The sequence below is a fragment of the Salvelinus alpinus genome, chromosome 2, assembly GCF_045679555.1.
Source record: "Salvelinus alpinus chromosome 2, SLU_Salpinus.1, whole genome shotgun sequence".
Classification (NCBI taxonomy): domain Eukaryota; kingdom Metazoa; phylum Chordata; class Actinopteri; order Salmoniformes; family Salmonidae; genus Salvelinus; species Salvelinus alpinus.
Window position 1 is genome coordinate 72,738,607 of NC_092087.1, and position 71,934 is coordinate 72,810,540.

The 71,934-nt window shown below is 44.3% G+C and overlaps 3 protein-coding genes across 6 annotated transcripts in view; 1 reads left to right on the forward strand and 2 right to left on the reverse strand.

Annotated features, from left to right (window-relative positions):
* Nucleotides 1-2,589, reverse strand: part of LOC139567705 (ADP-ribosylation factor-binding protein GGA3-like) — a 7,785-nt gene extending 5,196 nt beyond the window's left edge. The window contains exons 1-8 of one of the 3 annotated variants that reach the window (XM_071389137.1): nt 2,441-2,589; nt 1,729-1,813; nt 1,403-1,478; nt 1,211-1,309; nt 974-1,097; nt 767-870; nt 304-384; nt 1-118 (exon numbers count right to left, since the gene is read on the reverse strand). The exon at nt 1-118 is cut by the window's left edge and continues 20 nt beyond it. In XM_071389137.1, the coding sequence (XP_071245238.1) occupies nt 1-118; nt 304-384; nt 767-870; nt 974-1,097; nt 1,211-1,309; nt 1,403-1,478; nt 1,729-1,813; nt 2,441-2,480 (727 nt within the window). In that variant the 5' untranslated portion in view covers nt 2,481-2,589. The other 2 variants (XM_071389136.1, XM_071389138.1) reach the window with 2 other exon arrangements.
* A 14,556-nt stretch (nt 2,590-17,145) lies between these two features.
* Nucleotides 17,146-57,706, reverse strand: LOC139567708 (growth factor receptor-bound protein 2-like). 2 transcript variants are annotated; one of them, XM_071389141.1, is made up of 5 exons: nt 57,260-57,706; nt 27,067-27,164; nt 21,301-21,423; nt 19,954-20,122; nt 17,146-17,490 (listed from the first exon to the last, which is right to left on the reverse strand). In XM_071389141.1, exons 1-5 carry the CDS (start codon nt 57,335-57,337, stop codon nt 17,305-17,307), a joined length of 654 nt encoding a protein of 217 aa, XP_071245242.1. In that variant the 5' UTR covers nt 57,338-57,706; the 3' UTR covers nt 17,146-17,304. The 2 variants fall into 2 exon arrangements, with proteins under 2 accessions (XP_071245242.1, XP_071245241.1); XM_071389140.1 differs by lacking the exon at nt 57,260-57,706 and adding an exon at nt 53,197-53,472.
* Nucleotides 57,707-69,129: 11,423 nt separating this feature from the next.
* The window catches only part of LOC139551237 (melanin-concentrating hormone receptor 1-like), an 8,022-nt gene continuing 5,217 nt past the window's right edge, over nt 69,130-71,934 (forward strand). Inside the window, exon 1 of the mRNA XM_071362728.1 lies at nt 69,130-69,251. Within this exon, the coding sequence (XP_071218829.1) occupies nt 69,176-69,251 (76 nt within the window). The 5' untranslated portion in view covers nt 69,130-69,175. The remainder of the gene's footprint in view (nt 69,252-71,934) is intronic.

Consider the following 71,934-nt stretch of genomic DNA (forward strand, 5'->3'; position numbering starts at 1 on the left):
CGTCTGTTGATTGGTCCCTGCTGAAGTGGCTGAGCATCTCGTTGAGCAGTTTAACACTGTTGTTGACCTCCTCCAGGGTGCCGCTGCGCTTCGACGCTCTCTGCAGCCTCACCTCATCCTGAAACACAGCACACACCTGCCTTAAACCCACTGGGACACAGTGACTGACAGAGGGCCGGATTCAATCACTTGTCGTCATTATGGTCGTCATCAACATCATTATGTTTGTGTAGCAGCTCTGTTTACACAACTACTGCCTACGTCACTGGATGCGTGTCTGTATGATGATGCATTTAGGCTAACCTCTTTGACCATGTTTTTGATGAGGCGGTTGGCCTCCTGTAGATCCTCAGGCTTTTTGCTCTTCAGAAGCTCAGCCAGTCGCTACAGAGAGAGAGAATAATAAGTCAGAGTCTCTAGTACTCTAGTCTGTTTCCCACAGTAGGGTCCAGTCACAGCAGCCAATCCCTGTGACAGATCTCAGGGCTTGAGAAAACATCTTTGATCATAGATCAACTTGAAGCTCAGAAAAGCAAACATGCCAGGACCAATGAGAGAGGGTGAGATAGTCAGGCAGGTTTTATAGTGTAATTGTTATTGTAATGACATAGCATAGGCTAGATAGATTATGGCTATTTGCATCCCAAATACAGAAATCAAACATTTTTTGAAAGATAAGACAATTAACACTTTCCCCACATAGTCCATTTCCATCGTCCGTATACAAAGATCTTCCATCAAACATCATAAGAAGGAAGCATCTCACCTTGCTCTTCTCCTCGTTCTCAAACACAGGGTTCTTGGGCCGGGAGGGGGGCGACGGCATCAGTGTCTTATCCAGAGGAAGCTCAGGGTCAACTGTGACAATACCTAAAAAAAGGCAACAGTTAGAAGTGCCATGGCGACTTTACAGTATAGGCTAAAAACCAATGAAAACCTGAAATAGGGTCATTTTAAAATGCTGAAATCCTACCTTGTTTCTTCAGCATTTGATAAGCTTCACTGATCTTAGCCTCATCGGGTAAAGAGAGTGTCCAGCTGAAGAGCATATCTACCACTCTCTTCTTCACCACCTCCGACACTCTGTCACCTAGATACTGGAACATGAACAGGGTTCAGCTGGATGGATTCCATTTTAACAAAGCCACAAATTACATACAGAACTATGGGATTAAGGACCAATACAAAACAGTTGATATTATCTACTTACTTTAGGTGACACCACTTTGATGAGTTCATTTAGAAACCTAAATTTCCCAACTTCATTGTGGAACCTTTTCCCGCAGTTCTTCATGCAAGCCTCTAAAACCTGCAACAGTGAGTAGTCAATGTTAAAGCTCCAAGAATTATAGGCCTAGTGCTAAATGACAAATACTCAATGTAAGAGTGGGATGTTACGCACCATCAAAGCCTGTATCGCCTCCCATTCTTGTGGGGACTGGATTTTATGGGCTAACAATCTCACAGCAATCTGTGGGCTGAAATTAAAATCATATATTATCACAACAAATCTCAAACAATTCAAGGATTCAACAGTTCCAAATGAGCCTAATTTGAGGTTATGCAGTTGACAACAATAAAAAGTGACAACCATTACAAATTCAGAAAACCTTATTGATTACAATGAGATTAATACCTTAACACTGCAGAAATGAGTTCAGCTTCAGAAATATGATCCAGGGGACCTGCAGTAACGTTACTTGAAGAGCATAGAAAAAGCATCCATACCCTTCCAATTCCTTATTGATTTGGTCACAGAATCCTATAATGTACTCCCAGTCTTCCTGCCTGTTGGATGGGTTGGTGGCTTTGTCTGTAAGGGGGGGGGTCACATGAATATCTATCTCTGACTGAGTTTTCAAAGGCTCCTTTATAAAAACTGTTGATGGCTGACGTCTGAATGTGATAAAAGCCAAACATGTCATGAAAGTTACAGCACATTCGTCTCGACGCAAGTACAGCAAGATCTAGTCGAATGCAGACAGCCCTTGCAGTAAATTAGGTAGCTAGGTAGGCAGTTAGCTAGTCAGAGTTGTGTAGCCTGCTGGTGGTGGATTTGTAAACAACTACAGTAGTTGCTAAGTTATCTAGCCAGCAAACTAATTCCACAAATCTTGACAACTAGCAAAGAAAATAAGCTTAGTTAGCTAGCTACCTAACAAGAGTCAATAAATGGTCGTATTGAGTGGGCATTGTGAACATGAACTGTTGTTGCCTAAACATTTTGATAGCTAGCTAACGTTAGCTCATTGCAAGCCACCTCTCATGACCCAAACATTGACTCAAAACACGAATAAATGAACATAGCCATTGTTGCCATTTGTATAAAATGTACATTCTAGCTGGAACTGGTGATGTAGTTGTGAATTGCCAAATTGTTGAACATTAAAACGATGCATAAAGAAGTACGTATAATTTAATTTCCAAGCATGTAACTCACTGAGCCACGACTCCAGCGACTCCCCTTCCGCATCCGCCATATTCACTGCGGAGACACCAATGGGCCAATTCGATTATGCTGAGCAGCGGGGCACCGGTCGTGAACGGGAAAAAGTGGTGAGGGAGGAGCGCATTCTCAAATCGAACAGTAATCTGCTGCGATCGGTCATGTTGTCTATGTCATGGTGCATACAACATCTCCTTTCCTTACGATATGTTAGAATTTTCAAACGAGTTATCATTGGTAAGGCAGATAAAACGCCTTTATCGAAAGCAATCACTTTTGCATGTGAAAACAGAATCCTACTCATTACTCCATGTGCTTAATTATGTCACTTTTGTTTTGAGCCCATTTAGCTGGGGTTTTGAAAGGGGCACCTGGCTCATGTCCAGGAGGCAGCCCGATGTTATGATAATTTGTCGGTACATATGGTTTGTTTAGCCTACATAGCAGGTTAGGATAATTAACGTAGCATGTTAGGAAAATGTACATAGCAGGTTAGGTGAATTAATGTAGCAGGTTAGGTGAATTAACCTAGCAGATTAGAAGAATCAAATCAAATTGTATTTGTCACATGCGCTGAATACAACAAGACCTTATTGTGAAATGCTTACTTTTGAGCCCTTAACAACAATGCAGTTTTTAAAAAGTAAGTAAGAAAATGCAACCGGTCAGGATGCTCTCGATGGTGCAACTGTAGAACTTTTATAGAATCTGAGGTCCCATGCCAAATCTTTTCAGCCTCCTTAGGGGGAATAGGCATTGTCATGCCATCTTCACAACTGTCTTGGTGTGTTTGGACCATGATAGGTCCTTAGTGACGTGGACACCAAGGAACTTGAAGCTCTCGACCCACTCCCCTACAGCCTCGTCGATGTGAATGGGGGTTTGCTCTGCCCTTCTTTTCCTGTAGTCCACGATCAGCTCCTTTGTCTTGCTCACATTGAGGGAGAGGTTTTTGTCCTGGCACCACATTGCCAGGTCTCTGACCTCTTCCCTATAGGCTGTCTCATCATCGTCTGTGATCAGGCCTACCACCGTCGTGTCGTCGGCAAACTTAATACTTGTGTTGGAGTCGTGTGTGGCCACGCAGTCGTGGGTTAACAGGGAGTACAAGAAGAGACTAAATACGCACTCCAGAGGGGCCCCGTGTTAAGAGTCAGTGTGGCGGATGTGTTGTTGACTACCCTCACCACCTGGGGGCGACCCGTCAGGAATTCCAGGATACAGTTGCAGAGGGAGTTGTTCAGTCCCAGGGTCCTTAGTTTAGTGATGAGATTGGAGGGCCCTATGGTGTTGAACGCTGAGCTGTAGTCAATGAACAGCATTCTCACATCGGTGTTCCTTTTGTCCAGGTGGGAAAGGGCAGTGTGGAGTGCAATAGAGATTGCGTCATCTGTGGATCTGTTGTGGCGGTTATGTGAATTGAAGTGGGTTCCGAGTTTCTGGGATGATGGTGTTGATGTGAGCCATGACCAGCCTTTCAAAGCATTTTATGGCTACAGATGTGAGTGCTACGGGGCAGTTTGGAAAAGGGTTAGGTTTCGCTACAATCAGGGGGTTTGTTTTGCACCGGGTGAAAGTTGATTGCATTAGTTTTGGAACCAGGCTGCCTCCTGGGCGTGAGCCATGTGCCCTGTTTAAAGCACATGGCAAAGGAATTTCAAAACCAAGTGATGTATGGGCATGTGGAGTAATGAGTAATGATTCTGTTTTTTTCACATGCAAAAGTGATTGCTTTTGAGCTTTATCTACCTTCCCGATGAAAATGAGATAGAAATTATAACATTTATTTTATTGAAAAAAATGGATGATGCACCAGTCTGGAGTTTCCCTGCCGGGCCGCAGTCAGACCCTTCTCCTTTTGCCCGCTGACGTCACGGCCATGGACCGGTGCACAATATAATAACTGTACATGATAACTGTATATGAGGGAGAAACCAAAGAGCTGTGGAGACACCACGTGACTGCGACCAAAATTACATGTCTTTGTACCGAATTTCTCACTCTTTCACCCACTGGGCTGTAGAATGACGATAAATCATTTCAGGGATTCTATCGGTCTGGTTTGGGCGCCTTAGTAGACATAGGTAGCACCGGGTGAAAAGTGATTGTACTTTTCTGACCAATGGCAAAGTTGGCTCAAAACAAAAGTGAGGTAGGTAAAGCACATGGAGTAATGCGTAGGATTTTGTGTTTTCACATGCAAAAGTGATTCATTTTGATAAAAACGCTTTATCTGCAATCCCAATGAAAAGTAATTTGAAAATGTACAAGAGATGTATGTTTCTGAACGATGGATCATGCTGCCTTGACAATATAACCGAGCAGTGCAGATTGCTGTACGATTTGAGCAGCGTGCGCCTCCCTCACGGCTTCGACCGGTCACGTGGACGGTCAATAGCTCCGGTGCACCCCGTGCCTGTAAAAAAAAGTAGTGATAGATAGGATTTGGGGTAAACTTTTATTTTACAGCCCTATACTAGAAACTGAATATGGTTTACTAGTCTGTATGGGAAACAAACTTTAAAATGCCTATATGATAGGCATAAGCCCAACTGTAACATTTTTTTTCTAGAATCTCTTGTACCCAAAATATAAGCTTGTTTTACTCCAATGTTTGTAAACAATGTAAATGTTAACATGGTTAAAACTATAATGTTGATATAATGGATGGTCAGTCCTTGCATCCATCGCTCTGCCAATGAATTTGAGAGTGGTTACATTTCTCCAGGCCCATCCCTCAGCTTCTTATCAAAACAGAGGTGGGTTGGCAGCTTTGTTATTGGCAGCTTTGTTATTGTTTCAACTAAGGATTCAAGCTTTAATGTTTTCAGTTTCAAAATGTTAACAGAAAACCGTTTTACAAAATAAAATATTCACGCAATGTAGGGGCAAGCACCATGATGTGGCACGAGGAGCGGATGAAACAGATAACAGCTTCAAACTTCTTCGCTGTGATCAGGAGGAAAACGAAGCACACAAAGTTAGCTGACAACCTAATAAACCCAATCCAGTTCACAACCATACAGAGTTTGGTAAAGAGCATGGGCAGGGTGCATACAAAGCCCTTAGCCCACATTACAAGGTGAAGAACTCCGGCCTAGTGGTGCACACAAGATCTCCCTTCCTGGCTGCTTCCCCAGATGGTATCATGGTGTAAGGAGAGGAAGATGCACCTGTGGGACTGAGATGCAGCTCAAAATTCAGGAATATCCACGTAAAAGAAGCAGCAACACATGACAAGAGTTTCCCAGCTGTAGTAGATTCAAATGACCAGCTCTGATTGAATTAGAAACATCTGTACTACTATTGCGTAATGGGGCAAATGGCCATAATGGGAACACATTGATGCGATGTGGTGTTCTAGACAGAGAGGAATGGAGGTGTGTAGAGTTCTGTTTAATGATTGTCTATGGCAGAACTGCATGTTCCCTTTGGAGAGGTTCTGTTTCTTACGTATGTTGCCCAAGCTCACCAATAAATCATGAATGAGGAGTCACATAAATGTCATACTTCCACCCAGGAATATGCAAGTCTTTTTTTGGCAAGTCTTTTTTTGGCCTGCACCGTGACTCAAATTTGTTGAAGAGCACTTCCTCACTTTTCCTGCTTGTTACATATAATACATACATTAGACGGATATCATCTCATGATGTGAGGGAGGCAAAAAAATAAGCAAAAAATGTGGCGTTTTACTAACTAAATGACACTTTTAGATAGTACGTTAAGATGGTCAAAGGAAACAGTCTCTTCAGCTTTCTGTGTTTCTTATGCATGGTGTATACAGTACGTGTACCCAGAGTTGTTTCATCTGTTAATATTGGTCTGGTTTCTTCAGCTTTCAATTGAAACACAACTTTTGTTCAAGGCCTAATAAAGCTATTCTATCTTGTTTCATGAGGGACTGACTTGTGTGAATTAGTAGCAGTCCAGCTGTAGTGGATGTAGCTTGCTTGTGACAACAATGAAATATGTTCTGCACTTCTGCCACTTGGAATGAACAACATACATGTCTGAGGCTCAACAGGGGCTGGCCTTATTCAAAGTCTTCTGTTCTGGTTCAGAATGGGAATGACATGCAGATGAGTACCCCTTTTACACTAGGACCCATATAATCAAACTCACGTCTTATATAGTGTCAGCGTTTATGATCACTATGGTTGATGTACAGTTACAAGGTGACATGGCCTCATACCCTGAGTTGTTCTGAACAGAATGAGACGATGTTTGTCTATTGTGAGGAAAATTAGCAGCAGAACACGAATCGGAATGCACTCGTTTTTATGCGCACCAGAATTATAATCTGTTTCTATGAATTACCCGGTGAAAGCGTAACACCGTAAAATCGTATTTTATAATTTAGCTAGTCATGTTGGCATTAGAACAAACTTTCAAATGATGCCCACCTTACTCAGATTGTGATTTACAATGGTCCGTTTTTGGATTGCTTAAACAACAGCAGTAATTGTGTGATTGCGGCAATGCGGGGCTGTGTTCCAAACACAACAATTACAAGTGTGCTTGCTGTAGTTCCTCAATGGCACAGCTAGGAGAGATCAAAAAAGCACCTTATAGCTGAAGACTTCTTTGAGTCATAAAAGTGCATTGAAATGACTTAGAAACTGTGCACACTTTGGAGAGGGGTGTGGCCACTTGGAGACTATTGTTTTTCTCTTATGTTGCACCTACCCCACGTTTTCCAGGAATATTCTTATCATGTTACTGAATGTATTCAGAGTATTTTCAGATTTAGTTATCAACAAATGCGGCAAAAAGTACAGTAAATGTAAAATGCACATAAAAGCAACAGTGTAATGTTTGGATTCAGTCCTGTGTCAGGCGAACTGTTGTATCTTCCAACTTTGGTCTAATAATTTTCCCATAATCTCCAAACTTCCCTTTCAATTGCTTCCGTGCTTTTCTTTTTTTTCCTGTAAGAAACATTTCAATTTAGCCCTATCCATATAGGCCAACTCCCACGATTGTGAAAAGGGTTAATGTTTCTAAGACATTTGAAGTGATGTGCATTAATAGCATATAATCGTAGATGAAAAATGTGAATGACCACAGCCCAAAAAATCTGTCAGTCAGAATAACCACTACTATGCTTTAAATGTCCATAAACACTAATATAGTTAGAACATTTAACATACAAAAAAAAAATACTTGCTTGTCCAGAAATCTTGCTCCCCCAAAAATGTGAGCTGTACCTAAATGATATACACTTAAATTGTCTTCCATGTTGATGGTGATTATATGTTCAAATACACACTTATAACAGACACCTTTTCTATTTGAAATGTAAGGAAATGTATGCTCAATTACATACTAATTATTGGACAGACAGTGCGAGAGAGACCGGAAAGCCAGGAGGAGTGTCCAAGCCAGAAAGACAGCGGCCCGACTTGAACGCGACAACACAAACACATGGGACCCCAGGGCCAGCAGCCCAAACCAGATGACAGATGACAACATATGTGCCAGGTCTCATTCAGTTCTGAGCACATGCTGATGGGAACTCGCTGCTGGAGAATCCTGAAGTTTTTCACCCGTTCAATGGCACGTTCAACATGAATCTGTAGGTGAGCAATGCGACGGGTGTCACACACCTGAGACTTCCCCCTCGCAAATGGTGCAACAGAGACACGGACTCCTTTGGAAACAAGTAAGTCCTGAATGTCAAAACTCCGATCCGCCAGTACCTTGTCCCCTGCTTCCAGCATGTCCAGTAATCCACTTCGCTCAAAGACCTGTCTGTCAGAGGTGGCCCCCCCATACAGATCAGACATGTACACAATGGAGCCATGAGGTGCAATGCACACTAAGGCCTTGGTCATGTTAGGGTTCTTGTAGTTGAACCAGGTGCAGGTCTGTGCGGCAAGCCTGGATGGCTTTCAATGAAAACCTTTGTGCAGTCTACTATGACTCGACAGTTCGGGTATTCTGTCTTGACTATGACACGCATACGCTTCTGTACAAACTGCCGACTGGGCAGCTGCTTGAAACGATGATACATGATATTGCACCAAAACGCCAAAGCAGTCAGCAAGGTCCCTCATTAAAAGTCAGACTCAGAGACGAATGAGGACCAGGAACAGTCCATCCATGGGACTGAGCTTTCTGTGTCTCCCCAACTCTTGGCCATCTTTTGCCAGCTTCCCTTTGAAAAGAGAGCCCCAGTAGTGCAGCTGGCCACTTTGCTTTGGTCGGAGGAAGTCGTATAAGGTCAGAAAGGTCATGTAATCGTACAGTCCGGTTGTAAAACCATATATCACCAGCACTTCCCTGGAATCTCTCTTTGGAGAAGGTTTTCCTGTGCAGCTGCCTCTGGAGGTCTTTGATTTTGGCTTCTGCCTTCTCCAACTCTTCTGCCTTCTCCAGCTCGGCAGTATCTATACAGTTGCCCTCCTCATTCTTCTCACCGACTTCCCTCATGGACGCAACCATCTCTGCTACCTGACAAATAACCAGAATTTGCAATTAGTCACCCGTGTGTACTTTATTGTTTATGTATTAGGGTATGTATTACTGATAGAGCTGGAGGCAGATACCTTAACATCATTGGGAGGCTAGCTGCAGAGGGTTGCAAGGCAACTGCTAAGCCATCATGTGATGTATCAGGAAAGGGATTGAAATATTGAGGAGTGGTGGGCCCTAACTCCATCTGTGAACTCCATAATATAGAAGGATATACAATTACCATAATACACACTACCCAGATGCATATTAGGAAGGAGCTCAACAGTCAGCAAGGTTCACCTCTCAATGTTTCACTCCCTTTACTGGTGCATATTGGTCCACTGCACAACCCTAATATACAGTACCAGTCAAAAGTTTGGACACCAACTCATTCAAGGGTTTTGTCTTTATTTTTACTATTTTCTACATTGTATAATAATAGTGAATACATCAAAACTATGAAGTAATGGAATCATGTAGTAACCAAAAAAGTGTTAAATCAAAATATATTTATATTTGAGATTCTCTCAACCAGCTTCACCTGGAATGCTTTTCCAACAGTCTTGAAGGAGTTCCCACATATGCTGAGCACTTGTTGGCTGCTTTGCCTTTACCCTGCGGTTCAACTCATCCCAAGCCATCTCAATTGGGTTGAGGTCGGGTGATTGTTGTAGTGGTCTGGGTGTAGCTGGTGCAGAGGAGTCAGACGCAGGACAGAAGAGATGAGTAACACAAGTAACTTTACTCAAATATTCCAATAACATGTCGTAATACCAAGCACACAATAACGGACCGAACATACATAAAACAATCACGCACAAAAACCATGGGGAAAACAGAGGGTTAAATAATGAACATGTAATTGGGGAATTGAAACCAGGTGTGTAAAACAAAGACAAAACAAATGGAAAATTAAAAGTGGATCGGCGATGGCTAGAAGGCCGGTGACATCGACCGCCGAACGCCGCCCGAACAGGGAGAGGGACCGACTTCGGCGGAAGTCGTGACAATTGTGGAAGCCATGTCACTCCATCACTCTCCTTCTTGGTCAAAAAGCCCTTACACAGCCTGGAGGTGTGTTGGGTCATTGTCCTGTTGAAAAACAAATGATAGTCCCACTAAGCGCAAACCAGATGGGATGGTGTATCGCTGCAGAATGCTGTGGTAGCCATGCTGGTTAAGTGTGCCTTGAATTCTAAATAAATCACAGACAGTGTCACCAGCAAAGCACCCCCACACCATCACACCTCCTCCTCCATGCTACACGGTGGGAACCACACATGCGGAGATCATCCGTTCACCTACTCAGCGTCTCACAAAGACACTGCGGTTGGAACCAAAAATCAAACATTTGGACATTCAGACCAAAGGACAGATTTCCACCGGTCTAATGTCCATTGCTCGTATTTCTTAACCCAAGCAAGTCTCTTCTTATTATTGGTGTCCTTTAGTAGTGGTTTCTTTGCAGCAATTCGACCATGAAGGCATGATTTATTTGGGCTGAAATTTCTGAGGCTGGAAACTCTAATGAACTTATCCTCTGCAGAAGAGGTAACAATGGGTCTTCCTTTTCTGTGGCAGTCCTCATGAGAGCCAGTTTCATCATAGCACTTGATGGTTTTTGCGACTGCACTTGAAGAAACTTTCAAAGTTATTGAAATTTTCCGGATTGACTGACCATGTCTTAAAGTAACTATTATTCTACAATGTAGACTGTCGTTTCTCTTTGTTTATTTGAGCTGTTCTTGACATAATATTGACTTGGTCTTTTACAAATAGGGCTATCTTCTGTTTACCACCCCTACCTTGTCACAACACACCTGATTGGCTCAAACACATTAAGAAGTAAAGAAATTCCACAAATTAACTTTTAACAAGGCACACCTGTTAATTGAAATGCATTCCAGGTGACTACCTCATGAAGCTGGTTGAGAGAATCCCAAGAGTGTGCAAAGCTGTCATCAAAGCAAAGGGTGGCTTCTTTGAAGAATATCAAATATAAAATATATTTGGATTTGTTTAACACTTTTTTGGTTACTAAATGATTCCATATGTGTTATTTCATAGTCTTTATATCTTCACTATTATTCTACAATGTAGAAAATGAAAAAATATATAGAAAAACCCTGCAATGAGTAGGTGTGTCCAAACTTTTGACCGTACTGTATATATATTTGATTTATTACGATTTCTTTTGGGGTACTGCTGCACCCTCAGCACCCGTTCTTCCCGCCAATTGATGCTGGTGAGCACTGCACATGCGGTGTGTCCTCTCGCGAAATACGGTGCAGTGTTTTTTTTTGGGGGGGGGGGGGAGGCGCACAAAAACACAAGATTCATAATATCTTGTTATCTTTTTACAGTTTTTAGAATAGGTTTCACTTAATTAGTTACCAGTTACACTTTTTCTGTAGTCGCTGTGGTTGGTGTTCTGTTGTTTTTGTACTGTAATTATGTTGTACTGCCGGCAGATGGCGCAAATAACACAGTATATAATCTATGACCACCTGCCTTACTAGAAAGAGCCAGAGTACCAAAGCCTCACTAGAGCAAAACGCTAGATAGAGCCATTGGGTCAGTCATTATGCAAGTATGGTATGGGTACAATGATGCAATGATGCAAGATAAACAGCATGTCACCCTATAGTTGACTACTAGAGCACTGGGCAAACCAGTTAACCTCTTCTTCAACATTTACATTTACATTTAAGTCATTTAGCAGACGCTCTTATCCAGAGCGACTTACAAATTGGAAAGTTCATACATATTCATCCTGGTCCCCCCGTGGGGAATGAACCCACAACCCTGGCGTTGCACGCGCCATGCTCTACCAACTGAGCCACACGGGACTACATTCAACATTCACTTCTCTCCAGTCTAGGTGAGTAATTTCCCATGGACCCTCCTCCCTGTGAACACTCTGATGGGAGTGCCAATGTGTGAAAGAACAGCACAGTCTAACAGACACAGATGAAAACCTCAGATTAGAGCAGGCCGAGGTACAAAGAAACCAGTGTGAGGCAGCGGAGGGGGTTTTGCATGCGTTTCAGACAGGAACTTCATGTCAGGGAGAAGTGGCTCCTCCACCCCACACACTGACTTTGATCTGGAGATGGGTCATACATATGACAGACAGCAGGATGGGTATGAGACAACCCCTCCCAACCCAGAGAAAGACCATCTCTATTACATACACTCCAGGTAAAGGCAGTGGTGTGTATTCACGGATGCCAAGTGAAGCCAGGCTTCCCCAAAAAATGTACCAGGAAAAAAACATACAAAATAATGTATCTTTCATCTCACTGTGTTTCATCAAATTCATTCAATTTGCAAGAGGCTGAATGTTTCTCACTGGAAAAAGCATCCAAACGAAAGAAACAGCACATCTCTGTCTCAGTATGTATAGCGTATCTATCTGATGCTGTCTGGTCAAAAAGAGTATGACATTTTTGCTGCCAGTAGCATTGAATCCAAAGGAAGCCAGCGAAAATTTGGCCTCCCTTGATAATTTTTCAAAAGAATAACAGCTAATCAGTGTTGAGCTAAACTGAGCGAGCTCAGCTGTGATTTGTCTTGATGCACCAAAAGAAAGTGTCAAGGAAAGCCAGTTTGGATTTGGCTTCAGACCAATCACATCAGAAGCCAAACATCATTGACAGAAAAAATATATAATTTTTGCATTTCGTGTTGTTTTCTAGCTAGCTAAAATCAGCCCTTTTCTAAATTAGCCATGGAGGGAGGTAGGGATTTGGACTTGTGGTTTTACTTCTCGGTACTGGCCAATGATTATAACGCGATTCTGATATTACCATAAATTACAACATTGTGCCCCTAGCCCGAGAGGATGGAAATTCAACATGTAGCTAGATGTAGTAGGCTAATGTTAACTAGCTGACCTGGCGGATCATTGCCCATGAAAGGAAGTTAGGCTAGCGAGCAAGCATTTTAGCCAGGTAGCCTACGCGATTCTGATATTACCATAAATTACAACATTGTGCCCCTAGCCCGAGAGGATGGAAATTCAACATGTAGCTAGATGTAGTAGGCTAATGTTAACTAGCTGACCTGGCGGATCATTGCCCATGAAAGGAAGTTAGGCTAGCGAGCAAGCATTTTAGCCAGGTAGCCTAGGAAAACAATAGCTAAAAGTGTGACTCGTAGACTTGTTTAGGCAACATGAAAGAGGATGGCGGAATTGGTGTTTCTCTACAAGCAGGGTGAGTCAACATGTTTTTATCTACTTGCATGCACACACACACATATACCAAACACACACAGGCACATATTTAGCTTAAGTTGATTGGACTAAAAGTTTTGGGTATAGTTTAGTTGTCACTCGATTAGACTAAGCATAGGTGATTCGATGATGTTGAAATGTTGAAGTTGAAATGATGCTGGAATAGTGGAGGCAGTTCCTGTTTTCTTTGCGACTTGCGGTAACTCTCTGTGGTTCCAAATCAATAGTTGTTTAGTGGAAACATCACCTTGCTTGACCATGCTGTAGGTCATGTAACGGTTAGTTACATGCTAAATGTTTTGTGGACTCCACAGGACAGATTTTGCTCTCCGGTTTTGTAATGAAACAAAGGTGTGGTTGAATTTATTCTGCCACTGTCTTCTTGTCTCGGCCTTAAGCCTATATATCATGGTGTCAAGGCATATGAACTAACAGGTTATAGAACAAACAACGCAATTATCACAACACATAGGTTGTAATATGGCTTTTTTATTTCCTGGCTTGGCTTCCCCGGTGATTTTATCTACGCTCCGCTACTGGGTAGAGGTAGCCTATGGGCCTGTATTCATAAAGCGTCTCAGCGTTGGAGTGTTGATCTAGGATCAGGTCCCCCCCACTGTCCATATAATCATATAAATGATCTAAAAAGCTAAACTGATCCTATATCTGAGAGACTGTCTGGGTCGTAAGCACAGATCTAGGATAAGACTTAGCTTACACTCATTCTAATAGTAACCATTAGTGGGTACATATCAAACTGACCTTAGATCAGGACTTGGGCATATTATCTGACTACTTATGTCACCCAGTTAATCAGCATCTTTCTCTTTTGAAACATTGTGTCACAGTGTGTGGTGTTGAGTGTAACCCAAGCATGACCCATGATAAGAGCCCACATCCAATCTGCTACATTGCTCCTCCATGCTCTCTGTAGGAACTCTCTCTGTTGTGCTAAAGCGGTGAGATAGTTAGTGGAGTAACCATAGAGATACAGGGCCAGTTTCCCAGATGAAGCCTAGTCCTGGACTAAAAAGCATTCTCAATGGAGAATCGACATTGAAAGAGTTTTGCACGTAATGGCTAGGCTTAATCTGTGTCTGTGGTTCTAATTTCTATGTGTAGAACTTCCTCCTAAAAACAATGTGGATTGTTCTAATGTGAAACATACAGTACCCGCGACAACAAGAAGTAACCAACGTCACAACAGTAGCTTCTTCATAGTGATTGTTTTATTATTCTGTCGTCGTCGATCTACGTTCAAAGGAAATCAAATGCTGTGACAGACATCAGGGGACATCATCATCCTCCCGTTTGAAAACTGAAACCTTTCTAATACACGCACATCATGAAATGACATCATAAAGCAACCATGTCAGATATACATACAAAGACTTTCCAGCATAAGGTAAACAATCACATCGTCTTAGGTGTCAACCACTGTATGATACCACTCCGGAATAACGAGTCAGACGGCTGCAAATGGACGAGGAAATAAACCATAGAATGATACTGGTAGCAGACTGGAGACTATTGTCACCGAAGTGCAACAAATAGTGAGTGCTGAGTGCAGTGTTATGTCATATTTAACTAGGCTTAATGAATGGTACACTTGCTGGCAACCTTCGCACTGTAATGAATGACTGACGGAGGAGAGAGTAAATATTGACCACGGGAGAGTGCAAGGCTGTCCAGGAACCTAGAGACAGCGTAAATAGACAACGTTTTGGACTGGGTGCTATTTATCAGGCCCCTTGAGAGCAGCCGTCTGGTAGCGTCAATTAGCCTGGTAGAACAGACTGAATGTTGAACGCAGCGTTCAATCTGGTTCAACCAGGCCAAGAGTCAACCAATAGGATACCAGTCTCAACTCTATACCTGCTGAAACATTGACCCCTGCAATCACATGAGGGGGGGGGGCGTTGCAACAACAGCAAGGCAACACATAGCCAGGCTACAGTTCATAACGAAACCACGTAAGCAAGGTTTCTCGTGCCCTTGCATTTTCAACCACCTGCAAGTCAATCGGACTATCAGTTCATTGGAATGGCTCATTGCAGGCTAGAAATAACATTGAAAAACTTGCATGGTCCACTCCCTGCATATTCCCTTCAGACCTGCCTCTTTGTGTATTTCAGACATTTTACTTCAAGAAAACATAAAGCATATTCGAGTAGTTTTCCAAATCAAAGAGTGTAGATAAGGAATAACAAGCAGAGTGGAGGAGAGATCATATGGAATTCCTTGCATTTGAGGTCCTCTTCAAGATTCTCAAAATTTCCAAAGTAGAGAGTTGTGGACACAGAGTTCAATAGAGGTCATTGACCCACCCGTTGCGCTTGTCGTTCTGATCTAGAGTCAGTTTGTCAGCATCATTGGTCCTTTAATCTCTTTATCAAGATGGAGGATTCCATTCTGCCTCCGTCACAAGCAGACACTGACTGAAGGATAAATACTTAAGATGTTGCCCAGATCAAGCACTTACGTTGGTCTTTATGACAATTCATGTCCCCTCTTTCAGGAAACGCTAAACTACCTTTTCTGTGACTTCTTTTCGCCCGCTGTCAAAAATGTCCCCCTTTAGACGCAACCAAACCGACAGATAATGTGTTCGCATCTAAATCGCATAGAATTCCAAAAGCCCTTTTGATACGTCCCATAATCAGACAAAACAAGACTTTGTCATATGCATGTCATTCTGTTGAAAACATAGATCCACATTGCACATTTACATCAAACCATTTAGTCATTTCTCAAGGGAAACAACACCCTCTGGCACAAAACATTGTTTCTCTTTCATCGGATAATCATACTTGAAAGTGAGACAGAAGAGACTGCAAAGCTGAGATGGGTTTAGAGATTCAGACTGGAGTTTCCATAAGGTAACCCCTAACCAAAGGCCAGCATGTGTGGCGAATGGAGACATTGTATTGGTCACCGTATCTCTGAGATCTGCTGCTTAAAAAGCGCTCATTGGTCAACCTGGAAAGACAGAAAACACCAGAGATGGAAAAGGCACTACCCAACTTCCACAAACGCAGGGTGAAATCAGTGAGTGTAGCACTATTCAATACCTTCTTTCATAGAACTAATGATTATAAGGATACTGCCGTTTCAACCCAGTCAACCACTAGCAAGTCAACCACTGGCTACATTTACAAATGCAGAAAGCCCCTAAATGCCTAAATGGGTAAAAAATGACACAATTGGTTCTAGCTGATAGCCGCGCTTCTGCTTTCACACCAGAACAAAGTAGAAATCCTGACATTTTCCAAATTAGATTTCCACCAGAAAAATATTATTGAAATATTATTTCTGTCTTGAGAGTATTGAATAACTCCCAATCACATGAAAACCATTTAGCTTCTTGTCTCAGAGACTCTGTGCATGATCTGGGTCATATTAATTAGTGCACAGTTTCAAAACGCAACAAAACGTTTTGCTACGGAAAACAAAAATGAGTTTCTTATTCAGTTCAGGTAGTTCCTCCCTGTCTATTTTCTTCCATTTGGTACTAAATGAATATGATCCTAGAAAACGACAATATGTAGGTCTACAAATAGGGAAGAAATCAAATAAATGAATGGAAAAAAAACACACTAAAACAGGCTCAAACTACAAATATTTAGAGATATACATACACATCGATAACAATAGAATTTCTCTCCAGTCCATGGTTCTTCTCTCCCAAAGCTGGGTTGAGATCAATAACACACTAGACTAGAGTCTTTGGTCTCTGACATCTTCCTCATTGTTTTTGTCTAATAGACTGAAACATAGAATGGTGATGTTATGCGTAAAGAAAGAAAACAAAGAACGTATAAGAAGGGAGGCCGTAGCGGAGTCGAGCTATAGCCGGATCCCTTGTGTTTGTTTTTTTACGTCAACTTAGGTTCCTTTGCAATGCTTCTCTGTTCCGTGTGTCTCCCTCATTGCATCAAAGAATCCACCGAGTCAACTGTAGAGTCTGAGTAATGAAATCTGCCTCTCGCTCTGTGTCTTTGCAGGATTTTTGTTCCTCTTCCCATTCTTCCATTCCTCATTTAGGTCTGTTTCTGAAGTGTCCCTCAAAGTCCTGAGGGGTTGTAAATTGGCCAATGGGGGACGAGGGGGTCATGTCATTATTCACTTAGCCAATCAAATGTTTTGGTTGACAGGCGTGACATGATCACATGTTTTGGTTGACTGGCGTGACGTAGTTGCGCGGGAACATGCCCGTCTGGCCGTGGCAAGCCCCTTTCCACCAGTTGGGGTCGGAGTTGTCCAGGACCTGGATGAAGTCGCCGCGTCGGAAGCCCAGCTCGCCGTCCTCCTGAGGGTCGAAGTCAAACAGCGCCTGCACGTACGTTGAATGCTGGAGAGACGAGAGGAGAAACACACGGGTTAGAATATGTGACGAGTGTAGTCGGGCAGGTTAGACAAGACATGGTCCAGGATCGTGTTCATTAGGGCACGCAACGGATAATGTTTAAAAACGCTTTGCAATGGAACAGTATTTCTTATTGGTCTGTGTAGTAGACCCTCTGTTAAAATCAGTTTTCTTCTGTTTGGTGCCTAATGAACATGACCCTTTTTTCCAACTTCCAATTGTATTGTACCTCTACTTGTTTATTTGTCTCATAACCAACATGAAGGCGACCATAGTGGAGTTAGCTATTTTTCTGCAAAATTGCTTAGTGAACTGTAGTTCACTGGTAATCGGCTGTGTTTCTGCATGATTGCTTAGATGAGATTACGTGATGCAATCTCATTAAATGATTGTCGGAGATGAGGATTTCCCTGGTATTCCGTATGATGTGCAGCGCTGTGTGTACATACATTACCTTCAGAAAGTATTCACGTCCCTTGACTTATTCCACATTGTGTTGTGTTACAGCCTGAATTTAAAATAGATTAAATTGAGATGTTTTTTTTGTCCACACAATACCCCATAATGTTAAAGTGGTATTGTGTTTTTGGACATTTTTACAAATTCATTTAAAAAATGAAAAGCTAAAATGTCTCAAGTCAATAAGTATTCAACCCCTATGTTATGGCAAACCTAAATAAGTTCAGGAGTAAACATTTGCTTAACAAGTCACATGTACTCACTCTGGGTGGAGTAAAAGTTTTTTTTTATGACTACCTCATCTCTGTACCAATTATCTGTAAGGTCCCTCAGTCGAGTAGTACATTTTAAACACAGATTCAACCACAAAGACCAGGGAGGTTTTCCAATGCCTCGCAAAGGGTATCTATTGGTAACTGGGTAAAAAATAAAATAAAAGTAGACATTGAATATCCCTTTGAACACAGTGAAGTTATTAATTACACTTTGGATGGTGTATCAATACACCCAGTCACTACAAAGATACAGGCGTCCTTCCTAACTCAGTTGCCGGAGAGGAAGGAAACTGCATAGGAATTTCACCATGATGCCAATGGTGACTAAAACAGTTAGAGTTTAATGGCTGTGATAGGAGAAAACTGAGGGTGGTTCAACAACATTGTATTTACTCCACAATTCTAATTAACAACATTGTATTTAATCTCCAAAACATGTATCCTGTATCCTCAACAAAAAAAATGTGGCAAAGCAATTCACTTTTTGTCCTGAATATAAAGTGTAATGTTTAGGGAAACACATTACTGAGCACCACTCTCAGTATTTTCAAGCATAGTGGTGGCTGCATCATGTTATGGGTATGCTTGTAATCGTTAAGGACTGGGGAGTTTATCAGGATAAAAAAATTAACGCAATGGAGTTAAGAACAGGAAAAAACCCTAGAGGAAAACCTGGTTCAGTCTGCTTTCCACACTGGGAGATGAATTCACCTTTCAGCAAAAAAACCTGAAACAAGGCCAAATCTACACTGTAGTTGCTTACCAAGAGGACAGTGAATGTTCCTGAGTGGCCGAGTTACAGTTGACTTAAATCTACTTCCAAAATCTATGGCAAGACCTGAAAATGGTTGTCTAGCAATGATCAACCACCAATTTAACAGAGCTTGAAGAATATTGAAAAGAATAATAGGCAAATGTTGCACAATCCAAATGTTGACTTACCCAGAAAGACTCACAGCTGTAATCGCTGCCAAAGGTGCTTCTACAAAGTATTGACTCAGTGGTGTGAATACTTATGTATATTAAATATTTCTGTATTTCATTTTGAATACATTTGCAAACATTTCTAAAAACAGGTTTTCGCTTTGTCATGATGGGGTAGTGTGTGTAGATGGGTAAGGGGAAAAATATATGTAATACACTTTTAATTCCGGCTGTAACAACAAAATGTGGAATAAGTCAAGGGGTGTGAATACTTTCTGAAGGCACTGTATCTGTGTGTTTACATGTATTTGTGTGTGTGTTTCTGGGGGGCGGGGAGAAGGACGAGGATGAGCAGAAGAAGTAGAAGAGGAAAAAGATGAAGAAGAGGGAGATGAGGATAGAATAAACAGAAAATGAGTGATTACTGATAAGGTAAAATTAGGAGTGATATTGGAGAAAAGTGGCTTTTCTAAAGTATGTGTGTGTCCCTGTGTGTGTGTGTGTGTGTCCATGTGTGCTCCCCTATGTGTGCGCGTGTTCCTGTGTGTGTGTGTCCCTGTGTGCGCCCCTGTGTGCGCGTGTGTGTCCCTGTGTGAGCATGTGTGTCTCCCTGTGTGAGCATGTGTGTGTCCCTGTGTGCGCGTGTGTCCCTGTGTGCGCGTGTCCCTGTGTGTGCCCATGTGTGCACGTGTGTCCCTGTGTGCGCGTGTCTCCCTGTGTGCGTGTCCCTATGTGCGTGTGTGTGTCCCTGTGTGTGTGTGTGCCTGTGTGTCCCTCCCTCCCTCCTCACCTGTGGGACCTGCTCGATGTCCCTGAGGAAGATGGGCTGGTTGCGGGACACAGAGGTGGAACGGTGGTAGTCCACCAGGGAGTTGAGAGAGTTGAACTTGACCACCCACAGGAAGTACTTCCCAGCCCCGTCACGCAGGACCTTGAAGTGCTGCACGTCACTACCAAACCTGTGGAGAGGTAGCATAGATCTAGAAGTGACTGGTTAAGTTTAAACAAGGTGACCGTCATACTACTTCCATCAGTCCAACCGTTTCAGATCTGTGATTACCAAACCTGTGGCGGAGGAGGAAGAGGAGGAGGAGAAGAAGAAGAAGGGGGAGATAAGTATAGAATAAACAGAAAGTGAGTGATGACATTTACCGTGGTAACCATCTGAGGACAGCAGTCAAAACACTGTTAAGTCTACATCACGTGGGCACTAGTTTCATAACCATCTGTGTCGGCGCTTTCATGAATGATTTAAGCCCAGTTGGTACAGTTTCCTTCTCACAGCGTGATACCATGAGTTTGGGATTTTGACACGGAAGATATACTTCATTAGATTGCATTACAAATGGATTAGACAGGGACAGTTGTTTGGTACACAGCTGTGACACTAGGACAGTTGTTTGGTACACAGCTGTGACACTAGGACAGTTGTTTGGTACACAGCTGTGACACTAGGACAGTGCAATTGTACCAGTAGCGACAAGAATAATATTCTATTCTGTCACCTACTATTAAGTGCTGAACTGGAGTATGTGTCCACAATGGCACCCTATTCTCTATACAGTGTACTACTTTTGGCCTGGACAAAGGGAATAAGGTTCCATTTCTCACACACTCACTCACCTCACTCATTCACCTCACTTACTGCAGACACAGCCTGGGACTAGGGAAAGTGCCAGCTTGCAAAGCTTTGATAAGAGGCAGCAGCGCCCACACCGGAGCCATCTGAAGGAGACCAACGTGCTTAAGTAGCAGATAACTGTTGGTTAGCCCCAGGTGAGTCAGAGATGACACAGCCAATTAACTTGATATGGATCTGTAGATCTGCACAGCGACTTTACATGAAGCCTAGAGTGGGAACAGGGTGGCCAGTCACTGCTAGAACAGTCAGTACCTCCCAGTTCAAGCTGGCTTGACGCCACCCTCGTAAACCAAGATGGGAGTTGTGCATGAGAAAGCTAGCACTTAACACAGAGTTGGGAAAAAATATGTAAACAGAGGACTGATATTGGAGAAAAGTGTATTTTTGAAAGTAATTAAAAAAAGGGAAAACAGATAATTGGTCGATGAGTTATACAATGATTGAACTGAAATGAACTAAAGGTTAAATAAAACTGAGTGTGTGCGTGTGACATACTTGACAGAGAGGGAGAAGTCTCCCGGTGCGCTCTCCGACTCTCGGATGAGGAAGGCCCCATCGTGCCTCTGTTGGTTCAGCATCTCCTCTGCCTTCGCCCGGGGGATCTTACCATAGAACCACCTGGGACAACAACAACAAATCGGAACAAAACACTTTAATAACTCATTAAATGTTTTATAAAAACAAGTCGCAAGTCACAGTGCTGTTATACTGCAAATTAAGAAGAAAGAAAAAATACCCTGTGAGCAAAATGACGTTGTTTCAACCAGCCCTACCACACTGGGTGTTTCTTATTCTTAATTTGTAGGAAAAGCAGCACTTAGCAGAATTTGATTGTGGTGTGGTTGTGACAGGTAGCTAGTTAGCGATGACCTTTTGAGTAACCTCAAAGCGTAGGGTCATAGGCATGACTCAATGTCATGGGAACATGGCCCTAAGCAGAGCTTGACCTCAAACCTGACCCCTATTATTGACAGTTGTAGTGGTTGTTGTGTCTGGGGGAGGAGTGAGTGAAGTGCATAGCAACCAATAACACTACTAAACAATGATGTCAAAATCAGAATATCGCATCTATTTTGCATGCCAAATAGAATGAAATCAATGCAGTAAGTGAGCACCTATGGGCCATTTTATTTGTCTTTTTGCATTTGTCCTAGTAGGTTGTAATTACAGGGAGGTTCCTGGTCTGATAAAAAAGCTGGTGGAGCTTTGGGCCGAGACAATGACAACTCTGTGTGCTGCCATGCCAACCACACCTGCTACCTACTCCTCTGGCTCGGACTGTCTGGCTCTGACTGGTGCCCAATACCAGCGGTCAGTCACCAACCCCCACGGATACTCCATACAGAGTGTGTGTGTGTCACTGTGTGTGTGTTTGTGCATGGGTGTACAGTGTGTGGTGGTGTGTGGGACCTCCCAATCCTTCTGTGACTAGTCAGGTGTGGAATTTTCCTGTCCAGATAAAGGTGTTATGTCACAATGTGCCAACAAAGGTGTTGCAACACACAATGTGTGCCTCTATCTCCAGTGAAAGCAAACCCTGAGCTTGATCCATATAGCTTAATTTAGCCATATAGCTTAGTCTTACCATATACTGTAGCTTATCTTAGCGATAGCATACCATTGGCTTAGCCAATAGCCATGGCCTCTGCAGTAGAGCATGTCAGTGCAGGTGAGCGCTAGCGCTAAGCCTCTTAGCTTGTTCATTTGTGAGCTCAGACAACATGACAAAGCCAGAGGACCTGAACAACTCCAGCTGTTCCTCATGAGGGAATGATAATCCAGCCAGGTTTCACATACAGTATCATCATCAGGGCAGAGTACTCAAACAGTGTCACAAGCCGATAGTCACATATCCACCGGCTAGTTTTGCCTGCTGGGTAAAGACGACAGATATGAGTAGAACAAGTCTATTGCATGTGTACACACACATTGACCTGTCAGGTAGCACTAGCATCTCTGGGCCATAGGTTTCAACCCACAAGCTTTTAGCATTTAGCAATGCTATTCTTTGTGTCTGGTGTTCACACGCAAACAGGCTTAGGGATGACAGAACTCCAACCCCCTCATCCACAGTGCTCTGATCTCCCTGAGGTAACACCCTGAGGTAACAGTAACACTGTGTGTAGAGAGATAATGTGGATATCCTCCTATTATCCCGGTCCTTCCTGCTTTGTGGTGGGGGAGTGCTGCTCTTTGATGAGGTAGCACTGACATCCACGGCTCCCAGGATCCATAAGGGTCAGAGCCCTTTACACACTATCGAGCCGAACCAAACCATTCTGTGGTGACTTGGCTTTCTTCTCCTCACATGATCTTTTCCAGCATGGTAGCTGCAACCATGGTGGATGTAAACCAGGCCAAGGCCAGCCCCATAGTGAAGTGAGTACTGTTTTTTTCCATATCCAGCCCCACCACCTGCCTGCCTGCTATCCTGGACCCTCCTCCACCAGCTGCTCCTCCATAGAGCAGGTGATTCCCTCCCTCCTGTATTTAGGCCCAGCTGACCAATCAGTCATAGGACCCTTAAGGCTAATGGACAGTCTCTTCCTGACTGCTATAATAGGGCCCTCTGTCTCTGATTGGTTGCGGTGTGAGAGCCCTCTCAGCCCTGAGAGCAGGTGGCGGTAATGGGGAAGGCGTTCTCACACAGCTGACGACTACACAGAACAAAGCCCCTCTTTGCTACTGTGTGGGTCTGTAGAATATAAAGCACAATCCATCTCTATTTAGTGGCTACCTCAGAATAAGATCCATTTAGTAACCCTGAAGTTTATGTAGAAAGGGCTTCTGTAGGACAGTTACAGTACAATCCATCTCCTATCTGACAGTTACACAAAAGCCCTGTTGCTCGGCTGAAGTCATATATTCTTTACTAAATATAGCATGTTGCCTAGAAGGCCAGCATCCCGGAGTCACCTCTTCACTGTGGACGTTGAGACTGGTGTTTTGCGGGTACTATTTAATGAAGCTGCCAGTTGAGGACTGCCAGTGAGGCGTCTGTTTCTCAAACTAGACACTAATGTACTTGTCCTTTTGCTCAGGTCTGCACCGGGGCCTCCCACTCCTCTTTCTATTTTGGTTAGAGTCAGTTTGCGCTGTTTTGTGAAGGTGGTAGTACACAGCGTTGTACGAGATCTTCAGTTTCTTGGTAATTTCTCGCATGGAATAGCCTTCATTTCTCAGAACAAGAATAGACTGACGAGTTTCAGAAGAAAGTTCTTTGTTTCTGGACATTTTGAGCCTGTAATCGAACCCACAAATGCTGATGCATAGTCACTTTAATTAACTCTACCTACATGTATATACTACCTCAACTAACCGGTTCCCCCACACATTGACTCTGTACCGGTATCCCCCTGTATATATTGTTATTTCTTACTGCTGCTCTTTAATAACTTGTTACTTTTATCTCTTATTCTTATCCGTATTTTTTTTCTTTTTTCTGCACTGTCGGTTAGGGGCTCATAAATAAGCATTTCACTGTAAGGTTGGAAAAATGACTTGTGTCATGCACAAAGTAGATGTCCTAACCGACTTGCCAAAACTGTAGTTTGTTAACAAGAAATTTGTGGAGTGGTTGAAAAATGAGTTTTAATGACTCCAACCTAAGTGTATGTAAACTTCCGACTTCAACTGTATGTATGTATGTATGTATGTATGTATGTATGTATGTATGTATGTATGTATGTATGTATGTATGTACAGTATATCACAAAAGTGAGTACACCCCTCACATTTTTGTAAATATTTGAGTATATCTTTTCATGTGACAACACTGAAGAAATGACACTTTGCTACAAGGTAAAGTAGTGAGTGTACAGCTCATATAACAGTGTAAATTTGCTGTCCCCTCAAAATAACTCAACACACAGCCATTAATGTCTAAACCGCTGGCAACAAAAGTGAGTACACCCCTAAGTGAAAATGTCCAAATTGGGCCCAAAGTGTCAATATTTTGTGTGGCCACCATCATTTTCCAGCACTGCCTTAACCCTCTTGGGCATGGAGTTCACCAGAGCTTCACAGGTTGCCACTGGAGTCCTCTTCCACTCCTCCATGACGACATCATGGAGCTGGTGGATGTTAGAGACCTTGCACTCCTCCACCTTCCGTTTGAGGATGACCCACAGATGCTCAATAGGAGACATGTTTGGCCAGTCCATCACCTTTACCCTCAGCTTCTTTAGCAAGGCAGTGGTCGTCTTGGAGGTGTGTTTGGGGTCGTTATCATGTTGGAATACTGCCCTGTGGCCCAGTCTCCGAAAGGAGGGGATCATGCTCTGCTTCAGTATGTCACAGTACATGTTGGCATTCATGTTTCCCTCAATGAACGGTAGCGCCCCAGTGCCGGCAGCACTCATGCAGCCCCAGACCATGACACTCCCACCACCATGCTTGACTGTAGGCAAGACACACTTGTCGTTGTACTCCTCACCTGGTTGCCGCCACACACGCTTGACACCATCTGAACCAAATAAGTTTATCTTGGTCTCATCAGACCACAGGACATGGTTCCAGTAATCCATGTCCTTAGTCTGCTTGCCTTCAGCAAACTGTTTGCGGGCTTTCTTGTGCATCATCTTTAGAAGAGGCTTCCTTCTGGGACGACAGCCATGCAGACCAATTTGATGCAGTATACGGCGTATGGTCTGAGCACTGACAGGCTGACCCCCCACCCCTTCAACCTCTGCAGCAATGCTGGCAGCACTCATACGTCTATTTCCCAAAGACAACCTCTGGATATGACGCTGAGCACGTGCACTCAACTTCTTTGGTCGACCATGGCGAGGCCTGTTAATGAGTGGAACCTGTCCAGTTAAACCGCTGTATGGTCTTGGCCACCGTGCTGCAGCTCAGTTTCAGGGTCTTGGCAATCTTCTTATAGCCCAGGCCATCTTTATGTAGAGCAACAATTCTTTTTTTCAGATCCTCAGAGAGTTCTTTGCCATGAGGTGCCATGTTGAACTTCCAGTGACCAGTCAGTATGAGGGAGTGTGAGAGCGATGACACCAAATTTAACACACCTGCTCCCCATTCACACCTGAGACCTTGTAACACTAACAAGTCACATGACACCGGGGAGGGAAAATGGCTAATTGGGCCCAATTTGGACATTTTCACTTAGGGGTGTACTCACTTTTGTTGCCAGCGGTTTAGACATTAATGGCTGTGTGTTGAGTTATTTTGAGGGGACAGCAAATGTACACTGTTATACAAGATGTACACTCACTACTTTACATTGTAGCAAAGTATCATTTCTTCAGTGTTATCACATGAAAAGATATACTCAAATATTTACAAAAATGTGAGGGGTGTACTTACTTTTGTGATATACTGTATGTATGTATGTATGTATGTATGTATGTATGTATGTATGTACACATACATACACACACACACACACACACACACACACACACACACACACACACACACACACACACACACACACACACACACACACACACACACAAACATTTCTAAAAACCTGTTTTTGCTTTTTCATTACGGGGTACCGTGTATAGATTGATAACGTGGGAAAAAAACTATTTAATCCATTTTAGAATAAGGCTGTAACGTTCCAAAATGTGGAAAAAGTCAAGAGGTCTGAATACTTTCCCAATGCACTGTATGTTAAGTAGAGGGTATGTAGAAAGATCTACAGAGGCTATATTGGGCCAGAGGGCGATTGTGGGGGGAAACCTAATAGGTCTGACGCAGCAGAAACAGACTCTGGAATCAGGACTGACGACGCCACATGATGAGGGATTCTGGGATGCCAAACCGACAACCCTGCGACCACATGGATCTCAGAGGCCTATAACCCACAAATGAGCTCTAAAAAGCCAGGTCACTTCCAGGCTAGCTTCCAGACCACAGCAGCAGCATGAGACCTTTCTCCCCCTTATCTTCAGACCAGAGGAGCATTTATCCTAGCCACAGGAGATCGCTAGACTTTGTTTCAAGTGTCTTCCGAATGGTTCTAAACATGGGAACTAGAGAAGTTAAACTGTCTATGAAGTTACTTTTCTTCTGCTATTTAGCACAAATAAATGCCCTTTGGGAAAAAGACGTTTCACAAACTAGTAGTGGAACCTTCCAACATTAGAACCTCACGTTTGATACCCCAAATTTGAGCTCCAGGTTAAACATGAGGTAATTTGGGGGAGGTGAACGCCGCCATTTTGTCTCTCCAGTTTTATGTGGACTTGTGGCAGGCTCATATAGGGCAACTGGTATCGAAGGCTGGCTCATACTTACGGGTGTCCCTTCATTTCGATGTAGTTCTTGGGGATGAAGCCTTCCTTCCCATTCAGCTCTGCCTTGTACCAGTTCTGGTCGCATTCTTCATTCAAAACCTGAAGACACAAAACAGAGGGAAGAGAGTTTGGTCAAAGAGTCACAAATGGTTATAGGCATGGCCGTGACAAACATAAGACCACAAGACTACATTATTTTAAAAAACTGACAAAGTGGGTACATGAAAGCCAACATAATGGTGTGGAAACCATTGGATGAGCTAACCACAAATATTCTTTAAGGAAATATCATGCAGATCCTCTATATTCATGTATTGTACATACACTGAGTGAACAAAACATTAGGAACTGCTCTTTCCATGGTAGACTGACCAGGTGAATCCAGCTGAAAGATATGATATACACCATGTACCGTACATATTTCCCCCCTAACTTCCCATACGTCTATTCACAAAGCCTAGCCAGGTGAAAGGACATTCCAGACAGACTGGCCCATCCCAGGCCCCATGAGTCCTAGTCCAGGTCAGTCAACCTGACCGTGATCATCTGGAGGATCCACAGTGGGACCTGACCAGACTGCCACCACTACACCAGACGCAGACCCCCTCCTGTCCCCACAGAGACACCATCTGTCACAACCACTCTGGCCCCGGATCCATCAGCATCAACGGCTGACACTAACACTCCGTAACCGGCCAAGAGAGCTCCCTGAGAGACAACGAGTTAGATGGGCTTTTAGGGTTGGATGGAAGAGGATTCCGGTTGATAGAACACAAATTGGATTTTAGGTGTGGGTGGGAGTAGTATGAGTCTTGGTGGAATTGCTCTTTCAGGATGAGTTTGTTTTGGAGTGAAACATTGCTTTTGTGTGTCTATAAAGGCAACTTCTACCTAGACAGACTAGTTCAAACACATGGCCTTACACCTCCACTCTTTATTTCCCTGTCCCTGTCTGATGCCAAACCAACTCAGCTTCAGCATGGGACTGTATCATCTCCCACAAGCAAGACCATCATACAGAACACTGATGTGACTGGGGAGTGGGACCTGCATCGTCTCCCACGGTGTCTCCACACTCTACGGTGGATGACCAGTCATCTTAGTGGAGAGAAATGGCCAGGCTCAGTCTCTTAGCCTTCGCTGGTCTCAGTAAACACCCATTAATCTTAGCTTTCTCTCTCGGTCTCTGCCATGGGGCGATGGCGCCACTCTTACCAGGCCATAATTGAAATGGACTGCCACTGTAAACACAGAGGACAGGAAATAATGTGCATCAAGCAGGGAAAAAAATACATGGGTTATATTTTAGGCTTTCTAATGTAAATAATAGTGGGTTGTAAATGTATAGACAGTTGTGATGTCACATATGGGCCAATTTTAAAATGGAGCTAACCGCGCCAGTGATTCCTAAAATGCTTTCTATTGTACCATGATCTTCATCATCTACTACTGGGCAATTCTACACTAACAGGATGATGCCGAGACTCAGATTGTTCACTTTAAAATGCATGTCAAACAAAAACCAATGATTGCAAAGTTAAACAAACCATACAACTTTATGCACAAGGACGACTTCTAACAACTGCTACTGAAAATGTTACAGAAACACATTTACTTGGACTGTGCAGATGCAAAGTTTGGTAACAGAATGACGGCACAAACCACAAACATTTTTAATCTGCACCGTTCCTGTCACGCCCTGACCTGAGATATCTCTGTTTTCTTTATATTTTGGTTAGGTCAGGGTGTGACTAGGGTGGGTACGTTAGTTTTTGTATTGTCTAGGGTTTTTGTATGTCTAGGGTTTTTGTAGGTCTAGGTGATTTGTATGTCTATGGTGGCCTGATATGGTTCCCAATCAGTGGCAGCTGTTTATCATTGTCTCTGATTGGGGATCATAATTAGGTAGCCCTTTTCCCTTTGGTGTTCGTGGGTTCTTGTCTATGTGTAGTTGCCTGTCAGCACTCGTTTTGTATATCTTCACGTTTTGTTGGTTAGTTTGTTCAGTGTTCATTCTTATTATATTAAAGAAGGTACGCATACCACGCTGCGCCTTGGTCTCCTTCGTACGACGAACGTGACAGTTCCTCAAGTAAATGGGTTTTTGGAAAATGTTCCGTGGAAAATGTCATCCTTGTGCAAAGAGTTGACTGCTTTTGTTTGACATACAGAAATACATCTCAGCATCATTCTATAACCGTGGAATTACCCCACTGTTTACCAGAAATATTTGTTCCAAAAATAACTATAAATATGGAACCAGTTTTGTACTAGCTGACCTCCTTTTCCTGTGGAGAGAAATCTGAATATATGCAAAATCTGCCCCAATTTCTGTTCAATTGAATTCAAATCTCCCATTGGCAGAGAAGAGGGGTTTAAGACAAATAAGCAAGCATACAACGCACACACAGAAAGTGACAGATGAGGGGGTGGATACCCTTATTTGTTCTCAGGGAGGCTGGTGTGTGTTTACTGCCTCTGACTGCTTCCCAATCTGCCAATCACACACAGTACCTCCTATAGCACGACCAGCGCAGTGTGTGTGGCCCATGCCTCTTTTGAACACTGGCCGGCTGTACCTCTAAACTCTGCATGACCTCAGACTGCAAAACACGGTAATAACCACTCACACAGGTTGAGAATGCAGGAGATAAACAAACACAGAGAGAGAGAGAGAGAGAGAGAGAGAGAGAGAGAGAGAGAGAGAGAGAGAGAGAGAGAGAGAGAGAGAGAGAGAGAGAGAGAGAGAGAGAGAGAGAGAGAGAGAGAGAGAGAGAGAGAAAGACAGTGTGACACACAGTTCCACCCCCCAGACACACACATCCAGCTGCTCAGTACTGGTGACTCACCCAGTGCTCCGTCACAGCCCGTCTGTACCCTGGGGGCTGTGTTGGCCTGAGCAGGATTCTAAAGTGATAGCTACTGCTAGTGATGAAGAGAGGAGCGGTGCTGTAACCTTGTGAAGAGTCAGAGCCAATACAGTCCTAACAGACACATGTAGGGCCTCTAGTATGACTGAATACTGCTCATACATGAATCTCTGAGGGTGAAGGAGAGGATGAGCTAACGTCTCTATGCCAGTGTAAGTGTGTGTGTGTGTGTGTGTGTGTGTGTGTGTGTGTGTGTGTGTGTGTGTGTGTGTGTGTGTGTGTGTGTGTGCCTGCCTGTGCACTCCCATGTCTGTGTGGAAATGTGCAACACTGTGTCTCTGTGTGTGTGTGTGTGTGTGTGTGTGTCTGTCAGTCTGTGTGTGTGTGTGTCTCTGTGTGTGTGTGTGTGTGTGTGTGTGTGTGTGTGTGTGTGTGTGTGTGTGTGTGTGTGTGTGTGTGTGTGTGTGTGTGTGTGTGCGAGCTGGAGGGAAGGAAATGAGGGAGATAATGACTCTCCTCTCCCTCTCCTGAGCGAGGCAGGAGCTCCGGCTGCTGATAAAACTAATTACACCAATGCTAGGAAACAAGGAGCTAGTGCTCAGACAGACAGACAGACAGACAGACAGACAGACAGACAGACAGACAGACAGACAGACAGACACGGGGGGGAAGAGAGACATGTACACAGAAGTAGAGGATGTGTTCTGTATGTGAGTGAGTGTGTGTGGTTTGGGGGGCGATATTGGGGTCATAACAGAAGGGTACTGTGGACGTTCTCCACCTTGCTTGCTGACTCGTAAGAACTAGGCATACCCTTCACATTAACCTCCCAACCCAACCAGACGAGTAAGACGTAAGAGAGAGTTTCTCTAAAAACATATCTAATCCATGGTTTGGAAGGCTATACCTTTGTCATCCCATAGTTTTGAATTCCTATAAAGACTTTGAGAGCATGTTATGAAAAACTAAAGGCAACGCGGCCATGCATTTGGCACTACAGCTAAGTGAATTTGAGCCAGGGATTTGTTACAGCCAAATAAAGACAAGCGCACTTCAAAGAAAGAGACCAACAAAACAGACTAGTAAAACCCATCCGACACGGCAATGAAGTCCGTTTCAGTCAATGTCTTTTTTCTGGCTACCATTAACAGTACATTTTGTTGTACAGTACACTGTTTCATCAGTGGCTGTCTAATTCAGTTTGTCCTTCCCATAACAGAGGCCGGTAATGTGTTTTAAAGCTGGAAAAACATAAAACTGTCTATCGACTTCATGAAATGAGACCACACCACTCAGTGCTATAATACCATCTGCTAGTTTGATCGTATCAGGCCTAGGGACAAAAACAGAGGTAGCCTAGCTGTCACAATAGGCTGACTGGCTGGGGCAATGACATGCACACACATCTGTCTCTCCTAGCTCTTTCTTCCTGCCGCACACATTGATTCTCCCTCTCTCTCTCTCTCTCCATTTTCTATACAGAAGCACAATGACACTATGGTATGTATATGTCATCAGCAACCACCGTGCTAACGTAGGGTGAAGCTATAAGCGTCTGCTTCCAATTCAGCATGCAGAACCATAGTGGCTGTAGTGAATGATATATCTCAGTATGGTAATTGCCTCAGAGTGTTACTGGTCGTGGCTGAGGCACAGTCCTCTGGACAGATCTCGTTGCCTTGTTGTAAACCTCTGTAAGGGCATTGATGCGCTTACATTTACAAGATCAGGCCCCGGAGTAATCTCCTTCACAGCTGCCACACACACCATCACGATCATCCCAAATCCTCATTCTGCCATCTCCTAAACCAGACGTGATAGTCTTGTGATGGCCCCATTACTGCTGCAGCTGCGCTGAGGAACCAAGTGTTACAGTTTGTGTGTGTGTGTGTGTATGTGTGTCTGAAAACCACCGTGGGTTTTCAGGAGGAAGGACACCAGATAGGGCTGTACGTGACATGAGATAAAATGACCTGGGAGGAAGGTCCCGGTTAACACGCTTCACCATGGGAGTGGAACACGTCTGTCAATGGCTGTGGGTGGCAAAACCACATGCATGCATGTACGCATACTAACTAACACGCAGAGACACACACACACACACACCTTGCATGCCTATCCACATCTAAATATAGGACGCCAATGCTACTGCACCATGTTCTCTCATACTTTAAATCAAGTATTAAATAAATTAATTAAATAAGGTCTCATACAAGAGCATGATGGACGAGGAGTAAAAGGAAGAGAAGGATGGAGGAGAGGGGGAGAGGGAGGTGGAAGAGAGAGGAGAGGGAGGTGGAAGAGAGAGGAGAGGGAGGTGGAAGAGAGGAGAGGGAGGTGGAAGAGAGAGGAGAGGGAGGTGGAAGAGAGGAGGGAGGTGGGAGAGGGAGATGGAAGAGAGAGGAGAGGGAGGTGGAAGAGAGAGAGAGGGAGGTGGAAGAGAGGGAGGTGGAAGAGAGAGGAGAGGGAGGTGGAAGATAGGAGAGGGAGGTGGAAGAGAGAGGAGAGGGAGGTGGAAGAGAGGAGGGAGGTGGGAGAGGGAGATGAAAGTGGAAGAGAGGGAGAGGGAGGTGGAAGAGAGGGAGGTGGAAGAGAGGGAGAGGGAGGTGGAAGAGAGGGAGGTGGAAGAGAGAGAGAGGGAGGTGTAAGAGAGGGAGGTGGAAGAGAGGGAGAGGGATGTGGAAGAGAGAGGAGAGGGAGGTGAAAGAGGGAGGAGAGGGAGGTGAAAGAGAGGGAGGTGAAAGAGAGGGGAGAGGGAGGTGAAAGAGAGGGAGGTGGAAGAGAGAGGAGAGGGAGGTGAAAGAGAGGGAGAGGGATGTGGAAGAGGGAGGAGAGGTGAAAGAGAGGGAGGTGGAAGAGAGAGGAGAGGGAGGTGAAAGAGGGAGAGGGATGTGGAAGGGGGAGGTGAAAGAGAGGGAGATGGAAGAGAGAGGAGAGGGAGGTGAAAGAGAGGGAGAGGGAGGTGGAAGAGGGAGGAGAGGGAGGTGAAAGAGAGGGAGGTGGAAGAGAGGGAGAGGGATGTGGAAGAAAGAGGAGAGGGAGGTGGAAGAGAGGGAGATGGAAGAGAGAGGAGAGGGAGGTGAAAGAGAGGGAGAGGGATGTGGAAGAGGGAGGAGAGGGAGGTGAAAGAGAGGGAGGTGGAAGAGAGAGGAGAGGGAGGTGAAAGAGAGGGAGAGGGATGTGGAAGAGGGAGGAGAGGGAGGTGATAGAGAGGGAGATGGAAGAGAGAGGAGAGGGAGATGGAAGAGAGAGGAGAGGGAGTTGGAAGAGAGGGAGAGGGAGGTGGAAGAGAGGGAGGTGGAAGAGAGGGAGAGGGAGGTGATAGAGAGGGAGGTGGAAGAGAGGGAGAGAGAGGTGAAAGAGAGGGAGGTGGAAGAGAGGGAGAGGGATGTGAAAGAGGGAGGAGAGGGAGGTGGAAGAGAGGGAGAGGGGGTGAAAGAGAGGGAGGTGGAAGAGAGGGAGGTGAAAGAGAGGGAGAGGGAGGTGGAAGAGAGGGAGAGGGAGGTGGAAGAGAGGGAGGTGAAAGAGAGGGAGAGGGATGTGAAAGAGAGGGAGATGGAAGAGAGGGAGAGGGAGGTGGAAGAGAGGGAGGTGAAAGAGAGGGAGAGGGATGTGAAAGAGAGGGAGAGGGATGTGGAAGAGGGAGGAGAGGGAGGTGAAAGAGAGGGAGAGGGAGGTGAAAGAGAGGGAGGTGGAAGAGAGGGAGAGGGAGGTGAAAGAGAGGGAGAGGGATGTGAAAGAGAGGGAGAGGGATGTGGAAGAGGGAGGAGAGGGAGGTGAAAGAGAGGGAGAGGGAGGTGAAAGAGAGGGAGAGGGAGGTGGAAGAGAGGGAGAGGGAGGTGGAAGAGAGGGAGAGGGAGGTGGAAGAGAGGGAGGTGGAAGAGAGGGAGAGGGAGGTAGAAGAGAGGGAGGTGGAAGAGAGGGAGAGGGAGGTGGAAGAGAGGGAGGTGGAAGAGAGGGAGAGGGAGAGGGAAGAGAGGGAGAGGGAGGTGGAAGAGAGGGAGGTGGAAGAGAGGAAGAGGGATGTAGAAGAGAGGGAGAGGGAGGTGGAAGAGAGGGAGGTGGAAGAGAGGAAGAGGGATGTAGAAGAGAGGGAGAGGGAGATGGAAGAAAGGGAGAGGAATAGGGGGAGAGGGAGATGGAAGAAAGGGAGAGGAAGAGGGGGAGAGGGAGATGGAAGAGGGGGGTATTTTGCCACTGCAGAGTGTAGACCAGAGAGGATTGGGAAGGAATCAAACTGCAGGATTATAACCATGGGTGTGAATTCAATCAGGGGAAAAACTCAGCAGACTTGCTCTTAAACCTAAATCATATCCACAGGGGGTTCCTCTCCTCTATACCTTCACTCCGTCACACTTACTGCCTTCTGCCTCCTAATTGCCCGCACTGGCAAAACAAGAGAGACTTGTGTGTGGTGTTTGAGTGGGGGGAATGTGTGTGTATGTATTTATGTGTTTCAGTGTGTGTGTGTTCAGTATGCACAACCAGCCAGGGAACAAGGCATTCAGGGCGAATACTGGTTTCTGGTGCGTCATTAATATACATGAGATGGTAGAAGAGAAGGAAGGAGAGACATTTTTTTGCATAATGAAAGAAATACAGAGAGTGAGAGAGAGAGACCGAGAGAGAGAGAGAGACACACACACACACTTACACACAGGAGGTAAGCTTATCTTTCTCCCTGAGAGATAAACAGCCAATGTGTCCGTGGAGGCGCATGGAGAAAGACGGGCGATACCTGACAGAAAACTTAATGAACTATGTGAGGGGAATCAGAGTGTGTGTGTGCGTGCATGTTGGGAATCAGGGCAGACAAGAAAATGTATCAACTGCAGAGGGGAACGTGCAAAAGAAATACATTTATATCTACACTGAACAAAAATATAAAAAGCAACATGCAACAATTTCAAAGATTTTACTGAGTTACAGTTCATATAAGGAAATCAGTCAATTTAAATAAATAAATTAGGCCCTAATCTATGGATTTCACAGGACTGGGAATACAGATACCTTTAAAAAAAAATAAAAAGTAGGGGCGTGGATCAGAAAACCAGACAGTATCTGGTGAACACCATTTGCCTCATGCAGCACGACACATCTCCTTCGCATAGAGTTGTCCAGGCTGTCGATTGTGGCCTGTGTAATGGTGTCCTACTCCTCTTCAATGGCTTGTGAAGTTGCTGGATATTGGCAGGAACTGGAACCCGCTGTCGTACACGTCGATCCAGAGCATCACAAACATGCTCAATGGGTGACATGTCTGGTGAGTATGCAGGCCATGGAAGAACTGGGATATTCTCAGCTTCCAGGAATTGTGTACAGATCCTTGCGACACGGGGCCGTGCATTAGCATGCTGAAACATGAGGTGATGGCGGCGGATGAATGGCACGACAATGGGCCTCAGGATCTCATCACGGTATCTCTGTGCATTCAAATTGCCATCGATAAAATGCAATTGTGTTTGTTGCCCGTAGCTTTTGCCTGCCCATATCACAACCCCACTGCCACCATGGGCCACTCTGTTCACAAAGTTGACATCAGCAAACCGCTCGCTCACACGACGCCATCTGCCCGGCACAGCTGAAACAGGGATTCATCCGTGAAGAGCACACTTCTCCAGCGTGCCAGTGGCCATCGAAGGTGAGCATTTGCCTATTGAAGTCAGTTAGTCAGATATCCCTCTAGTGGTGCGGGGGCTGTGCTTTGGCAAAGTGGGTGGGGTTATATCCTTCCTGTTTGGCCCTGTCCGGAGGTATCATCGGATGGGGCCACAGTGTCTCCTGACCCCTCCTGTCTCAGCCTCCAGTATTTATGCTGCAGTAGTTTGTGTCGTGGGGCTAGGGTCAGTTGGTTATATCTGGAGTACTTCTCCTGTCTTATCCAGTGTCCTGTGTGAATTTAAGTATGCTCTCTCTAATTCTCTCCTTCTTTCTCTCTCTCGGAGGACCTGAGCCCTAGGACCATACGTCAGGACTACCGGGCATGATGACTCCTTGCTGTCCCCAGTCCACCTGGCCTTGCTGCTGTTCCAGTTTCAACTGTTCTGCCTGCGGTTATGGAACCCCTACCTGTCCCAGACCTGCTGTTTTCAACTCTTAATGATCGGCTATGAAAAGCCAACTGACATTTATTCCTGATTATTATTTGACCATGCTTGTCATTTATGAACATTTTGAACATCTTGGCCATGTTCTGTTATAATCTCCACCCGGCACGGCCAGAAGAGGACTGGCCACCCCTCATAGCCTGGTTCCTCTCTAGGTTTCTTCCTAGGTTTTGGCCTTTCTAGGGAGTTTTTCCTAGCCACCGTGCTTCTACACCTGCATTGCTTGCTGTTTGGGGTTTTAGGCTGGGTTTCTGTACAGCACTTCGAGATATTAGCTGATGTACGAAGGGCTATATAAAATAAACTTGATTGAGTTACTACGCCGAACTGCAGTCAGGTCAAGACCCTGGTGAGGACGATGCACACACAGATGACCTTCCCTGAGAGAGCATGCAGATGAGCTTCCAACCGGTTTCTGCCAGTTTGTGCAGAAATTCTTTGGTTGTGCAAACCCACAGTTTCAACAGCTGTCCGGGTGGCTGGTCTCATACGATCCCCCAGGTGAATAAGCTGGATACGGAGATCCTGTGCTGGCGTGGTTACATGTGGTTTGCAGTTGTGAGGCCAGTTGGACGTACTGTCAAATTCTCTAAAACAATGTTGGAGGTGGCTTATGGTAGAGAAATGAACATTCAATTCTGTGGCAACAGCTCTGATGGACATTCCTGTAGTCAGCATGCCAATTGCACGCTCCCTCAAAACTTGAGACAACTTGGCATTGTGTTGTGTGACAAAACTGCACATTTTAGAGTGGCCTTTTACTGTCCCCAAGGTGACCCATCATGCTGTTTAATCAGGTTATTGATATGCCACACCTGTCAGGTGGATTGACTATCTTGGCAAAGGAGAAATGCTCACTAACAGGGATGTAAACACAATGCTACACAACGTTTTAGAGAAATAAGCTTTTTTGTGCATATGGAACATTTCTGGAATCTTTTATAACACTTTACATGTTGCGTTTATATTTTTGTTCGGTACATTTCTTTCCACGAAGAGGCTCTACATAAACTCACAAGAATCTGCTTTGTCTCCACAAAAACGTACAAATAGTGCTTTAAGCAGCGATTTATAGAAGCATACTGTAGGAATTGGTACAGTGAACAAAGTGGTGCATTTCCATGTACAGCACAGTGATTTGCATCCGTTTAGACCTCTGAAACGTCTACAACATTATCCAACCCTCTGCTTTATGAAAATAGCAACATTAAGCATTGATGCATACTCTGCTAAGTAACATGGTACCTAGCATGTCGACAACATCATCCAAACTACTGCTTTATGGAAATAGCAACACTAAAACATTGATGCATAGTATAATAGCATGGTGTACAAAGCAGTGGTGTATGCCCCTACAACATTACACAATCCTCTAGTTGGAATGAATCTTGCATTGCCAGTTGCCACACATCCAAGCCTTCACTTGGATAAAGTCAGTGGTAATCGAGGTTCATTCATTACGCAACCGTCTAGTTTTCTGGGATTTTGGATTGTGCCAAGAGCCTAGCCTGTAGCAGCTGGGGCCTTGCTTTCCTGGAGAGCTATGTGCTGTTGTGTCTCCCTCTGCCCCCTGTCCCGGTTCTGCCCGGTTGGCACCGGTCCCAGCCTCTGTTTTGGGGCTAATCCATGAGGTCTATTTATCCTGTGTCGGAGGAGGGGATAAAGGGCGAGGAGCGACAGCTAAACCACTAATCCAGCTACAGCACTGGGACACTTTTAACGAGATCCCAGATTGGGGCTGTCTGGATTACAAAGAAAGAAAGAGCGAGAGAGAGAGAAAGAGCGACAGAGTGTGAAAGAGCAGACCCATTAGGTTCTGACAGGCAGTCCCAACAAGCCCACTCAGACTAGAGAGGCTCAGTGTAGGGGACAGGCCTCTGAATCTAGTCTGCCCAGATGGCCCCTCTCAGACACTTCCCCCCCCTGGGAGGGCTTTCTATCCATGTCTGTAAACTGTCAACAACAGTAGAGTTTCAGGGTCAGCACAGAGACAGGGAGAGAGAGAGACCTTTTGTTTATTATCTATTTCACTTGCTTTGGCAATGTAAACATATGTTTCCCATGCCAATAAAGCCCTTAATTTGAATTGAGAGAAAGCAGAATCGACAGGAGCTTTTAATGCAGGAGAAGAAAGCACACACACACAAAACACATGCACACCACAAGCTAACCCCTCTACCCTGCTCTCTGCCCTGCTCCACTGGCAGGTGTAGTGAGTGGTATGACGTCTACCACTTGTGAATGAGCTCAGGGGTTACTTAGGGGAGGAATGAGTCACTCTGGTGTACCTCTAATGCTAACTATGTCTCTCGCCTCACAGGAGACATAGCAGGCAGCCGGGCCTGGGCACGTTAGAGCTAGCGTAAACAAGTTAGCGGGGTAATGCTAACTGACTCACCCCAGGTGACAGACGAGCAGATGCTACAGGGGCAACTGATCCTATTTTGAGGATAACTATTGAACTAGGTTATGCTTTACAAAGTGAGCGATGACCGGGAACACTGACGGTTTGACAGTCTGCGGTCTGTCCCGTCTCGCGGTACTTGGGTGTGTGTGTGTTGTGTGTGCTGTTTCTTTACACGGAGGGATGGAGCATGAATTTGCACGTCCAATAAAATGTGCTAACGATGAGTCGAAATCCATTTAGCCTATTGTCTTCTTTTAGTGAAAGTGATTTACAAAAGTAAACATTCTAGCAATATGCTGGCTACTGTTGATAGTCTGCAAAAAAAAAGCTACAAAAAGACACGTAGTATTAGTCTTGGCTAGCCTACTGTATGTAGCCATGTGATATGTCTTTTGGACTCTTAAAGAGGCAGCGTCCTATTTTCAAATCTTCTCAAAAAGACATACTTTAGAAACAAAAACGTATACAATTAATACAATGCAATTCTAAAGAATAGCGTAATGACTTACACTGCCGAATTATATTACACAGCTTTTAAAAACATATAATAACCAAATGTAGCCTCTTAATAGCTGAATTTTGAGAAAGCATGCCAACCTATAGGCCCTGCATGACCCCAGTTCATTTAAAGGGATACTTCTGGGTTTTGGCAATGAAGGAAGTCGGTGTAGTTTTTGCAAGCTAATGCTAGGTACCTACTAGCATGCTAGCAGTTACCATAGTCTTCCAGCCTTTGTGTTAATGTTAGTTAGCAATTGCGCTAATGCTAGTTAGCAACTTCATTGCCAAAATATTGAATTATCCCTTTAAGAACTACACCATGTCCGGGCCAGTAGAAATTCTGTTCATGCAGGTAGATTTTTGCCAGCGTCCAACGTTAACTGGATCATTTTTACCTGTGAGAAAAAAAGCTAATGATGGACCCTGGCGTGTTTCATAATCAGCCACGGAGTGGTGGCGCATAGGCTATTTACTGTGCTTTGATTGACGAACAGCAAGCTTGACTCGTTTATAAAAGGTGTGGAACTGACTGAATAAAGTCAATCTCATATATCCTTGCCATTCATAAATCATACAACGTAGTTACTGTATATGTCCATGGTGTCGCATCGGGACAACTAAACTAAAGATCTCATTTGTATTTTCGATATGAAGTCCTTTAGTACTGGCCAGACAATGATGTTAAAGTGAGTTACTTGTCAGTAGTCACATCACTAAGAGAGCAGTTATTTTGACTCTGTAATTTGCATACTGATAGGCTTTGAAATGTTTTAAAAGCCAATTATATTTATTTTCAAAGATATTGGGTTGAGAGTCCTGTACTGTATGTTGGCACGCAATGACTAGGGTTGAGAGTCCTGTACTGTATGTTGGTACTCAAGGACTAGGGTTGAGAGTCTTGTACTGTATGTTGGTACTCAAGGACTAGGGTTGAGTCCTGTACTGTATGTTGGTACTCAAGGACTAGGGTTGAGAGTCCTGTACTGTATGTTGGTACTCAAGGACTAGGGTTGAGAGTCCTGTACTGTATGTTGGTACTCAAGGACTAGGGTTGAGAGTCCTGTACTGTATGTTGGTACTCAAGGACTAGAGTTGAGAGTCCTGTACTGTATGTTGGTACTCAAGGCCTAGGGTTGAGAGTCCTGTACTGTATGTTGGTACTCAAGGACTAGGGTTGAGAGTCCTGTACTGTATGTTGGTACTCAACGACTAGGGTTGAGAGTTCTGTACTGTATGTTGGTACTCAATGACTAGGGTTGAGAGTCCTGTACTGTATGTTGGTACTCAACGACTAGGGTTGAGAGTCCTGTACTGTATGTTGGCACGCAACGACTAGGGTTGAGAGTTCTGTATTGTATGTTGGCATGCAAGGACTAGGGTTGAGGGTCCTGTACTATATGTTGGCACGCAAGGACTAGGGTTATACCAGAGAGGAAGGCTTATTCCCAATACCTCCTCTTAGCCCTCCTCCTCGTTTTAGAGGGTCGCTCGGTGGAGGAGTGGCACTCAAATGGAGCAACTAGTGGTAGGGAGAGCTAAATTAGGCCGAGGGAATGGGACATCACTACATCAGTTGAGCACGTCAGAAACTGACTCACTCAATTCATTGACGACAAGCCTTGTGTTTTTCACAATGCCTGTACTGGTGGCAGTAATAGCTTTCCTTATATTTCTCGTGCAAAAAATACGTACTTACCATATGAGCAACAAATGAGAACAGCAGAACAATATGCCCGTAATATACCCATCCTCTGGTTGTGGTTCAAAGTGGAGGAGTACTGAAGCTGGACTTTCATTCCATAGCAGTTTGACAAGTAACAGTCGCATTTCCTTCACTCAGTCACTACCAGTGGAAGTACTGTTCTGAAGTCATCAAACCGGCACTAGGCTACAATCATAGATAGACGCTCCGTGTGGCAGATATCTAGGCTAGTCAATGGAAGATGGAATTAAAATGACAAAACTAAAAGTTAAATGAGAAAGACAGGCTACAACACCGAGAGCCAACAGGTAGGCTACTACTTGATACTCTGAATGTAGTTATTTGCTATAGAAAGGAGTGGAAAGCACACAGTTTCTGTACAGCACTTTGAGATATCAGCTGATGTAAGAATGGCTTTATAAATAAATTTGATGATTTAAGTTTAAGTTATGTAGTCTCAATTAGCCTAGCTAACGTTAGCTAAGCTAAGCTAGTTTCTCTCATCTTGATGCAGTCAAGACAGACACTAAGTAATCAGATGAGATAACGAGCAATAAGTCTACCACTGCAAGTCAACATGGTTGACATCTCTCTCCCCCTCCCTGCTCCCCTGGTTACTCTCAGACGCACACCACAAGGCCACATGACATACAGTTGAAGTTGGAAATTTACATACACCTCAGCCAAATATATTTAAACTCAGTTTCACAATTACTGACATTTAATCCTAGTAAAAATTCTGTCTTAGGTCAGTTAGGATCACCACTTTATTTTAAGAATGTAAAATGTCAGAATAATAGTAGAGAGAATTATTTATTTCAGCTTTTATTTCTTTCATCACATTCCCATTGGGTCAGAAGTTTACATACACTCAATTAGTATTTGGTAGCATTGCCTTAAATTGTTTAACTTGAGTCAAACATTTCAACTAGCCTTCCACAAGCTTCCCACAATAAGTTGGGTGAATTTTGGCCCTTTCCTCCTGACAGAGCTGGTGTAACTGAGTCAGGTTTGTAGGCCTCCTTGCTCGCACATGCTTTTTCAGTTCTGCCCACACATTTTCTATAGGATTGAGGTCAGGGCTTTGTGATGGCCACTCCAATACCTTGACTTTGTTGTCCTTAGGTCATTTTGCCACAATTTTGGAAGTATATTTGGGGTCACTGTCCATTTGGAAGACCCATTTGCGACCAAGCTTTAACTTCCTGACTGATGTCTTGAGATGTTGCTTCAATATATCCACATAATTTTCCATCCTCATGATGTCATCTATTTTGTGAAGTGCACCAGTCCCTCCTGCAGCAAAGCACCCCAACAACATGATGCTGCCACCCCCGTGCTTCACAGTTGGGATGGTGTTCTTCGGCTTGCAAGCCTCCCCTTTTTTCCTCCAAACATAACGATGGTCATTATGGCCAAACAGTTCTATTTTTGTTTCATCAGACCAGAGGTCATTTCTCCAAAAAGTACGATCTTTGTCCCCATGTGCAGTTGCAAACAGTAGTCTGGCTTTTTTATGGCGGTTTTGGAGCAGTGGCTTCTTCCTTGCTGAGTGGCCTTTCAGGTTATGTTGATATAGGACTCGTTTTACTGTGGATATAGATACTTTTGTACCTGTTTCCTACAGCATCTTCACAAGGTCCTTTGCTGTTGTTCTGGGATTGATTAGCACTTTTCGCACCAAAGTACGTTCATCTCTAAGAGACAGAACGCGTCTCCTTCCTGAGCGATATGACGGCTGCATGGTCCCATGGTGTTTATACTTGTCAGCTTTGACATCGGTTTTGCACATCGGCGTTAAACTAGACATCGGCCGATACCGATGTTGGCATTTTTAGCTAATAATCGGCCGATTCCGATATGTTCACCGATTTATCGTGCATCCCTAATTACAAGTCATACAAATGTCACGCCCATCAGCAAGCTAAATGTATGGCTAGTTGGCTAATGTTAGCTAGTCAGCATGTTAAATAGCGATTTTCATAAATCAACTTCATGACCAAAAAATATGCATAATCCTTTTCTGCATTAATATATTCCTTTTAACTGTAAATTTTTTTGCATAATTTGTTATGACGTTATAATTACATACGTTTGCTTCCATTATAGTATTTTTGCCAGCCATCTTCCTGAAGCAACTTTAGACACTTCGGTCGCAGTGCTTCATGGGAGTTCTGATAACCACTAGATAGAAAGTCTGCATGTCAATTCGCATCGTTTGGAGGGACAACTACAGGGCTCAAAGACACTACCCCTCGCTCAAAGTTGAATTGGAACACCACTCCGACTCGATGTGGGTCGCGGGATGGTGCGAAACGGAGGGGGAGGGTTAAGGGTGGGGGGTACTGGGATTAAGCCTGAAGAGGCGAAGCGAGAGGGTTTACTCCGCCCAAAATCTGTCCACATTTAGCAGATTATTAAGCAAGTAAGGTGTTTTTGTATGGGGGGCAATGAGAGTTTAGTCAAGATAAAAATGTATTGCTATTGTGATGAGTGAGGCTTTTTGATCTAATAGCCATTTCGTAATGCTTAGCATGTTACGGGTGTACTGAATTATGTGACATCCCGGCAACTTTGAGAAAAAATACTTTATATCAGAGTTGTCCCTGTTAGAACAGTCTATGCATATTCATGAGGTTAGCATCTCACTCTACATTGAATACAGGCGCCTCATCGACGCCTCATCGAATATTCAAAAAAGTATTAAATAACGGAGATCTATACGCCAATCACCAGAGGAACAGACAGGAGCTCGACAGCCTGCCATTCCGCTCTGTGGATAACGAATCCCATTGTTAGGGGGGAGACACGCATTCCGTCATTATATCCAGTATCTCTGGTTATACCCAAACTCTAGTCTATACCCAGAGTTTCTGACGAGTTTCCTCTGAGAAGTAATCGTTACGATATTGTAACGATCCCGTTACAACCGTTTCTGTGCCCATTCAAACAAAAATAACCATATTTTGCAGTTCCAGAAGCCATACAACACGGAAATGACACTTTGGCAACCACATAAGCAAAAGTTATGGGTATTTTCATAATCATTATGTTGATGGAATTGTGTTCCATCGCGACGGCCAAATTACAGGATGGGAGAGAAGAAGGAGAGAGGAGATTGCTTCATTTATCTCCCAATCACACACACACACAAACACGTGCGCGCGCACACACACGGTTCCTGATACAATTACGCTTTTCCTGGAGTTGAAGCAAACCAGTAAATAATCCGGCAGTGAGAATTTAGCCTGTTCCCACCAGTACCCTGAAGTATATAAATACAGTGAACATTTTGCCTGTTCCCTCCAGTCCCCTGAAGTATATAAATACAGTGAGAATTTAGCCTGTTCCCTCCAGTACCCTGAAGTATATAAATACAGTGAGAATTTAGCCTGTTCCCTCCTAGTCCCCTGAAGTATATAAATACAGTGAGGATCTAGCATGTTCCCTCCTAGTCCCCTGAAGTATATAAATACAGTGAGAATCTAGCATGTTCCCTCCTAGTCCCCTGAAGTATATAAATACAGTGAACATTTTGCCTGTTCCCTCCAGTCCCCTGAAGTATATAAATACAGTGAGAATCTAGCATGTTCCCTCCTAGTCCCCTGAAGTATATAAATACAGTGAGAATTTAGCATGTTCCCTCCTAGTCCCCTGAAGTATATAAATACAGTGAGAATCTAGCATGTTCCCTCCTAGTCCCCTGAAGTATATAAATACAGTGAGAATCTAGCATGTTCCCTCCTAGTCCCCTGAAGTATATAAATACAGCGAGAATTTAGCATGTTCCCTCCTAGTCCCCTGAAGTATATAAATACAGTGAGAATCTAGCATGTTCCCTCCTAGTCCCCTGAAGTATATAAATACAGTGAGAATCTAGCATGTTCCCTCCTAGTCCCCTGAAGTATATAAATACAGTGAGAATTTAGCATGTTCCCTCCTAGTCCCCTGTAGTATATAAATACAGTGAGAATCTAGCATGTTCCCTCCTAGTCCCCTGAAGTATATCAATACAGTGAGAATCTAGCATGTTCCCTCCTAGTCCCCTGAAGTATATAAATACAGTGAGAATCTAGCATGTTCCCTCCTAGTCCCCTGAAGTATATAAATACAGTGAGAATTTAGCCTGTTCCCTCCTAGTCCCCTGAAGTATATAAATACAGTGAGAATTTAGCATGTTCCCTCCTAGTCCCCTGAAGTATATAAATACAGTGAGAATCTAGCATGTTCCCTCCTAGTCCCCTGAAGTATATAAATACAGTGAGAATTTAGCATGTTCCCTCCTAGTCCCCTGAAGTATATAAATACAGTGAGAATCTAGCATGTTCCCTCCTAGTCCCCTGAAGTATATAAATACAGTGAGAATCTAGCATGTTCCCTCCTAGTCCCCTGAAGTATATAAATACAGTGAGAATTTAGCATGTTCCCTCCTAGTCCCCTGTAGTATATAAATACAGTGAGAATCTAGCATGTTCCCTCCTAGTCCCCTGAAGTATATAAATAGAGTGAGAATCTAGCATGTTCCCTCCTAGTCCCCTGAAGTATATAAATACAGTGAGAATTTAGCCTGTTCCCTCCTAGTCCCCTGAAGTATATAAATACAGTGAGAATCTAGCATGTTCCCTCCTAGTCCCCTGAAGTATATAAATACAGTGAGAATTTAGCATGTTCCCTCCAGTCCCCTGAAGTATATAAATACAGTGAGAATCTAGCATGTTCCCTCCTAGTCCCCTGAAGTATATAAATACAGTGAGAATCTAGCATGTTCCCTCCTAGTCCCCTGAAGTATATAAATACAGTGAGAATCTAGCATGTTCCCTCCTAGTCCCCTGAAGTATATAAATACAGTGAGAATTTAGCATGTTCCCTCCTAGTCCCCTGTAGTATATAAATACAGTGAGAATCTAGCATGTTCCCTCCTAGTCCCCTGAAGTATATCAATACAGTGAGAATCTAGCATGTTCCCTCCTAGTCCCCTGAAGTATATAAATACAGTGAGAATCTAGCATGTTCCCTCCTAGTCCCCTGAAGTATATAAATACAGTGAGAATTTAGCCTGTTCCCTCCTAGTCCCCTGAAGTATATAAATACAGTGAGAATTTAGCATGTTCCCTCCTAGTCCCCTGAAGTATATAAATACAGTGAGAATCTAGCATGTTCCCTCCTAGTCCCCTGAAGTATATAAATACAGTGAGAATTTAGCATGTTCCCTCCTAGTCCCCTGAAGTATATAAATACAGTGAGAATCTAGCATGTTCCCTCCAAGTCCCCTGAAGTATATAAATACAGTGAGAATCTAGCATGTTCCCTCCGAGTCCCCTGAAGTATATAAATACAGTGAGAATTTAGCATGTTCCCTCCTAGTCCCCTGTAGTATATAAATACAGTGAGAATCTAGCATGTTCCCTCCTAGTCCCCTGAAGTATATAAATAGAGTGAGAATCTAGCATGTTCCCTCCTAGTCCCCTGAAGTATATAAATACAGTGAGAATTTAGCCTGTTCCCTCCTAGTCCCCTGAAGTATATAAATACAGTGAGAATCTAGCATGTTCCCTCCTAGTCCCCTGAAGTATATAAATACAGTGAGAATTTAGCATGTTCCCTCCAGTCCCCTGAAGTATATAAATACAGTGAGAATCTAGCATGTTCCCTCCTAGTCCCCTGAAGTATATAAATACAGTGAGAATCTAGCATGTTCCCTCCTAGTCCCCTGAAGTATATAAATACAGTGAGAATTTAGCATGTTCCCTCCTAGTCCCCTGAAGTATATAAATACAGTGAGAATCTAGCATGTTCCCTCCTAGTCCCCTGAAGTATATAAATACAGTGAGAATCTAGCATGTTCCCTCCTAGTCCCCTGAAGTATATAAATACAGTGAAAATTTAGCATGTTCCCACCAGTACCCTGAAGTATATAAATACAGTGAACATTTTGCCTGTTCCCTCCAGTCCCCTGAAGTATATAAATACAGTGAGAATTTAGCATGTTCCCTCCTAGTCCCCTGAAGTATATAAATACAGTGAGAATCTAGCATGTTCCCTCCTAGTCCCCTGAAGTATATAAATACAGTGAGAATCTAGCATGTTCCCTCCTAGTCCCCTGAAGTATATAAATACAGTGAGAATCTAGCATGTTCCCTCCTAGTCCCCTGAAGTATATAAATACAGTGAGAATTTAGCATGTTCCCTCCAGTCCCCTGAAGTATATAAATACAGTGAGAATCTAGCATGTTCCCTCCTAGTCCCCTGAAGTATATAAATACAGTGAGAATCTAGCATGTTCCCTCCTAGTCCCCTGAAGTATATAAATACAGTGAGAATTTAGCATGTTCCCTCCTAGTCCCCTGAAGTATATAAATACAGTGAGAATCTAGCATGTTCCCTCCTAGTCCCCTGAAGTATATAAATACAGTGAGAATCTAGCATGTTCCCTCCTAGTCCCCTGAAGTATATAAATACAGTGAGAATCTAGCATGTTCCCTCCTAGTCCCCTGAAGTATATAAATACAGTGAGAATTTAGCATGTTCCCACCAGTACCCTGAAGTATATAAATACAGTGAACATTTTGCCTGTTCCCTCCAGTCCCCTGAAGTATATAAATACAGTGAGAATTTAGCATGTTCCCTCCTAGTCCCCTGAAGTATATAAATACAGTGAGAATTTAGCATGTTCCCTCCAGTCCCCTGAAGTATATAAATACAGTGAGAATTTAGCATGTTCCCTCCAGTCCCCTGAAGTATATAAATACAGTGAGAATCTAGCATGTTCCCTCCTAGTCCCCTGAAGTATATAAATACAGTGAGAATTTAGCATGTTCCCTCCAGTCCCCTGAAGTATATAAATACAGTGAGAATCTAGCATGTTCCCTCCTAGTCCCCTGAAGTATATAAATACAGTGAGAATCTAGCATGTTCCCTCCTAGTCCCCTGAAGTATATAAATACAGTGAGAATTTAGCATGTTCCCTCCTAGTCCCCTGAAGTATATAAATACAGTGAGAATCTAGCATGTTCCCTCCTAGTCCCCTGAAGTATATAAATACAGTGAGAATCTAGCATGTTCCCTCCTAGTCCCCTGAAGTATATAAATACAGTGAGAATTTAGCATGTTCCCACCAGTACCCTGAAGTATATAAATACAGTGAACATTTTGCCTGTTCCCTCCTAGTCCCCTGAAGTATATAAATACAGTGAGAATTTAGCATGTTCCCTCCAGTCCCCTGAAGTATACAGTGGGGAGAACAAGTATTTGATACACTGCCGATATTGCAGGTTTTCCTACTTACAAAGCATGTAGAGGTCTGTAATTTTTATCATAGGTACACTTCAACTGTGAGAGACGGAAACTAAAACAAAAATCCAGAAAATCACATTGTATGATTTTTAAGTAATTAATTTGCATTTTATTGCATGACATAAGTATTTGATCACCTACCAACCAGTAAGAATTCCGTCTCTCACAGACCTGTTAGTTTTTCTTTAAGAAGCCCTCCTGTTCTCCACTCATTACCTGTATTAACTGCACCTGTTTGAACTCGTTACCTGTATAAAAGACACCTGTCCACAACCTCAATCAAACAGACTCCAACCTCTCCACAATGGCCAAGACCAGAGAGCTGTGTAAGGATATCAGGGATAAAATTGTAGACCTGCACAAGGCTGGGATGGGCTACAGGACAATAGGCAAGCAGCTTGGTGAGAAGGCAACAACTGTTGGCGCAATTATTAGAAAATGGAAGAAGTTCAAGATGATGGTCAATCACCCTCGGTCTGGGGCTCCATGCAAGATCTCACCTCGTGGGGCATCAATGATCATGAGGAAGGTGAGGGATCAGCCATAACTACACGGCAGGACCTGGTCAATGACCTGAAGAGAGCTGGGACCACAGTCTCTAAGAAAACCATTAGTAACACACTACGCCGTCATGGATTAAAATCCTGCAGCGCACGCAAGGTCCCCCTGCTCAAGCCAGCGCATGTCCAGGCCCGTCTGAAGTTTGCCAATGACCATCTGGATGATCCAGAGGAGGAATGGGAGAAGGTCATGTGGTCTGTTGAGACAAAAATAGAGCTTTTTGGTCTAAACTCCACTCGCCGTGTTTGGAGGAAGAAGAAGGATGAGTACAACCCCAAGATCACCATCCCAACCGTGAAGCATGGAGGTGGAAACATCATTCTTTGGGGATGCTTTTCTGTAAAGGGGACAGGACGACTGCACCGTATTGAGGGGAGGATGGATGGGGCCATGTATCGCGAGATCTTGGCCAACAACCTCCTTCCCTCAGTAAGAGCATTGAAGATGGGTCGTGGCTGGGTCTTCCAGCATGACAACGACCCGAAACACACAGCCAGGGCAACTAAGGAGTGGCTCCGTAAGAAGCATCTCAAGGTCCTGGAGTGGCCTAGCCAGTCTCCAGACCTGAACCCAATAGAAAATCTTTGGAGGGAGCTGAAAGTCCGTATTGCCCAGCGACAGCCCCGAAACCTGAAGGATCTGGAGAAGGTCTGTATGGAGGAGTGGGCCAAAATCCCTGCTGCAGTGTGTGCAAACCTGGTCAAGAACTACAGGAAACGTATGATCTCTGTAATTGCAAACAAAGGTTTCTGTACCAAATATTAAGTTCTGCTTTTCTGATGTATCAAATACTTATGTCATGCAATAAAATGCAAATTAATTACTTAAAAATCATACAATGTGATTTTCTGGATTTTTGTTTTAGATTCCATCTCACAGTTGAAGTGTACCTATGATAAAAATTACAGACCTCTACATGCTTTGTAAGTAGGAAAACCTGCAAAATCGGCAGTGTATCAAATACTTGTTCTCCCCACTGTATAAATACAGTGAGAATTTAGCATGTTCCCTCCAGTCCCCTGAAGTATATAAACAGAGTGAGAACGGTCAATATCAGGAAGTGGCTCTAATGACATCACAGTAAAGACAAATGAGGTGTGAGAAGGCAACTTGCACAGCCGAAATGGAACCCTATTTTCCTATATAGCGCACTACTTTTGATTGGGCCCATAAGACTCTGGTCAAAAGTAGTGCACTATATAGGGAATAGGGAGCCATTTCAGGGTGTTGCAATAAAAAAAATCTAAGCTTAGGGAGGGAGGGAAAACAAAGCATCTAGTTAGGAAGCCATCCGTATTGAGCTAACAGGCCAGGGTATTGTATTCTATGGTCTGTCCACATGGGAGAAGGCCGGTTTAGGTTTAATCAATGGTTAAAGCATTTGACTGGGCTTAGAGACGGATCTTTGAAACAGCACTGGAGAGAGGGTGAGAGGCTGTGTGTGGTGTGAGAGAGGAGAGGGTGAGAGGCTGTGTGTGGTGTGAGAGAGGAGAGGGTGAGAGGCTCTGTGTGGTGTGAGAGAGGAGAGGGTGAGCGGCTGTGTGTGGTGTGAGAGAGGAGAGGGTGAGAGGCTGTGTGTGGTGTGAGAGAGGAGAGGGTGAGAGGCTGTGTGTGGTGTGAGAGAGGAGAGGGTGAGAGGCTGTGTGTGGTGTGAGAGAGGAGAGGGTGAGAGGCTGTGTGTGGTGTGAGAGAGGAGAGGGTGAGAGGCTGTGTGTGGTGTGAGAGAGGAGAGGGTGAGAGGCTGTGTGTGGTGTGAGAGAGGAGAGGGTGAGAGGCTGTGTGTGGTGTGAGAGAGGAGAGGGTGAGAGGCTGTGTGTGGTGTGAGAGAGAGGTGTGAGAGAGGAGAGGGTGAGAGGCTGTGTGTGGTGTGAGAGAGGAGAGGGTGAGAGGCTGTGTGTGGTGTGAGAGAGGAGAGGGTGAGAGGGTGTGTGTGGTGTGAGAGAGAGGTGTGGGAGAGGAGAGGGTGAGAGACTGTGTGTGGTGTGAGAGAGGAGAGGGTGAGAGGCTGTGTGTGGTGTGAGAGAGGAGAGGGTGAGAGGGTGTGTGTGGTGTGAGAGAGGTGTGGGAGAGGAGAGGGTGAGAGGCTGTGTGTGGTGTGAGAGAGGAGAGGGTGAGAGGGTGTGTGTGGTGTGAGAGAGGAGAGGGTGAGAGGGTGTGTGTGGTGTAAGAGAGGAGAGGGTGAGAGGCTGTGTGTGGTGTGAGAGAGGAGAGGGTGAGAGGGTGTGTGTGGTGTGAGAGAGAGGTGTGGGAGAGGAGAGGGTGAGAGACTGTGTGTGGTGTGAGAGAGGAGAGGGTGAGAGGGTGTGTGTGGTGTGAGAGAGGAGAGGGTGAGAGGCTGTGTGTGATGTGAGAGAGGAGAGGGTGAGAGGCTGTGTGTGGTGTGAGAGAGAGGTGTGGGAGAGGAGAGGGTGAGAGACTGTGTGTGGTGTGAGAGAGGAGAGGGTGAGAGGGTGTGTGTGGTGTGAGAGAGGTGTGGGAGAGGAGAGGGTGAGAGGCTGTGTGTGGTGTGAGAGAGGAGAGGGTGAGAGGGTGTGTGTGGTGTGAGAGAGGAGAGGGTGAGAGGGTGTGTGTGGTGTGAGAGAGGAGAGGGTGAGAGGCTGTGTGTGGTGTGAGAGAGGAGAGGGTGAGAGGGTGTGTGTGGTGTGAGAGAGAGGTGTGGGAGAGGAGAGGGTGAGAGACTGTGTGTGGTGTGAGAGAGGAGAGGGTGAGAGGGTGTGTGTGGTGTGAGAGAGGAGAGGGTGAGAGGCTGTGTGTGGTGTGAGAGAGGAGAGGGTGAGAGGCTGTGTGTGGTGTGAGAGAGAGGTGTGGGAGAGGAGAGGGTGAGAGACTGTGTGTGGTGTGAGAGAGGAGAGGGTGAGAGGGTGTGTGTGGTGTGAGAGAGGAGAGGGTGAGAGGCTGTGTGTGGTGTGAGAGAGGAGAGGGTGAGAGGCTGTGTGTGGTGTGAGAGAGGAGAGGGTGAGAGGGTGTGTGTGGTGTGAGAGAGAGGTTTGGGAGAGGAGAGGGTGAGAGACTGTGTGTGGTGTGAGAGAGGAGAGGGTGAGAGGCTGTGTGTGGTGTGAGAGAGGAGAGGGTGAGAGGGTGTGTGTGGTGTGAGAGAGGTGTGGGAGAGGAGAGGGTGAGAGGCTGTGTGTGGTGTGAGAGAGGAGAGGGTGTGTGTGGTGTGAGAGAGGAGAGGGTGAGAGGGTGTGTGTGGTGTGAGAGAGAGGTGTGGGAGAGGAGAGGGTGAGAGGGTTGTTTCCGAGGCATTAGACAGAGCGGTGTTGGGATCGCAGCTTTGACGAAAAACAATGTTGATCAACCCACGCTAGTCCCACTGCAGATTAGTTTAGTTTAGTGTGTCTGTGTGTGTATCTACTTGCACTCCCCCTAGGCTAAGGACGGGGCGGCAGGTAGCCTAGTGGTTAGATTCGTTGTGCCAGTAACCGAAAGGTTGCTAGATCGAATCCCTGAGCTGACAAGGTAAAAATCTGCCGTTCTGCTCCTGAACAAGGCAGTTAACCCACTGTTCCTAGGCTGTCATTGTAAATAAGAATTTATTCTTAACTGACCTGCCTAGTTAAATAAAGGTTAAATAAAACAAAAAAATATATGGTTGTGAAGCTGAGAGTCAAGAGAAGCATTAGATGTGACAGAAAACCATATTTTGCTTATCACACTGTCGGGCACATGATCACACTCTTAGCTAAAGAGCAGTAGGGAGTGTGTTGTGGTGAGCCTCAACTACTGTAGCCCTGGAGAGAATTACGACTGGGTGAAGTCAACCCATGCAAAATGAAACTATCTGGCAAGTTGCGAGGTCTGGAAAGTTCTGAGCACACCTGAAAAGATACACTCTTTTGTCTTCTCCTGAATATTTAAAATCTCTCGTTCCTTAGATGTTGTCAAATCTCAGGGCATTCCCAACAGAAATAGAGCGAACTCGGCATCTACCCATCCCAAAACACAGGGGTAATAAGAGCAGCCTTTGGCCTTACGACTGGGTCAGACAGTAGCATTAAACTTTTCAAAGCTACAGTGTGACAACTCGGTGTGTGTGTGTCTCTCTCTGTGCATGTGTGCACTGCCAGCCCTCCAGTCAGACGATCTCATACTGTAATTAGGTCAGATTCACTTCCAAGGGTAATAAGCATCATCCATGCTGCAGTAGCCACAGGGGGAGGGGGGGTGCAAAAATGTTTTGAACACCCTGCCATTGTATTGAGGGGAGTGCACGATTTGTTAGAACACCCGGACATTAGTTCACAAACCTAACCTGATGGTTTTATTCTTGAAAAGACCCTTGTTCTATCAATTTAGGTCCGGTGTTTGGGTTGTTAAAGTTGTGTCTATCGTGTAGTAAGGCAACACTAGTCTACCTCTCCTTCTGCCATCCCACTCTCTCTTTCTTTGTCATGCTTTGTTTTTCTGCCCTGTAATTGAAAAGTCAATATACTGTAACTCTGTACACACAGTGACGGGAGGTGACGAGAGAGAGCCCGGCACAGGAATTAGGGTTTACTTTAGGCCCGTTCTCCCTCTGTCTTCTTTAGCACCTCTAGCAGGTCACATGCTGTGACATGGGACCTGCTAGTTAGTTTGTTTAGATTACTCTCCCTCCCTCCCCAATAGGCAGGATGATGTGAACGAGGGGTGAAGGGAACAGAGGGGAGAAATGGAGAGATGGAGGAGTGCAGCCAGCCGCATCCCTCACCTTCGTTTCCTCCTTCTGGAGGACAAAGAGAAGGACAAGATCTGTGACAGAGAAGAGCAGATTGATTAATGATTGTTCTGTCCTTCTCTCAATGGGTCTCAATGTGTGTCTATTATTGTCTTTCCTTCCATCGCCCTTGTCTTGACACTCATCTGCATAGGGTGGTGATTTCACCTTGTAAATGGGAGAGTTGATATACTGTACATTTGCCCTGTCAAAGGAGTCAGTGTCACCCACACATGCAGGTGCACACGCAACCATACACACTCATAAATAGACACATAGAACGGCTATGGTCAAATGGCAGAAGAACCTATCATGCATGACATAAGTGACCCATAGGACGCAGCTTCTGGTGTACAAGCTCCTAGGAAACCTAGCAGGTTAGCATCCGCCATGGGAATGAGTTCAGTTCGCCAGATAGCGTTGGCAGACGCTGCCTGTCCTTCACTGTACATTCACAGTACATCCCGTTTTAGACTCCCGCTGCCTCTGGCATTCTGGGAGAGCGGAGTGGAGTGCTTTCTTTCTCTCCCTCGCTCTCTCTCTCTCTCGCTTTATCCTTCTGTGCCTGACTGCCAGCTCGGAACACAGACTTCTGGTGTCCGTGGGTTCGCACCAAAAAGTCAAAGAGCCAAAGTGCGACCAGGCAGGCCTGAGATCTGTGCTGTATAGCCTTAGCCAAACGGCATTGACAATGGCCACAGGATTTGGCTGTACAGCAAAAACTAATCTGGGACCAGGCTAAGGTGCTGCTACTTCCCTAAAAACTATTTAGCCAGACACTTGAGACCAAAGCTGTTTGTTGTTTCCTTCTTCTCCTTTGTTTGACCAGAGTGATGCTCCATTCTCTTTGGACTTCTCCATCAGACACGCAGCCCGTGACCAGGTTCCTGTCTCAGATGCTTTTTCTTTCCACTCCTTGCAGGCTAAATTTAGACCTGATGGTGCCCGGCTTTTGTGCTGCGGCCTCAGTTAACAGAAAAGAGAAAGAGAGATTGCGTGCCCCAGAGCCATTGAATGTCTGTCCAACAAAAAAACGTCCCTAAATAAAACCGGAGGTCACCTCTCCTGCCCTTCTAAATGCGTGAGAAAAACCGAGATGTCTTGATGTCGAGTAACACAAAAAACAAGACAAGACTTCTGTTCAGTAAGCGTTATTTATTTGGGGGATGGGGGAGTTACCCTACATATTCAGAGGAAATAATCTCTCATCTTCACAGATTTCTAAAAATATCCAGTAGGACTTAATGTCCCCTGTATTGTAAGGGGATGTGGTCCCGTGTGGCTCAGTTGGTAGAGCATGGCGCTTGCAACGCCAGGGTTGTGGGTTCATTCCCCATGGGGGGACCAGGATGAATATGTATGAACTTTCCAATTTGTAAGTCGCTTTGGATAAGAGCGTCTGCTAAATGACTTAAATGTAATGTAAATGGATCTCAAGAACTGAGCTAAATCGATCATGGACATGGCACGTCACGCATCGGATGTATTCTACTTCTCAGCCATTCACCAAGACAGTAGGCTTATTCCATAAGAGCTCAGTTCATCAAGAGAGTAGACCTACTTTATAAGAGCCACTTGACTGAATACCATGTAACAACACTTGTGTAATAGTACATGCTGGAACAGTACTGGAGCATTAACCCAGTGCCAGGCCAAAAGCTTTGAAGTGTGTGGTTAAGAAGAGGCCGCCCATACGCCCTGAGAACAGTGCCAAAGAGCCCCATCCTCCCTCCATGGTCAGAATTCAATTAGGAAAGGAGGGATAGGATCACTGCCGACGTTCCTGAATCCCCTCCAGATTCTCCCTCTCTCCTTCCCTCCCTCTCTGAACTCAGAAGAGCCAAGACTGCATCAGCAGAGCAATCCCAGGAAGTTGCAAGAATGGAACTCAACAGAACCCTTTCGCAACTCCGGGCAGAGTTCATGCATGCTGCGCTGCGCAGAAAGAACCGAGCAGGGGGGAAAAAATAATAGCCTCGGGGTGTAGTAGTGTTTTTACCGGCAAGCTGTTGCCACACACCACACTCTTGGACGATTAATATTTATGTGACGCCCGCCGAGCGAGCGAAGCCTAAGGCCCAGGGGATGGAGCAAGCTGCCTGGCATACTCCCCATCCCCTTCTACATCGCTGTGATAAAGAATGTTCACTCTCCATTGCGCTTCATTTCTGTGAACAAATCAGCTAACACAAGAAAGAAATCTATTGACTTGGTTGTTAGAATATAGCCTGCTTCCAGATTGGTTTGTGCTGTCTTGCCAAATGCTATGGTCATTGTCACGCCGGCTAAAAGCTTGGCTAATACAGGAGGGAGGGACATCCATTGGTTTGGCTGACAGAATGTACTATACGGATAGTAAAAGTTACTTAGACTAGTGTATACTGTACGCAGTATAGGAGGCACATGCCTCCTATCACTGATCGGCAATCGCACCAATCGTCCTTCAGATATTCCTCTTGGACAATTACAGACTTGTTAAGTCAGTAGACAACAAATTGACTGATAACTTTGTTCACCGTGTTCACCGTTTTCACAGCCCGTTTCAAAGCCACATGATCAGATATGTCCCTGTCTCTAGTGTGAACATCTACAACTGATGTTTCTCTTGAGGAGATATGAATGCGTATTCCTGTCCTGGTTCGCCGGATCTGTTTCTGCCTCTGAACGTGGCGTTGCCGGGGTACATTGCCGGAGTAGAGGAGAACAGGGGAGGGAGGGTGAGTCAAGACCAGGGCCAGACCGTTCTCAAAACACCAGCGGAGAGAGGGAGCTGGAAAGAAGACAAGACTGCACACAACCACAACCAGCCATTTACCTCAGAAACACACACTTCACTCTCAATCTTCACTTTACTGCATATTGGTTTTTTTTTTGCATATGGTTTTAACAGGAACTGACACCAGTATTATGATTGCAGTGCAGGCAGTCATGTGTCAGCGTGCAGTTATGCCACAAAAAGTTCAGCTATAATAGAGCTTTTATAACCATTATAGCATGTCTTGAAGCAGAGCTGTTAACGTACAGTTCTGACACTGAAATGAAGGAGCTGTCATAATCCCAGCAAGGGAAGGGGTGTGGTTGTAAACATACTGCCAGCTCATCCTCTCTCTCTCGCTCTCTTGCTCTCTTTCCTTCCCCCTCTCCGTTTCTGACTCTCTGAGTGAGGAAAAATGTATAGAAGCCAAGGATGATACTGGAAACTTCCTGTTTCAGCATTATCACATAGCCTACTTAACCACAGAAGAAGTCCAATATTGCTGAACTACTGAGGATAAAGAAAGGATTTGATGGAAGAGCTTAAGTGTCGTTTTTAACCATCTATGGGGAGGGTTTACTTACCATAGCATTCTGACTCCTCTTGTAGCATTTATTTGACTCTAAAAATTATTGTCATATAGGCCACGAAGACTAATTTGGGGGTTGCTCATTCTGGTTCTCCACACAAAATGATGACTGCGTGTAATATGTGGCATACAATATAGGATGCTTGTTATAGGATGTGAGAAAGAGAATCGTGTCCTGCCAAAGGTTACCAGTGCTATCCTTTTCCATATCTGTACGGAAACAATCGCTTAACTTTTCCTTGAAAACATGACACCGATTACCATATGACTTGCCATTGGCAAAGACATTAGCTGCGCCTCATTCAAATGTGTTGGAACCAAAGGACAACACCCCTACAACATATTTTTATTTATATTATATTCCGTTCTATTCCCTCTCATTCTGTAGGCCTAGCATAATAAATAGACCTTTGAAATGACAAGGTAATATCTCTTGGAAAATACTTTGTTATTGAATATCGACCAATTAAAGTGAATTAGGGAACTTACTGTTTACACGTTTTTAGATCACGTCCTTAAAACCCAGTTACTGTGCAGGAGTGTCTAATATGAAGACACAAAATGACCAAAATAAAGGTAACAGGCTATTACAAATAGTGTAATAACTAGGCCTAATAATAACCACAAAGGAAAAATATCTTTAATCAGTCAGGAACATGCTGTCCCTGACATATTTCTTAAGAATATAAATAGTGAAACAATTGGCTGCTTACCTTCAACGTCTCTCCTCGTTTAAAACTCAACTCATCATCTGCAGTGGCTTTGAAATCGTATTTGGCAATGGCCTCCATGGTGAGGCTTGTTGGAACACTTGTATGCGGTGTTGATGAACGCACAAGTACCCTTCTGAAGTCTTTCAATGGAGTTTATTCCTCCAAGGAATTATGAAAATGATTAACAATGTCAGAAAAAAAAACAGAATAGCTCCGGTCCCGTTTTCCCCCTGGTCTGACCAGTCACTCCGAGTAGCGCAAATACCCTCACTCGCTGCACGCCGCTACAAACCTGTGAATAAGAACGCAGATAGAGAACCTGAGACTATGTAGCAGTAAAGCAACATTAACCAACACCGAAAAACAATGCACTAATATGATAGCTTGTGATGTAATGCCGCGCCCACAGACAATACTAGCATTCTGAAGCTTGCACAATCAGGGGAGGAAGGATATAATCTGATTGACGTTTCCTCAGACCAACTAAAGCACATCATCTCCACAATTGACCAATCGGATGTGAGAATACTGTCATATCCAATAGGTGTACTGTAGCTGTGCAAAACTAATGGGATTGCTAATTTACAAGCCTTGTAGAGGATGTTTGACAGGCAGATGTGGTTGATGACTCAAAACTCTAGCTAAATGTAGAATGTCTAATTTTGACTCAAAATCGTTTTGTGTCTGGTACAATGTTTTCTGCCCTCTTTCCTTGCCATTAGCCTACATCAATATTTTGTATAAATGTCCAGCTCATTGAGTGAAACATTGGGGAATAAAAACAAAGAGCTGCGATAATTGTAACAATGCAATAAATTATTGTTTCCAAGTTTGACAAGCAACAGTTAGTTACAAAGTTAAAAGTAACCTAGTTGTCACAATTGCTAAAACTTAGAAAAGAGACTTGTAGGCCTACTTTAGCTCCAACACAAGAAAGATGACGAAGATACGACTATTAGGCCATTGTTGTGCTAGTCCTACACTGTAGGCTAATTAAACAAGAATACAGGCTACATCATTTCAAAAAAGTCAACGACGGTACACCAGGATTTGCATGAAGCTAAAGTGAAACTATTCAGGTCTCTGAAGTAGCCTAGGCCAAGTCCACCTACATACATTTAATGTTACCTTGTTTCTACTTGCTATCCCTTGAAATTCTACAAACACGTGTTATTAGTAGGCTATCCACTTCCTAGAAAGTGAGCTCTGTATATAGGAAGCTTCCTATCGCGACATTTTGGGAATACTTACATCTGCACAGAAATGACCCCCCCCCCCCCCCATTACCAAAGCAAGTGAAGTAGATAATATACAAAAGTGAAATAAACAATAAAATGAACAGTAAACAATACACTCCCAGAAGTTCCAAAAGAGTCAGGACATTACAAATGTCATATTATGTATATATACAGTGTTGTAACGTGGTACAAATGGTCAAAGTACAAAAGGGAAAATAAATAAGCATAAATATGGGTTCTATTTACAATGGTGTTTGTTCTTCACTGGTTGACCTTTTCTTGTGGCAACAGGTCACAAATCTTACTGCTGTGATGGCACACTGTGGTATTTCACCCAGTACATATGGGAGTTTATCAAAATCAGGTTTGTTTTCAAATTCTTTGTGGATCTGTGAAATCTGAGGGAAATATGTGTCTCTAATATGGTCATACATTGGGCAGGAGGTTAGGAAGTGCAGCTCAGTTTCCACCTCATTTTGTGGGCAGTGTGCACATAGCCTGTCTTCTCTTGAGATCCAGGTCTGCCTTTCTCAATAGCAAGGCTATGCTCGCTGAGTCTGTACATAGTCAAAGCTTTCCTTAAGTTTGGGTCAGTCACAGTGGTCAGGTATTCTGCCACTGTGTACTCTCTGTTTAGGGCCAAATAGCATTCTAGTTTGCTCTGTTTTTTTGTAATTCTTTCCAATGTGTCAAGAAATTATCTTTTTGTTTTCTCATGATTTGGTTGGGTCTAATTGTGTTGCTGTCCTGGGGCTCTGTGGAGTGTGTTTGTGAACAGAGCCCTAGGACCAGCTTGCTTTGGGGATTCTTCTCCAGGTTCATCTCTCTGTAGGTGATGGCTTTGTCTCTCTCTATGCAAGTCAAAGGGCTTTATTGGCATGGGTAACATGTTTAGATTGCCAATGCAAGTGGAATACATGATACACAAAAGTTTAATAAACAATCAGAAATTAACAGTAAACATTAAACTCTCAAAAGTTTCTTAAAGTATAGAGACATTTCAAATGTTATACATCTGGCTATGCACAGTGTTGTAACAATGTGAAAGTAGTTTAAAGAACAAAAGGGAAAATAAATAGACAGATGAGTATTGTTTGCATTTAAAATGACTTTTTTGCTTCACTGGTTGCCCTTTTTTGGCAACAGGTCACAAATCTTGCTGCTGTGATGGCACACTGTGGTATTTAACCTTATAGATATGGGAATTTATCAAAATAGGATTTGTTTTCAAATTCTTTGTGGGTCTGTGTAATCTGAGGGAAATGTGTCTCTAACTGGCATTGGCAATGCTCCTTATAGGACACATCACTGCACTCTAGACTCCTCTGTAAACTGGTCATCTCTGTTCTGCCAGTCACATTATGTTAAAGGTCTCCAAAGAACACACATCCCTGGGTCGCTCGTCTTTTCAGTTCTCTGCAGCTAGCGACTGGAACGAGCTGCAACAAACACTCAAACTGGACAGTTTTATCTCAATGTCTTCATTCAAAGACTCAATCATGGACACTCTTACTGACAGTTGTGGCTGCTTTGCGTGATGTACTGTTGTCTCTACCTTCTTGCCCTTTGTGCTGTTGTCAATGCCCAATACTGTTTGCACCCTGTTTTGTGCTGCTACCATGTTGTGCTGCTGCCATGTGGTGTTGCTTCCACGTTGTTGTCATGTTGTGTTGCTACCATGCTATGTTGTTGTCTTAGGTCTCTCTTTATGTAGTGTTGTGTTGTCTCTTGTTGTGATGTGTGTTTTGTCCTATATTTTTATTGAATTTATTTTTAATCCCAGCCCCCGTCCCCACAGGAGGCCTTTCGCCTTTTAGTAGGCCGTCATTGTAAATAAGAATTTGTTCTTAACTGACTTGCCTAGTTAAATAAAGGTTAAATAAAAAAAGAAGACATACATTTGGCAGGAGGTTAGAAAGTGCATCTCAATTTCCACCTCATTTTGTGGAAACTGAATATTCCTTCATTTTGAATCAGTCACAGTGATCAGGTATTCTGCCACTGTGTACTACTCTGTTTAGGGCCAAATAGCATTCCAGTTTGCTGTTTTTTTGGTTAGTGCTTTCCAATGTTACAAGTAATTATATTTTTGTTTTCTTTAGACCTCTCACACACAAACTTTTGTATGAATATGCATGTGTGAAGAGTAGACGACAACATTTAGTTTGGCTCTAGACCTCACCTGTTGTAGATGTGTCATAAGGTGCAGGGACTCCATAGCAGGGACTACTGGGCCATCTAGTGGTACAAAATTAGAATAAATTGTGAAATGATACAGGAGAAAAAATATGCAGATAATTTGATTGGCTACATACAGATAATTGCCAAAATAATGGAAACACTTGAATAAATGAGGGATACAAAATATTTTGAAAGCAGGTGCTTCCACACAGGTGTGGTTCCTGGGTGAATAAAGCAATTAACATCCCATCATGCTTACTGCAACACTACAGACATCGGACGTCCAGCATTGCCTTCAGCAACCCCCCCACCCCGGAGGAGCTGCAGCACACCTGATAACAGACATCGGACGTCCAGCAATGCCATCAGCAATCAGCAACCCCCCCACCCCGGAGGAGCTGCAGCACACCTGATAAATTGAAATAAATGTGCCAAAGTTAGAGTTACTGCTGTCTGTTCAGAAATAAATTAAATAATTCAGAATAGCCTACTACACCACGAGAAATTTAGCCACAGACGAATAGCTTATTTTCAAAATAGCCTAACTGCGGAGTGCAGCCCAATAACAAGGCACAACCTATAGCCGGGAACACGCAGCAAATCTGTCAGTGAACAAAGAACATGCAGACAAAACCGGCCTTTCGCAATATTTCAAATAGTCTACAATTGCAGGAAAGCACAGGTTGGAAAGCTGTAGGGTACCAAATATTTGCTGAACTTCCAAATATTGTTTTACAAAGTAAAGCGAGAGAGAGAAAGGCTTTTGCCATGAGCTCATATGCCATCAACAGCACGCGAGCTGTGCATCATTGGGTGAGTCAGTGAAACGAATGCATTTTTAGGACTATAATTTTTTCCTCATATTGTAGCGAGTTGGATGACCGTTCAAAACGAATTTTCCCAGTAGGAAATTCGATTATGACGAAGTCTCCAGTCATGTAAAATGACGTGGCATTGCATGAAATGCATTTATAAAGGCCCAACTGTCACGTTCCTGACCTGTTTTCTGTTGTTTTGTATGTGTTTAGTTGGTCAGGACGTGAGCTGGGTGGGAATTCTATGTTGTGTGTCTAGTTTGTCTGTTTCTATGTCCAGCCTAATATGGTTCTCAATCAGAGGCAGATGGTAATCGTTGTCCCTGATTGAGAATCATATATAGGAGGCTTGTTTTGTGTTGGGATTTTGTGGGTGTTTGTTTCCTGTCTCTGTGTTTGTGTTCTGCACCAGATAGGTCTGTATCGGTTTTCACGGTTTGTTATTTTGTTTGTTGTTTGTAGTGTTCACTTGTTCGTTATTAAACATGTTGAACACTAGCCGCGCTGCACTTTGGTCCTCTCCTTCACCTATGGAAGAAAGCCGTTACAGAAATACCCACCAAACCAGGACCAAGCAGCGTAGCAACGGGCAGCAGCGACAGCAGCAGCAGCGGCCCAGTACACAGGACTACTGGACACAGGAGGAATGGTCTTGGGAGCAAATATTCAACGGAGAAGGACCCTGGGCTAAGGTTGGAGAAAATCGCCGCTCTCGGGAGGAGAAGGAGGCAGCCACAGCCCAGGAGCGGTGGATTGAGGAGGCAGCACGTAAGAGAGGCTGGAAGCCCGAGAGGCTCACCCAAAAATTTCTTGGGGGGGGGCCTAAAGGGGAGTGTGGCGAAGCCGGGTTGGATACCTGAGCCAACTCCCCGGGCTTACCGTGGAGTGAGAGGGCGTCGTACTGGTCAGACACCGTATTATGCGGTGGAGCGCACGGTGTCCCCAGTACGCGTGCTTAGCCCAGTGCGGGCTTTTCCACCTTGCCGCACTGGTAGGGCTAGGTTGGGCATCGAGCCGGGTGCCATGAAGCCGGCCCAACATATCTGGCCTCCAGTACGTCTCCTCGGGCCGGCGTACATGGCACCAGCCTTACAGGTGGTGTCCCCGGTTCGCCTGCATAGCCCAGTGCGGGCTATTCCACCTCGCCGCACTGGCAGGGCTACGGGGACCATTCAACCTGGTAAGGTTGGGGAGGCTCGGTGCTCAAGAGCGCGTGTCCTCCTTCACGGTCCGGTATATCCGGCGCCACCTTCCCGCCCCAGCCCAGTACCACCAGTGCCTACACCACGCACCAGGCTTCCAGTGCATCTCCAGAGCCCTGTTCCTCCTCCACGCACTCTCCCTATGGTGCGTGTCTCCAGCCCAGTGCCTCCAGTTCCGGCACCACGCACCAAGCCTCCTGTGCGTCTCCAGAGCCCTGTACGCACTGTTCCTTCTCCCCGCACTCGCCCTGAGGTGCGTGCCCTCAGCCCGGTACCTCCAGTTCCGGCATCAGGCCTATAGTGCGTCTCAGCCGGCCAGAGTCTGCCGTCTGCCCAGCGGTGCCTGAACTGCCCGTCTGCCCAGCGGTGCCTGAACTGCCCGTCTGCCCAGCGGCGCCTGAACTGCCCGTCTGCTCAACGCCGTCTGAACTGTCCGTCTGCCCAACGCCGTCTGAACTGTCCGTCTGCCCAACGCCGTCTGAGCTGGCCGTCTGCCAAGCGCCATCGGAGCCATCCGTCTCCCCAGCGCCATCGGAGCCATCCGTCTCCCCAGCGCCATCGGAGCCATCCGTCTCCCCAGCGCCATCGGAGCCATCCGTCTCCCCAGCGCCATCGGAGCCATCCGTCTCCCCAGCGCCATCTGAGCCATCCGTCTCCCCAGCGCCATCTGAGCCATCCGTCTCCCCAGCGCCGTCTGAGCCGCCCGTCTGTCCCGAGCCGTCAGAGCCGTTCGTCAGTCAGGAGCCGCTAGAGCCATTCGTCAGTCAGGATCTGCCAGGGCCGCCAACCAGACAGGATCTGCCAGAGCCGCCAACCAGACAGGATCTGCCAGAGCCGCCAACCAGACAGGATCTGCCGGAGCCGTCAGCCAGCCATGAGCGTCCAGAGCCGCCAGACAGTCATGAGCCGCCAGACAGTCATGAGCTGCCCTACAGTCATGAGCTGCCCTACAGTCATGAGCTGCCCTACAGTCATGAGCTGCCCTACAGTCATGAGCTGCCCTACAGTCATGAGCTGCCCCACAGTCATGAGCTGCCCCACAGTCATGAGCTGCCCCACAGTCATGAGCTGCCCCTCAGTCCGGAGCTGCCACTCAGTCCGGAGCTGCCACTCAGTCCGGAGCTGCCACTCAGTCCGGAGCTGCCACTCAGTCCGGAGCTGCCACTCAGTCCGGAGCTGCCACTCAGTCCGGAGCTGCCCCTCTGTCCGGAGCTGCCCCTCTGTCCTGAGCTACCCCTCTGTCCTGAGCTACCCCTCTGTCCTGAGCTACCCCTCTGTCCTGAGCTACCTCTCTGTCCTGAGCTACCTCTCTGTCCTGAGCTACCTCTCTGTCCTGAGCTACCTCTCTGTCCTGAGCTACCTCCAAAATCATGTGGGGGCCTTGGGGAGGATTCTTAGGCTAAGGTCGTGGGCGAGGGTCGCCACTCAAAGGACGCTAAGGAGGGGGACAAAGACAGTGGTGGAGTGGTGTCCTCGTCCACCGCCGGAGCCGCCACCGCGGACAGATGCCCACCCAGACCCTCCCCTTGAGTTTTAGGGGTGCGCCCGGAGTTCGCACCTTGAGGGGGGGGTTCTGTCACGTTCCTGACCTGTTTTCTGTTGTTTTGTATGTGTTTAGTTGGTCAGGACGTGAGCTGGGTGGGAATTCTATGTTGTGTGTCTAGTTTGTCTGTTTCTATGTCCAGCCTAATATGGTTCTCAATCAGAGGCAGATGGTAATCGTTGTCCCTGATTGAGAATCATATATAGGAGGCTTGTTTTGTGTTGGGATTTTGTGGGTGTTTGTTTCCTGTCTCTGTGTTTGTGTTCTGCACCAGATAGGTCTGTATCGGTTTTCACGGTTTGTTATTTTGTTTGTTGTTTGTAGTGTTCACTTGTTCGTTATTAAACATGTTGAACACTAGCCGCGCTGCACTTTGGTCCTCTCCTTCACCTATGGAAGAAAGCCGTTACACCAACATTTCCCGGACACTAGGTCACAACATTTTTTCCCCCATGTGTGTAACTTCGGTAAGTTCCTCTACTGCTCTATGCCACTACGCAAATGTGATGACATGTATGCAATGCTTTATTATGACGGTGCTTTTGTTCTAATGCATTCCGGTACCTCACATCTCCAAGTTTTAAAAAAATCAAATGATTGAGGAGAAAAATACAGTCCAACCCATTGGGTATCTCACCGCACCCTCATATGCCATGTCTTGAAATAGGCATATAGACGGACTCAAAGTAAATTTATATTGTAAAACTTCTGACAGCCAACTTTCTAACTCAATAACTTTTGGACATTATAGCACTGCAGAAGGCATGAATCATTGAGCCACTGTTAGTTTTGCACTTAAGACATGACTCTGCTTTTATGCTGTACAATGTGCACATTGTGTCTTGTATATTCAATTCTGTACATTAGTTTAGTTACAGGCATAAGCGATATTAACGGTCGCTTAGGGTCCCTGGCCGCTCCAACCGACCCCAAAAATATATTGTTTTGGAACTCAGTCGAATACACAAGGTGCAAGTTCTAAATGTTGTGTATCAGCAGTTTCTTGTTTTGTCAGTCACTGACAATTAGCCATGTCAGCTAACAAGTTTTTAGTTGTAGTAATCATGGCTGAATACCGACCGGGCATGCAGGACATGTGCCCTGGGGCCCTGACCTCCAGGGGGCCCCCATTGATTTTGTTATTAACTGTCACGATGAATAAATTATTGGAGACAGGCGCAGGAATACGTAATAGGGGGTTTTAATATTCCACCCAAAAAATACAACATGCCATGAAAGGCATAGGGAAGAAGCCCAAAACAAACACGTATACAAAAACACAGGGATGTAACCCAAACAAGAGCCAGGTAAAACCTCCAATAAATACACGGGACTAGACCCATAATAACAAGTGCACAACAACACACGGGACAAGACCCGTGATAACGAGTACACAATGCACGAAAGCCGAAACCACAAAGCACAGGTACTCACAAGACCAACGGACATGGGAAGAGTAACCGACAAGACAATGGTGAACAGAGGGCACATATATACAATTACTAATACGAGGGAATGGGAACCAGGTGTGCGTAATGAAACAGTTCAGTGACACCTAGAGGCCGGTGATGTAGACCTCCGGAGCTGGTGCACGGAATGAGCAGCAGTACCGGGGGAATCCGTAACAGTCACTCTCACTCAGATATCATTAACATGGCGTAAGTCATGGCAAAATGTGTAGAATTGCATGAAATAATATAATACAATTGTTAAATTTGCTCTCCGCCCTATGGCAAAAATGTGTAGAACTGCAGAAAACTTGCTTTAAAACTGCAAAAAAATCTCTGCACCATCTCTGCACCATGGCATAGGTAGAATTGCATGAAATTTGTTATAGAACTGCAACATTTTCTCTACGCCCCATTGCAAAATGTGTAGAATTGCAGGAAAAAAAGGTAAAAAACGTACATATTTCACACATTTTGTTTGCCCACTTGGTGAAAATGCCCCTCAACCAAATCTCGCTTAGGGCCCACAAAAGGCTACCGCTGTACCTAGTTAGTTATGTTCCAACACTCTCTTCATCTGTGCCAATATCAGTTATTTTTAAGTCTTGGTTCCAATAGTTTATATTTTTTTCTAAGAGATAGGCTTTCTGCAGGGTTTTGTATATCTTATATACCTATCATATGAGTATCATTTTCTGACTTAAATAGAAGTCCCTCATATTGTTATAGTGTTCTTAACTGTGAAGTTGTTCATGTTCTCAGCTCCATCCTTTGAAAACAGACAGGTGAAACGATTCTGGGGATGAGCATGCACATCTTCATCAGACCAGAGAATCTTGTTTCTCATGATCTGAGGGTCTTTAGGTGCCTTTTGACAAACTCCAAGTGGACTGTCATGTGCCTTTTACTGAGGACAGGCTTCCGTCTGGCGACTTTTCCATAAAGGCCTGATTGGTGGAGTGCTGCAGAGATGATTGTCCTTCTGGAAGGTTCTCCCATCTCCACAGAGGAATTCTGGAGCTCTGTTAGTGACCATAGGGTTCTTGGTCACCTCCCTGACCAAGGCCCTTCTCCCCCGGTTGCTCAGTTTGGCCGGACGGCCAGCTCCAGGAAGAGTCTTGGTGGTTCCAATCTTCTTTCATTTAAGAATGATGGAGGCCACTGTGTTCTTGGGGACCTTCAATGCTGCAGAATTTTTGTTGGTACCCTTTCCCAGATCTGTGCCTCAACACAATCCTGTCTCAGAGCTCTACAGACAATTTCTTCGACCTCATGGCTTGGTTTTTGCTCTGATATGCACTGTCAACTGTGGGACCTTATATTGACAGGTGTGTGCCTTTCCAAATCAAGGCCAATCAATTGAATTTACCACAGGTGGACTCCAATCACGTTGTAAAAACATCTCAAGGATGATCAATGGAAACAGGATGCACCTGAGCTCAGTTTCGAGTCTCATAGCAAAGGGTCTGAATACTTATGTAAGTAAGGTTTTTAAGTTTTTTATTTTTAATACATTTGCTAAAATTCTAAAAACCTGTTTTCGCTTTGTCATTATGGGGGTATTGTGTGTATTTATTTAATACATTTTAAAATAAAGCTGTAATGTAACAAAATGTTGAAAATACTTTTGCCATTCTGTTATAAGTTTTGTTATTATTTTATTTTTGGAATTTATTACATTTATGGATCTGCAGGGGACTTTTCAGATTTTCCTCATTTTAATATAATTGAAATAACTGTTTGATCCATGGAACTTGGAAGCACTGAATTGAGTGACGTGTTACTTTCTCCCAGAATGTCAAATAAAATGATATCTTCTCCACACAAATGTTTTAACAGTGTCTAGTATTTATGTTCGGGTGATTTCTATGTTGCATCCTAAGATGCTGGATTCTTCTGCTGAAGACTTATAATAAACGGAACAGATTTATTTCATGTTCACCATAACACATTCCAGTCGACCACTCTCTACAGTGTCTTCAGCCCAGCTCACCAATACATAATTGAACTTTACCCGCCCTTGCATCGCGTAATCCAATCACTTCAATGCCAGAACGGAAACCCCATTGTCATTTGTTAATTCAAATAACTGAACCCCTGCATGCAAACCCCATTGGCTATTTGCAGCCATTTTAAACCTAAACTCATTAACACATAATACATTTATCAATACACCACATTCTATTTTTAGTGATCATTTTTTGGTTTGCTGATAGTTACTTTTTGAAGGGATTTGTTTGACAATAAGATGAAAACATCATGATTGGTTGTGTTCATGCCAAATGAAAAGGTAGTATAAAAAAATATACAGTTAAATGACATGTCTTTACTATTAGGCCCCGAAACTCACGGTATAATTAGCACTATGTCCAACACCATCAACAAAACACCAAATGGAATTTGTGGAAGAATGGTGTTGCATCCATAGCAATTAGAACACTCGGGATCTCTATGGTTGCATCCTTCCAATAGAGTTCCAGACCCTTGTAGGCATTGTCTGACGTTTGATGGCGTCACTTCTACGACACACAATGATGCCAACCAAGGTGCATTGAAGCTGTTCTGGCTCTTGGTGGCCCAGCGTCCTAATAAACTGCTTTATGTTGATGTTTCCTTTATTTTGGCAGTTAGGCTACCTGTAAGTTCCCAATTAGTTTTAAATTATCATTAAAACGTCACAATGCGTGGAACATTTTCGCTTTCATTTTGTCACAAAAAAAGAAGGATGGGAATCAATAAATTCCGGGATTGGATATGCTAGAGTTTCAAAAACGTACAGTATGTTGGTGAAGGTATTCTTTCGGGCTAGGCTATTGGTCATCAAAGAACAAGTAGGACCACTCTTCGTGCTATTAAAATGCCTTTATTGAGGTGCCATGTGCCATGTTAGCATTAAAAAAGTACATTGGCCGTCCTTGATCTTTGGTGTGGCTGTCAAAATGTTTTAAATACACACATCGACTTGTGAGTCAAGACAATACAGCCACATCTCAATGGTGCCAGTCAGCTAGACTTCTAAACAGAAGAGTTATCCTCGAAACTTCCTCCTCAGCCAATGAAAGACGAAGAGCGCAGTCGCAAATAGACTATACAGTACCGTCGTGCAGCTGCAGGAGAGTTATCAGTCTCCTAGTAAAATACTTGAAGACACTGGGCGTCTGTCTCCACTCCATCAAGCGCGTGCAAACGATACGCTACTAATCAGTAAAATCCACTACAAGAGCGGAAACGTTTATTATATTTAGATGGATCTCACAAATAAAATGGAGTGGCATTATTGAATGTATTTAATACTACTAGAATTTTTATGTGCAAGATGGAACTGTAAATATTATTTGTTTTATCAGTGAGTTCTAGCCACTACAATATTATTTAAAAACAGCAAGACAGTTGCATTATTAACTGCTTGAGAATTTTCCCTGAGCATAAACACTTCTTGATCTTTTTTTCTTTACCCAGATGTGATTGAGATTACATCGGAAGTTATCAATGGATTTCTATAATGTGTCGGTTTTGTATGATAACACCTCGCCGGTTGCAGGGAACTCATCTGAAGCTTCAACAGGTAAGCATTTATCATGGTTGAAAATATTTGTACAGTAGGCTATTCAGTATAGCAATTAAACAACCAGATTGTAGAAACGTGTAATGGTCACTGCACTGGAGGAAATCTTTGCGAGTTTCAAAAATAATTCATAGCCTACAATGATTTCACATTATCTTATTATGGCACACACAATGTAGGCTATAATGAAAGCTACAGTCATCCTCTTTTTATTTTCATTCGTTTTTCCTTGAAGACGTTAAATGGTTGGTTTCCTTCACTGCTCTGTCTAACACTTGTTATTCAGAGGGAAATGAAAATCTGTCTAGTAGCTTCTTGAAGGCACAGCTAGTGCCAACCTTTTCCTTTTTGAGTGACTTGTTTTTCGTCGGAATGGCTCATACTCTACCTTAATCTCAAAAGAGCCATGAAAATTCCTGTGAACTTTTAGTCACCACACACATACAGTAGCAGCTATGTTATTGAGCTTTTTTGTCAAAGATACTGTATATAGCACATACCAAGGGCACTAAAATATATTGTAACGACCCTGGGTTTATAAGCACGGAAATCGACTCTGCCGCAAGAGCATGCTTTTGCGGCACAGTCGATAGCGCGCCGGGCTGAAAGGTCGAGGGTTCGAGACCTGCTCCCTGCTGTTTCATTACAATATATTACTGGGAACGGAAATATCTTCACGGGTTTGGTTTATGGATAGCCTATACTGTATACTATATATCATGCTTTATTACAATGTTCCTCTGCTGCTCGTAAATTCTGGCTGATGCCAAAGTCCTGACTTCAGTGTCTGGAAAGTCTGTTTTGATGTTGTCGGCACGATGCGTTGATAATGAGGGGGGCTGTTTTCAAATCCAAACAGTGAGAAATCTCAACAAGCCGCCTGATCCCGCGAGCTAACATGAATGTGGTATAGCAACACAGTGCCTTCAGAAAGTATACAAACCACTTGACTTTTCCACATTTTGTTGTGTTATAAATTGGGTTTAACCTGGATTTAATTGTCGTTTTTTGTAAACAATCTACACAAAACACTCTGTAATGTCAAAGTGGAAGAAAAACACAACTATTCAACTCCTTGAGTCAATACATGTTAGAATCACAGTTGGCAGCAATTACAGCTGTGAGTCTTTCTGGGTAAGTCTCTAAGAGCTTTCCACACCTGGAATGTGCAACATTTGCTCATTATTCTTTTCAAAATTCTTCAAGCTCTGTCTGGACAACCATTTTTAGGTCTTGCCATATTTTCAAGCGGATTTAAGTCAAAACTGTAACGCGGCCCTTCATGAACATTCACTGTGTTCTTGGTAAGCAACTCCAGTGTAGACTTTGTGTTTTAGGTTATTGTCCTGCTGAAAGGTGAGTTCATCTCACAGTGTCTGATGGAAAGCAGACTGAACCAGGTTTTCCTCTAGGATTTTTCCTGTTCTTAGCTCCATTCTGTTTATTTTTTATCTAGAAAAACTCCCCAGTCCTTAACGATTACAAGCATACCCATAACATGATGCAGCCACCACTATGCTTGAAAATATGGAGAGCAGTACTCAGTAATGTGTTGTATTGGATTTTCCCCAAACATAACACTTTGTATTCAAGACAAGCCACATTTTTTGCAGTATTGCTTTAGTGCCTGGTTGCAAACATGTTTTGGAATATTTTTTTATTTTGTACATGCTTCCTTCTTTTCAGTCTGTCAGTTAGGTTATTATTGTGGATTAACTACAATGTTGATCCATCCTCAGTTATCTCCTATCACAGTCAATAAACTCTGTAACTGTTTTAAAGTCACCATTGGCCTCATGGTGAAATCCCTGAGCGGTTTCCTTCCTCTCTGTCAACTAAGTTAGGAAGGACACCTGTCTCTTTGTAGCGACTGGGTGTATTGATACACCATCCAAAGTGTAATTAATAACTTCACCATGCTCAAAGGGATATCCAATAGGTGCTCTTCTTTGTGAGGCATTGGAAAACTTCCCTGATCTTTGTGGTTCAATCTGTGTTTGAAATTCACTGCTCGACTAATGGACCTTACAGATAATTGTATGTCTGGTGTATGGAGATGAGATAGTCATTCAAAAATCATGTTGAACACTATTGCACACAGAGTGAGTCCATGCAACTTATTATGTGACTTGTTGAGCACATTTTTATTCCTGCACTTATTTAGGCTTGCCATTACAAAGGGGTTGAATACTTATTGACTCAAGACATTTCAGCTTTTCATTATTAATGAATTAGTAAACATTTCTAAAAACACAATTCCACTTTGACATCATGGGCTATTGCGTGTAGGCCAGTGACAACACATCTCAATTGAATCCATTTTAAATTGCGGCTATAACACAACAAAATGTGTAAAAAGTTAAGGGGTGTGAATAGGGCTGTTACGGGCTGTTACGTGACTATATGGTCACACGGTGAGTTACAGTTCATATAAGGACATCAGTAAACTGAAATAATTTCATTAGGCCCTAATATATGGATTTCACATGACTGGGCAGGGGTGCAGCCATGGGTGGGCCTGGGAGGGTATAGGCCCACCCACTGGGGAACAAGGCACAGCACATCATTATTACTTTTTCTCCACAGAAGGGCTTTATTATAGACAGAAGTACTCCTCAGCACATGTGTAATGATCATGCTTTTTAATCATCTTATTGACATGCCAAGATTATCTTGGCAAAGG

Bases quoted from the DNA above. Each gene is read 5' to 3' on its own strand.
- LOC139567708 (XM_071389140.1), bottom strand. From the start codon at position 53,457: ATGGTTGCGTGTGCACCTGCATGTGTGGGTGACACTGACTCCTTTGAC. The intron at 27,165-53,196 runs GTGAGGGATGCG...TTGTGTCTTCAG, and splicing joins TCCAGAAGGAGGAAACGAAG to GTTTTGAATGAAGAATGCGA. The intron at 20,123-21,300 runs GTATGTCACACG...ACCTCTCCACAG, and splicing joins GACTTCTCCCTCTCTGTCAA to GTTTGGTAGTGACGTGCAGC.